The sequence below is a fragment of the Mytilus californianus genome, unplaced genomic scaffold, assembly GCF_021869535.1.
Source record: "Mytilus californianus isolate M0D057914Y unplaced genomic scaffold, xbMytCali1.0.p SCAF_13, whole genome shotgun sequence".
In the NCBI taxonomy this organism is placed as follows: domain Eukaryota; kingdom Metazoa; phylum Mollusca; class Bivalvia; order Mytilida; family Mytilidae; genus Mytilus; species Mytilus californianus.
This window is the reverse complement of record NW_026262615.1, coordinates 3,468,337-3,540,425: the sequence shown is the minus strand read 5'-3', so window position 1 is coordinate 3,540,425 and position 72,089 is coordinate 3,468,337. Positions and strand designations below refer to the sequence as shown.

Here is a 72,089-nt window from a genome sequence, read left to right as displayed (position 1 = left end):
CGTCTCCCATATGTGGCACACGTAATGTTCCTCATTGGAAGTTCACATTCAGTAAAGCGTCCATTCGGTGGAATCATCGAGGAATAGACTGGGATTGTGGTAACGACCATTGGAACATACCCATAGTCAACTGACAAATATATCGATCAACCAACTTCCGATGAGAACAATATTCTCAATGAGGTTTTCAAACGAATATTTAAATCTTAAAGTCAACGTTATTTAATTTCACTATTGTTTTTCATTAACATTCTAATTTATTTCAAGATGACCTGGCGTGAAGGGTCATGTGATTTATTGACTAGACACTATTTTATCTCCCTCGTATAGTTTCTATTGTTTTTCGTCGTATCGTGTCCATAAAAAAAATCAATTAACAACTTTTCCCGAATCTGATGAACCATAGCTGTTAGACGCAACCTGTGACTCTATGATCAAAAGGCTTAATAATAACATTATTCAATGTTTTTAACAATGGCTTTTGAGATAAGAACATTATCAATTTTTATGAAGCACTTATTCACCATACATATATGGTGGTATGACATACATATATTTCACTTTTTATGTTGTGTAATCCCGTGTGTCATTGTCCTTTGATCGAAGATTAAACAATTTAATACTAGAAAAGTGGCAATCAATAATTAATACTCGAACGTCTCAAGTAGAGCATGATTTATATATTTATATATTATATTTATCTGGATAATTCAAAACACAATTTCAATTAGTAAACAATTAGATTCAAATATCAGATCTCTCCATTAATACATTCACTAATGAAAGTACTTTACACTAATGTATCAAAGTACTTCTAAGAGGTGAACTAATGTTTTTATGATTTACAATCCTTTTTTGATAGTGATTTCATTTGTTTTTAGAAATGATGTAATGCTTAATGTCTTGTATTATAAAACAAGTATTTCCTTCTGATTTAATACAGATGATGTACCTTTTGTTTTAGGAATTTTTGGTCCTCAATGCTCTTTTACTTCGTCCTTTATTTGGCCTTTTCAACTTTTTTATTTATTCGACCGTTACTGATGACTCCTTTGTAGACAAAATGCGCGTTTGGCGTACAAACTATCAACCCTGATATCTATGATGGGTTTATTTTAAATAAATGTTAAAGACTCTGAAATACTTATGTGTTCAATTAATCTGGATGCAAACGAAATGTCTATATATGAACTCCTTCTTTCATCATGTTCATTGAAAGAGAAAGTGTTTAGATGTAGTAAATTCACAGAACATGCATATTTTATTGAGGGATTGTTTCGATGTTGTAGCGTCTTATAGATTTATTTTTTGTACTTATAAAGTCGTATCATCGTATTGCATGCTATTCATATTTACATTTTTAATTGTTCTATTTCTAAAAGAGGTCGTTATTTAAGATTTCAAAAGAAAGTTAAAACCTCAAATGTAACGTCCATTATGATTTTTACATAAGAATGTAATTGATTCTTATAAAGATTCTATAACAGAAACACACTACCAAATGATTTGATATTATTCAATTGAATGATTACAATATTAATAAGAATGCAATTGCCAGACGCAAAAAAAAAAAACCACATTCTTACACTTTCATTTGATTTGGTACATTTAAAGTAAACACAAAAGAATCCACGGTGCAAGTTGTTTTTAAACCATCTTGAATAGAGTATAAACTTGCGTGATATAAATGAAAGAAGGTTTATTTGAAGATGTATGAAAACTGACATGTGGGTGTTCATACACCTAAGGTATTTTGAAAAAGATCTTGTTTTCATTTTATTTGTAGCTTTATGTGTTGTAGAATGCGAATTGAATTGAACCTTTATACAAGATATGCGACAAATAGCATTGGGATAATCCAACGTAGAGATTGGAAACAAAGTAACAATGTTAAATTCGCATTGAAAAAAATGTTAAGGTTTCTATCAGTAGTTTGGTGCAAAAAAGAGATACTATTTGAAAACTTTTATTTAGAAAGAAAAGGTTTTAATAAGATTACTCGAAGCCATTTAAAACGATTCTTGAAAGACATGTACATGTATGGCTTTTAAATTGGATCTGCTGCAATATACCGTACTTTATAATATAGAGTGTCTTTAGTATTTCAGATCTTAATAAGAAACCATATAATTTAGACAAATTTTAAAAAGCAACAAGTATATCAAGAACAACATAATAGTTTGAATTTTTGTTTAGTTAAGCAGTTAAGCTAATCAATAAGAATACCCAAACAGAGACAAATCAAAATATATATTACTGTATTAAGGACTTCTAAATATTTCAACTATTAGTCATCTAGATATCTAATATCGGTTACTGTACTTGATAAAATTGAGAATGGAAATGGGGAATGTGTCAAAGAGACAACAACCCGAACATAGAGCAGACAACAGCTGAAGGCCACCAATAGGTCTTCAATGCAGCGAGAAACTCCCGCAACCGGAGGCGTCCTTCAGCTGGCCCCTAAACAAAAATGTATACTAGTTCAGTGATAATGGACGTCATACTAAACTCCAAATTATAAACAGTAAATTAAATTTAAAATGATACAAGACTAACAAAGGGCATAGGCTCCTGACTTGGGACAAGCGCAAAAATGCAGCGGGGTTAAACATGTTTTTTCAGATCTCAACCCTCCCCCTATACCTCTAGCCAATGTAGAAAAAACAAACGCACAACAGTACGCACAGTAAAATTCAGTATAAGAGAAGTCCGAGTCCAATGTCAGAATTGGAAACAAAAGAAAATAAACAAAATGACAATAATACATAAATAACAACAGACTACTAGCAGTTACAGACATGCCAGCTCCAGACCTTATTTAAACTGATTGAAAGATTATGTCTTCATCATATGAATATCAGGTACAATCCATCCTGTTAGGGGTTTAGTATTATACCGTCATAAAATATATGAGAAGAACTTAACCCGTGTCATGCCAACAACTGGTCTGAGAATAAATATGTTTAATTCCTATGCAAAGACCCTATAAGTGAATCAATATTAAAGCCAAAATATGCAATCTTTAATGACCTGACAACAGTATCGTAACTATATCCCTTCTTAATAAGTCTGTTTAAAGGTTTTGTTAGCTTTTGAGGTGAATACTGACATTTTTGTGCTTTGTAAAGAATATTACCATAAAAGATTGGATGTGAATCCCGAACGTTTAAGATGTCTGCATGTTAAGTTATATTTACGAATGATGTCCTTATACCGATGATAAAATTTAGTAAATGTTTTGACTAGTTTATGATATCGAAAACCCTGGTGTAATAATTTTTCAGTAATACATAAATTTCTTTCGCTAAAATCTAATACGTTGTTACATACACGAGAGAATCGTACAAGTTGAGATATATAAACACCATAAGATGGTGATAAGGGAACGTCACCATCTAAATATGGATAATTAACGATAGGAAATGAAAAATCTTCTCTTTTATCATACATTTTTGTATTAAGTTTCCCGATAATGATATAGATATCAAGATTGAGGAAAGGACAGTGGTCATTGTAAGTAGTAGCTTTATTTGAAGAAATTCAAGAGGATAAATTTCTTTAGTATACATACTGAAGTCGTAATTATTGAGAGCCAATATATCCTTCTTATATCTAAAAGTATTGTTAAATCTTTGTATCAGATGTTGTTTCGATGGGTCTTTGCTGATTTTAGTCATAAATTGTAACTCATAACAGATATAGATATCAAGATCGAGGAAAGGACAGTGGCCATTGTTAGTATTACCTTTATTTAAAGTAAGTTCAACAAGATAAATTTCTTTAGTATACATACTGAAGTCGTCATTATTGAGAGCCAATATATCATCCAAATATCTAAAAGTATTGTTAAATTTTTGTATCAGATGTTGTTTCGATGGGTCTTTGCTGATTTTTGTCATAAATTATAACTCATAACAATACAAAAAACAGGTCCGCAATAAGTGGTGCACAGTTAGTCCCCATTGGAATTCCGATATACGGAATCTCCAAAGCGAACATAAATGTTATCAAGTAAGAATTCAAGGGCAGATATAGTATCAAAACAAGTCCAATTGACAAAGTTCTTTTGTTTGTTGCTACTAAAAAATTACCTAAAAGAGTTTGAAAATATGTATTCGCATTCCGAATTTTTAAATGCCCATATAATTAGGTGTGTGAATTTTTTCTTAATAAGAATATGAGGCAAAGTGGTATATAGGGTAGAAAATCAAAACTTTGAACAGATTCAAAATCACCAATATATGCATGCAATTTATCAAGTACTTCCAACGAGTTTTTGACACTCAAAAAGTAATTAGTTCCACTATTTTCAAAGGCCTTATTTGAACAATTTATTATCAGGTTTTTGATTGTACCAAGTGTACTAGTAAATAGAATAGACAATTTAGTAGTGGAACAATGACTTGAAGAAATAAATCTATATTTGTAAGGTGATTTGTGCAGCTTCGGAAGCCAGTACATATTTGGGACTTTCATTGTATTTGGTTCTGCTTGTAAAGAAGTAGCTAATAGTTAATGTTTGTTACAGATATCGTTTTTTCAAAAATAAAGTCAGTTGGAATGTTAGTGAATTTGTGATTTCCTTTTGCAGAACCTCAATATAAAATTTACGTCAAACTATAATGATATTATAAGCAGCTTTATCAGCCGGGACAAAAACAAATTCCTTGGCTAGTTCTTTCAGTTTATGTTTGATACGAGACATAGGATTTTTATGGTTGTTGTTAAGAGTGAAATGTTCTTTAAAATGTTGAATACGTATACCAACTATCTTTACTACTAAATTGAAAAAAGAGTCCAAAGATTTTTTGTCAGCTTTTTTCCCGTTTTATCCATTTCAAACAGTAAGCACGAAGTGAGTCGTGGATGATATTACGACACTCATTCCAATTAATAATTGACGGGGGATGATATTTAGGTCCTTTACTGAGGAATGATTTTAACTCTCGGTCGCGAACGATGTTGAGGTCTCCTGTTATAACATGGGAAATGGGGCCATAAGTGTATTCGGAACTACTACAATTACATGACGTTGATAGAACATTATACACATTACTGTCCTTAACAGTATAGCAAAACACGATCTTGCGAAAACAAACTGTGTATAACATATTCAGGAAAATGAGGCAACATTAGAGAATTAATCTAAGCGAGAAATTTGTGAATTGATGCTTAACCCTATAATACCATATTACGTTTGATAAGAAAAAAGTACTGTTTTATTAATTCCTGCAGATGGAATCAAAATTTTGTAATACATGTTTAAATTTTAGATACAGTTTAGTAATAGTTTTAACACATATAAGATACCAATTTCCTGCTGTAAAATATTTGAATCATTGAAAATAATACGTCAATATAATGTTATTGAATGTTTGCATGGTCTAAATATCTTTCCCAAGAAATCGTTTAAGTGTCAGTGACATTTTAAAGAGTACACATATGTTATTATCCTTTGATTCTTCGCGATCAGATAACATTAATAAGGGAGATAATTTAATCATAGAATACACAAAAGACTGAAGAACACCGTAACTAGTTTGGCAGTGATAAATGACTTCCAACAGGTGAATTAAAGTAATATATTTATTGATTAAATACCAAGATCTAATTAATTAAACATAGTTTGAATGATTGTGTTACATGAATTACTGGAATTGCTTTTGTAAATATAAAAATAATGGAATGTTGAATTGAGATTGATGTAAATTTACCTCTAAAGAAAGCCATAACTTAACATATAACATATACATATAACTTAATGGATTTTCTTCTTCAATTTAGAATTCATTTTAAATTAAGTAATATATCTCTTCCTCATTGCTCAATTGCTCTGAATGTATCTACATACATTTGGTCCTTAGCATAAACTATAATGTTGGCATTGAGCATCACTAAAGAGACATTTATTGTCCCACTTCGCATTTGATGCAGTAGAACTGGTGCTGTTTATGTTTTTTATTTCTAATACAGAGCATATGGAGAGAACGATTTACCAGTCAGGGTTCTTCTTCGTCAAAATGATCTCACTATTTCGACACCTATTTTTTAAATGTAAAAATGAAAGCCATTGTAGGGATGACGCGCTTTCAATCTACCTGTTGAAAACCGATATACCTGTCCACATAACATCATTACGATCCTTATGTGACAGTTGAATTTACAAGACAAATTTATCTGCTAACTATTAAACATTCTGTAATGTACTTTTAGGCCTTATCTCAACTTAAAACTATTGTCTGATCGGTTGTCAGGAGGAATTTTCGAATGTTAAAAAATATTTAACATGGAATGAGGTATAATTATCCGGGGTTCTTTCACTCAGAATGTAGTGTTTGTTGACTTGTGTTTGAGTTTTTATTGTTTTACGTTTTTTTTTTGTCTTTGAACTTCATCGACTTGTAGTTCTTTGTATCAAGTGTATGTATATATATATCCAAAAAGCATTAACAAACTTAAGAATCAATGTCGACTCTTAGTAAGACCATATCTCAAACGGAAATATTATTCTGCGTATTGCTCCTTTGTGTATTAATATAATATATTACACCATTTATATTATATGAAATGACTAAACAGTAATAGTGGAAACTTTAATTCATTTTGCTGGTGAATTTTGTAAAGAATGTTTGGTCCATTTGAGTGAAAAATACCATTATTTATAAAGTGGATAACTGGAATTGCTAAAACTATTGGAATCTATAACAGACTACACCAACCACAAATACCCGACTACTCATTAAACCAAGAAAATCAAACAAGGGAAAGATGTGTTTCGCCTTGTTTGTGTCATTTGGTTCTTATTTAGTATGCAGTGTTTGATAGAATATTGTTTGTGTTGTCGTCGTGTTAGGTTTTTCTTTTAATGTCTTTTGACGTCATGGACTCTTGATTTGCGAGTATCCCTTTGGTATCACAAGTCTCTTTCAACCTCATCTATAATGAGTTTATTTGCACATATTTATATCAATTACACTCGAAAAGCCTTAACATATTAACAATCAATTTTAGTACCTAACTGCATGTAAGGACATTCTCATAGGCAATGATCACACTGGTTTTTTTTGCTCCGTTGTGTAAAAATGCAATATTACACCATTTATATTATCTGAATACATAAATAGTATTAGTGGGAAATCTCTCGTTTTGCCTGGAAAAATCTGCCCTTTAAACTAAGAGACAGTGAAATAAATCATTAACTTCTGACCTAAATAAAACCATGTTGGGATATCCTGATTTGAATATAACTTTGTGACTGTATTGCTTAATGATTTAAGTGCATGAAAGGTCATGAAAGAGGTTGAATCTCTGAGGGTGTATTAATTATTATTTCATTCTATTATCACAAATGAAGTATTTCCGAAGCTGATATGTACAGTAATTTACAATGTCAACTGGGAGTAAAAAAATGTATCTATTAAACATATTTGATGATAAATGCATCTAATTATTTAGTTAAAACGTGACGTCCGTATATAGATATAGCAATTGCTAAAACGTTTGGAATTTACAACAGACCACACCAACCAAAAACCGACTTCTCAGAGAAAAACATATAATAAAAAAAAACAAATTGAACACGTGGACCAGATAGCCTGATAAAAATAGGCGTTAATGGAACGAATGTGTTGTTTTTAATTATCCAACTCACTATCATTATTAAATCATAACAACTTGTTTATTAATAGCTCGACAAATAAAGGTTATGTTTTTTTAATCGAAATAATAAGTTATGCAAGAACAACAGTCCCTTTACTTACATTATTATTTGCCCTTGAAAGACCATTTAGTCAAACAAAAGAGGATACACACATCTGTAATTTGGCTGTTAATAGTTCCGGTAGGGCGATTAAACAACTTCATCGTGGAACAAAATCACAAACATCTGTCATTGTTCTGTCTATTACAGCAATATTGAATAGTATGTTTCTATAGCTAAGGTTTAACTTAATACCTTGAATTGCCTTCACTAGTTACAAGCCTACTACTGCACATGGTTGCAGCAATAGAACTAGGAACATGCTTACTCTCCCCGGAGCATTTGATTTCATCCTGTTTTTCGATAGGATTTGTTTTGCTTAATTTCAATATTTCTGTAGAGTTTTGTTTGTCATTTTTCTTGTGGTTATTGTTTTTGCCATCCTTCTTTAACTTATGATTTGCTTTTTATAACTTGGTAGTTCTTTCGTCTTTTGTAGTCAACTTACTAATGTACTGCAGATTGAAATGAGTGATTTGACCTAAGTGACAATGTCAGCACAATATTTATAAACATATGTGTTCGTATATTATCATTTATTTATTATATGATGTAGAAAATCAGTAACGATCGAATGAGATATTTATAAAGGCATGAGGGGAATTGGGAGAGACGTTTTTGTTCCGTTGTTTATTTTCAAGTAAGTGTTTAAAAAAAAAAAAAAACTATTTTCATAATATATATGTAATTAAAGTTTTTCTACCATAATCTATGAAACGTTTATTTATAATAGATACGTTGCTGTCTCATGTCATTGGCGTCATGTACCTAATGTCCTTTTAAACACATAGAAGTGATTGTTGTGACATTGTAAAGCATTTCAATGATAAACATTTCAGAATGAAATACTGATAATAAGATCTTTTTGATAGGATGTAAACATACGCTAGACGAACTATCAATATCAATTCAATACGGTCAATGAAAAGTAAATAATGTCAAACCAAAGACACCAGTTTCTTCCAAATAAATTGATATTGATAGAATGTCTGGAGCCTGCAGAACATTGCGATTGATGTATAAAGATAATTGAACATGCAGTTGCAGAGATATATTATACAAAAATGAACATGCTATATGATTTCTAGGCGCGATGCATGTATGGCGAGGGAAACATCGTCGTAATGTAAATTGGCTTTTCTGAAAGTTAAGTGAAGAGTTTAATCATGTTCATGAGTATAATCATTTAACAATTTAATCAAATTTGTTTGGTTAATTACACTTCTTTGTAGTATTAACCTAAGCTCGACGAATTTATAACTGTAATTGCTTCAACTAATAAGCATGTAATGGTTCGTCTAACTAGTGATCATGTTTAAATTACTTTCATTTTCTACAATCCATAGCTAAACCTAGATGAAGTTGAAACATAACCAACGGAGATATAATGCACTTTTCACTTTAATTCAACCCGCTTGATTTTCAGTATAAGTGTACTAAAATGTTTAGTTATTTGGGATTTTGTCCTTTTAGGGAGGGGATATTTGTACTTTGATTAAAGACATTATGAATGTTGAGATAATAAAGTATAATCTTTACTTTAAAAGTCGAACATTGTTCTTACACACTAGTATAGTTAATATATGGTATCGATGTCATAGTGCATGACAAGTATCTTTGGAATCTCTTCCGCTTAGAAAGGCAAATATAACAAGTTTGCGAGTATTGAAAGAAAGACCTTAGCAGACCAATCAAACAGGCATAAAAACTCGTGAAAGATACAAGGCTTATATTTTGATCGACGGACGTGCGTTTCTCCTACAAGAGACTCATAAGTGACGTATTTAAGATCATATTTCAAATTGCCTGAGAGTGTTGTAACTTTAGTCTTTGGAAAATTTCATAGTTTATCATCTGGAAACTTACAATCCGAATGAATCATATAAATTAGTGCCAATACACTGACATATAGAATTCACGGTAACGGACTGTTCTCCAGCAATACATGTAACTATGTTTCCCTTTAAGTTTAGACTGATAACATCATCAATCATGCCTTTTCAGTGACTACTGATTGGTTGATTCTTGTTGCCGCTGGAAGGTCGCTAAATACAAATGGAAAGCTGAAATTGTCTCTTTTCTCGAAAAGTTTGTCCACAACCTATCTGCATGGTCCATCTTTAGATGTAAGTAAAGATATTAGCCAGACGTAAATGTATCAGCTGTCTCCTTTTAAAGATTTTTTAAATGCTTTTTTCACCTTATGACATGATAGGGCCTTTAAAACTTTACTATTGGGTATGGGTTTTGCTCGTTGTCGAAGACAATGGAGGATCATTTAGCTGTTAACATACATATAAGAAGATGTGGTATGAGTGCCAATGAGACAACTCTCCATCCAAGTGAAAATTTATAAAAGTAAACCATTATGGGTCAAAGTACGGTCTTCAACACGAAGCCTTGGCTCACACCGAACAGTAAGCTAAAGGGCCTCAAAAATTACTAGTGTAAAACCATTCAAACGGAAAAACCAACGGTCTAATCTATATAAAAAACGAGAAACGAGAAACACTTATGAACCACACCAACAAACGACAACTACTGAACATCAGATTCCTGACTTAGGACAGGTGCAAACAAAAGCAGCGGGTTTAAACGTTTTAAAAACATACTTGTTTTCTTGTCACTAGTGGATAGTTGTCTGATTGAAAATAAGAAGATGTGGTATGAGTGCCAATGAGACAACTATATATTCATTGGCGTTTATACAACATTGTCTTATTTCTATTGTCTACCTTACAATATTGTATCAAAATGTAAACTGACTTCTATGACAAAAAAAGTAAAATCACAAAAATACTGAACTCCGAGGAAAATTCAAAACGGAAAGTCCCTAATCAAATGGCAAAATCAAATGATAAAACATATCAAACGAATGGACAACAACTGTAATAAACCTGACTTGGTACAGGCATTTTCAAATGTAGAAAATGGTGGATTGAACCTGGTTTTATAGCGCTAAACCTCTCACTTGTATTACAGTCGCATCAAATTCCGATATATTTACAACGATGCGTGCACAAAACAGACATAATAGGTAAAATAGTCACAATATGGGTACAGCAGTCATCACTGTGTCACAATCTCAAAACAAACAAATATTTAACAAAAAAGCACAAAAAAGTAAAATCACAAAAATACTGAACTCCGAGGAAAATTCAAAACGGAAAGTCGCCAACCAAATGGCAATATCAAATGATAAAACACATCAAACGAATGGACAACAACATCGTTAAGCAGCTATAAAATTTAAAAACCACATTCATTGCTTCGCGTGTCTGACGTCGGAAAATGTAAACGTCACATAGGAAGAAATTTTGTCGTTCAAAGTATAAAAAAAAAGTGTTTCGGTTTGGACTATTTAGAGTGTTTTTGTATTCAACTTGATATAAAACGTTACATATTCTAGATGGAAACTTTTTCCTCTCAAAATCAGAAATCAGATTCATTAGAATTAGTAGCATTAAAACATTGAATGAAGAATAAGCTTTGTTTTGGTACATATGGACTAACGTTACTGTTAACTTGTCATTGTTCTTTTTTATACGTCTAGGAGAACCAATTATTAATTTTTAAGAAATGTTTTATAGCCCATGATTAGATTGTTACATTTTTATTGTGGAAATTTGTATACATGTTCGGGAAATGGCAAGCTGCGCTTTCTTGATTTATTTCTACTCAGCTCTACATAATTCTTCTTGCTATTACGTCAACAGAATAAGCTATTGTCACTCCCATGCTGGTTAATCTAAACTATAGGAAAGAAGAGAGGTCTTCCAGATTAGTTCGGAACTATCAAAGTGTTGATTCTTGCTGTGGAGTATACGGTGGAATGTTGCAAATTTATAATTGTACGGCAAAACTATGACGTAAAAGGAAATTGAATTGTTTATAGATTATGTTATACTAAATCTCACATGCAAAGTGAATACGCATTTAGTTTCAATTACTTTTATTTAAAGCAGGAATACATAACTGGCAAACATGGTGAATGACAACATGAGGGTCATCGAAATGACTAAATTTTTCGGTCGACAAAAAATAACAGTTCTCGTTTTAAATTCCATTTATCTATAATCTAAAAAAAACACGGTATTTTTTATATGATTTCGAAATTTTCTATAACTGTCTTAGGCAGTTTATATGTTGTATTAGATATTTAAAAATCAAATTAAAAAGTTTTTTTATTGTTGATGTGTCTCATACGTATTGATTCCAAGGAATTTATTGAAAAATGGCAAATAAGTTGTACATTTTTTCATTACAATTTAAATGTTAAAATTTAGTTTAGTTTTTTTTTATCTATAGAATCGCTAATAGCTTGTACAAAAATAATGTAAGCATAACATTATACGATAAAAATTTAAACAAGATTTGATCTTTATATATTTAAAACAATGATATGTTGATCCTCCGATTGTTGGGGTTCGTGCTGTTTAGTTTCTATGTTGTATTTTGTTTTCTGTTTGTCTTGTTGTCATTTCTTGTTCTTGCCATGGCGGTATCAGTTTGTCTTCTACTTATGAGTTTGAATATCCCTTTGGTATCTTCCGCCTCTAATTTACTTAATAAATTTTGATAATAAAATGTAAAACAGGTACAGGAACTCATGACTAAAAAAAAAGAATATTAAATGGTTACTTAAAGTCGTCCAATCCACAAGAGACTTCAAATCATATTATCTTAGATATATGGTCATCGTATCATAATAAAATCGGAAGCTGTTTTATATCTACAATATGAATAATTCTACACAGTTTACTATTGACGAAATCAAAGCGAAGAACAGATAAATCAGTCAATTCATAGTCATCTACCTCCATGGCGGCCTGTGAAGCAGTTTTGGTAAACGAGTAAGACGAGGATTTATCTAATTAAACAAGAGTATCAACAAGTTTCATGTTTTACGTAGATAATACAATGTTAAAAAGATTCAATAATACTTGACAGATGGTAAATTATAAAATAGAATTTTTATTTCAGTGAACATTAGACTTCGCAGCTTATTTGTTTAAATCATGCTCATCATTGGTATCTTATCGAAATCGTTAGCAGGTTTCTCAAATCAATATTAAGCAGTGTTAGGGACGAACCCACCTAATCGCGGCAAAACATCCTATATACATTATATGGGGAAATTACTTGCAATTTAATTTGTGATGGAAAACAAAGGTCATTATATTTTGATATATGACACAAAATCAAGACATGCGCTTGACAAAAAAAACAAAGAGAAGAACAGTGCTTTTATTAAAGAATATAACACATTTTTTAAGAGATTATTTACGTGTAAAGAGATGCGATTAACAAATAAACCAAATTAACGTCTAAAGGAACTGTCCGTCAAATCCACAGTTGACAGAAAGGAGAGAGCCGCTATATTTTGCATGCTGAAATCCATATCAAATTCAAATTCATATGAAGCTATTTCATACAGGAACTTCTTAAGAAGAAAGAAAAGAAGTTAGCAGTATCATTTTACTTTACTTTCCACTATATATATATGATGTTCTCTCATTTAATAATTCAAAATTTGGTGACTATGTTGAACGCATCTTTCCAATCGAACTTGAGATAAAGGATACATCAGATAGAATTAAGTCTTATATCTTGACTAACATCGAGAAATTGACAATGAGGGTCGGTGGAAAACAAAGCTTTACGACTAAAGAGATGACTCAAGCTTCCAAATTGTGAACTTTCCATTTTTATGTAGCAACAATCCAGCAGCGCCTGCATACAGAGTATATATCTTCCAGTTGATACGATATCACAGGGCTTGTATTTCCTATCATGATTTCCTTGATAGAGGGTTGCTGCTCACAAGGAATCTATTAAACCAAGAGTTTTTAAGTGGTGAAGTTGAAATCATCCCTTCGTAAATATTACAGACGCCATCACGAGTTGGTTGACTGTTATTGAATATCCGTTTCACAGATGACAGCGAAAATGTTCCTAATGTCGTAACTACATTCCCGTCCCGTTTTCCCAAATGTCACCTACCTAATTAGACTTATTACCGAGTTTGTACTAACATGAGTAACACGACGGATGCCATATGTGGATCAGGATCTGCTTACCCTTCCGAAGCACATGAGATCATCCCCAGTTTTTTGTAGGGTTGGTGTTGCGCAGTCTTTAGTTTTCTATGTTGTGTTCTGTGCACTATTGTTTGTCTGTTGGTCTTTTTCCTTTTTTAGCCATGACGTTGTCAGTTTATTTTCGACTTATGAGTTTGAATGTCCCTTTGGTATCTCTCGCCTCTTTTACTTCTCTTTCTGTCAAACGTTAAGTGTATGATGAAGTGTTGCAAATTTATAAATGAAATGTACGGCAATACTATGACGTAAGAGGAAATAAGATTTTTTATAGATTATATTATACTCAATATCAGATGCAAAATTAATACACATTTAGTTTCAATTGCTTGTATTTAAAGCAGGAATAAATAACTTGTAAACGTGGTATATGACGACATGAGGGTGATCGAAATAAATAATTTGTTTCTGTTGACTAAAAATAACAAGAACGTTCTATTTCCAAATTCGATTTATCTATAATTTAAAAAACACGTTTTTTTTACATGATTTCGAATACTAGATATAAGCATTGTTCTAGAACTGTTTCATGCGGTTTATATTTTTGTTTCGGTTTTTATACATCGCATACAAATATTCGGCTTAAGTTTGGATTTCCTGGTGAAAGTAAATACAGAAAAGCACTTCGGACGCATGAAATTGATAACGTGTTGTTTTAATTTTTGTATATGTTGTATCATAAATTAAAAAATCGAAAAAAATAGGTTTTTTGATTATTGATGTGTCTCATAAGTATTGATTCCAAGCAATTTATTGAAAAATGGCAAGTAAGTTGTACATTTTTTCATAACAATTTAAATGTCAAAATATAGTTTTGTTTTATTATCTATAGAATTGTTAATAGCTTGTATAAACCGAATTCAATCATAACATAAAACAATAAAAATCTAAACACGATTTGCTCTTCAAATGTTGCATATGTGAGACAATGATAGCGTGATTCTGAGATTAGTGTTTAGTTTTTTATGTTGTGTTTTGTGTACTGTTTGTCTTGTCGTCATATATTAATTTTGCCACAACGTTTTCAGTTTGTCTTCTACTTATGAGTTTGAATATCCCTTTGGTATCTTCCGCCTCAATTCTACTTGTACTAATAACTATCGATAATACAATGTAAATAGGTACCGGAACTCATGAAACAAATAGAATATGAAATAGTTAACAAAAGTCATCCAATCCACAAGAGATTTCACATCGTATTATCTTTAATGCATGGTCATCGTTCGTATCGTAATGAAATCGGAAGCTGTTTTATATCTGTCATATGAATAATTCTATATAGTTTACTATTGATGAAATGAAACAGATAAATTTGCGAGTTCATAGTCATCTACCTTCATAGTGGCCTGTAAAGCAATCTTTGTGATCGACTAAGATGAGTATTTATCTTATCAAACAAAAGTATCAACACGTTTCATGTTTTACGTAGATAATGCAATTTAAAAAAATGCAATAATACTTGACAGATGTTAAATTATAAAATATTATTTTTATATCAATTAGCATTAGACTTCGCAGCTTATTTGCTTAAAATCATGTTTATCAATGGTATCATATCGAAATCGTAAGGAGGTTTCTCCAATCAATATTAAGCAGTGTAAGGGACAAACCCAACTAATCGCGGCAAAACATCATATATACATTATATGGGGAAATTACTTGCAATTTAATTTTCGATGGAAAACAAAGGTCATTGTATTTTGATAAATGACACAAAATCAAGACATGCACTTGAAAAAAAAAAACAAAAAGATGAACAGCGCTTTTATTATAGGATTTAACACATTTTTTCCGAGTTTATTTATGTGTAAAACGATGCTATTAACATATAAACCAAATTAAAGTCTTAAGGAACTGTCTGTCGAATCCACAGTTGACACAAAGGAGGGAGCTTCTATATTGACTGGCTGACAGTTATAACTTTTCGATTAACCCTTTGACAGTGACGTTTTATTTGTTTACGTTGTGGAAAGATTTTTAGAAAACATCTTCAAACTAATTTCTGACATCATATCTGTTGATTTGACATTAAAACGGTAATTGTTTGAATTTTAAATATCATATAATCTTTGTTAGTTTTGAAGTAGTAAGCGTTTGTTCTTTCATAGATACAAAGATTTAATTAGTAAATTTGGCTGTACCTGTAGAAAACTTATTAAAATGGTATTTCAAATCCTAAATTTTACGCTAGTATTGTACTTAAAGCGCGGAAATCACTATATGATCCGTGTAAACTTATCGAACCTTTAAACAAACTTATTAGTAAAGGTTATCTTATTAATGTTGAAATAAGATCTTTGAATGTTGTTTTCATTGGCACTAACATCGATATTATCAATAAGAAATTTAAAACATAACTAAATATTTTTCATTCGAATGGTTTTTTTAGGATCTATATATATATACACATCCACGTTTATTTTCTATTTAGAAATTGTTTTATGTATAGATAACATCATATATATTTATTATTAGGTTAAATCATAATTATCCTACTGCCTGTCGTTACTTTTATTTTGGCTTTGCGCAAGTCATATCTTCTTTGACTGTCTATGGCGTTAAATCACCAAAATCCCTGCCTCGAATGTGTATTAATTGATTAAGTCTCTGATGCATGATTTTTTATTATTGATTGTTTTAGGCTTTTAACTAGCTTTCAGTAACATGAGTAACTGCTTTTAACTAGCTTTCAGTAACATGAGTAACTGCTTTTAACTAGCTTTCAGTAACATGAGTAACTGCGAGTACTCTCAAATCGTACTTTCGTGTTAATTTGACCTGTTGACAAAATTTGTAATTCATTTTTGTTATTCAATGTTTACTTATTTTGTATTATATCTTATCTTACTTTTTTTTAACATGTACCACCTTTTAGTATAACGAAAATTTTTTAACTTCTGTACTCGTACTATGAATAACAAATTTATTTTGTAAAAAAATATTTCTGTACTCCTAACAACAAAATTATTATATTTAAATTTACCTGTGTACGTTACTTTATTTAACGCCATTTTGTCCTAGGTTAAATTTGTCTTTTTGACATAGAAACATCTTTTTTTATCTAAATTGTGTCATAGAATAAACTTATTCGTTCAGTGTATATTTAATTGTTTTTGTGTAATGTCTTTTTAATTGAGTTCAGCCATTTTAATTGATATTTTATCATGTGTCTTTTTATGTTGAAATGTTATACCATTGTTTCAGGTTAGGGTCAAGGTTGGCGCCTGTTAAAACGTTATATCGCTGCATTTTTATTCATCTGTCCTAAGTCAGGAGCCTGTTTTTCAGTGGTTGTCGTTTGTTAGAGTGGTTCATAAGTGTTTCTCGTTTTTTATATAGATTAGACTGTTGGTTTTCCTGTTTGAATTGTTTTACATTAGTGTTTTTGGGGCCCTTTATAGCTTGCTGTTCGATGTGAGCCGAGGTTCCGTGTTGAATGCCGTACTTTGACCTTTATTTGTTTACTTTTAACACATTGTGACTTGGATGGATAGTTGTCTCATTGGCACTTATACCACATATTCTTATTTAAGTTTTTTATAATTCTTTAGTTTGTACTTATAGCTTAATATTCTCTTTTTATATCATAAGGAGTTGTCCAGCTGATTCGTGCATAATTCTAGAAGAATTGTGGGTTTGATGATAAAAGCATGAAATTTTGCACAATTATAGATATATATATTTGGTAGTCAATTTAAGCTATAGAGACACTCTGAAAAATCAAATATTGCCGCCATTTTCATGATGTCTGCCAATTCGTCAATATTTCACAACCAACTATAATTTAAAGCAAATAATATTCAAACCAAATAATTCAAAAAGATATAAAATGTTATGCAACGTTTTAGTAAGTCACGACGTTATATTAGACTTCAAAATTTTCAAATTTCAAAATGGCGGCCAACAAGTGAAATTAATCAAATTAAGACAAGCCTTTGTTGACATTACTTCTATCGAATTGCATTTTGCAGTTCATACAATATTCTAGGGATTGCTGGCATGACAATTTAATCAAAGATTCCATAAATGGAAACATTTTAACGTTTTCAGGACGCCAACAGGATTTGCTTGACTGTTAAGTACCATTTGAGTCACAAATTTTACTGAATATCTTTCACGTTTCCTTGATACAGTCCTTTCTTTTTCCTCCATTGTGGTAACATCAAGATGATCACCGAATTTCTACTTACAGTGAGTAACATCACAAGAGCTATTAGTTGGTCAGAAACTACACACCCTTCCGGAACATCTGCAATGTCTGTATTGTCAACTTGTTAATGTCTTGTGTATCCATCGTACAAGCAGTGGAAACCTTATTTCACGTACAAGCAGTGGAAACCTTATTTCACTTCCAACGTTCACATTCAGTCATGTTTAAGATAATTTACTTGTACCAATGGTTTGTACATGTAATAAATTATGTGATTCTAAGAGTTAGAAAAGAGACATTTATAAATCCAATATTATATGATATAAGATTAAATACTAGATACGACTCATCAATCTTTTTAAACAAGAGCACCAAGGCAGGTGACACTTGCTGAACAGGTACTGCTGACCCTTCTTGAGCACAATCAATCATCCCCGGTTTTCAGTTGGGTTGGTGCTGCACAATTGGTAGATTTCTTTACTGTCTTTAGTCTTATAATGTGTTTTGTTATCATTTTGTTATCTGTTTTGATTCACTTATGATTTTTGAGTACCTCAGTATTTCTCCATCATTTTTATCATCTAAACAGCAACATATTTCCAATGTAGTTTTTCAAAATGTTTCTTAAGGACAGCCTATTTTGTCTTTGCCTCACTCCCCACCACATTTTAAACAGCACCTTACATAATATCATTGTCCTCGCTTATTATCATATACCGTGACATCCATTTTATATCTGTCAACCACATTTTTTAAGCTCATTACAAAATGCTGATACCTGTAATAAATGTCTACTAGTGTATATGCCATCAACATTTACACGAAGTAGCACTCTGGGTAAAAGGCCGAAACATTCCCTTGCCTAAAGCTTTCACATGCTTTGAGAATGTTGTGGGTTTGTTTTTCAACCGTTCCTTATGTAGAACATTATGTGGTTTACCTGATCACGTTATATTAATTCAAATTAAATTGGATTGAAACTTGTTAATTACTATTTCTTGATAAAACACCATCAAATGCTGTAGTTGTGCGATATTGATGGTCAATCTGATTGGCCCACCTTCTCCTTTTACAAGTGTGTAGTTCTATTCATTGGCTTGATCTACATTTAACATTATCAAATTACGTTTGCAACACTTTTAAAAACTGTGTAGTTAAATGGCATATTATCGCTTACGTGTACTTTCTAGCTATAATTTGGATTGAAAAAATCAAAGAACCAATGAATAAGCAATACAATGTTATCTTTATACACCCAGAAGGAAAATTCTCTAAATGATCTCACATCAACATGTTAAGTTGAATCTTTAATGTTACAGACCAGTTGTGGTTAAGCGGACTCTCAATGTCCCTTTAATTATTCTATTCGTTGAATGTTATGAAGTTCTCACCATGGTCTCGTTCCTCAGTAAGAATGAGAAGTACGCTTACAGTAGCCTCATGGAAATGTCTTGTCCATAATGCATGAGTGCCTGTAAAGTACTATGTTTCCTTGATCATGTTGATTGAACACTTGTTCAACTACTGTTTTTCTAACCAATCACATAATGTTGTCAATGATGCCATTTCTATATCATGTATATGAAGACCAAAAACAAAACTATTTTTGTTCTGCTAGAAATATATTTGTCCAGTTCCAATGTTCCGATTTTGCAAAAGTAAAAAACGATCGATTGATAACAAGTGATGATTGATACATGTCTCAGAAATTTGTTGGATTGTATTCATTACATGTAGAATCATTGTGACCGATTTGATCTCTTTCTGAAACATTTGACAATACCGACTGATATATAAAGGTGGATGACCATTTGTCTTGGCTCTGCACGCGTGGAATGCTGTCCAGACATATTTAATACTTTCATTGTAATCTGCTTCAAGCCATCTGTGTTATCATTTTGTTTACTTTTTTATACCATGTAAGGATAGAGTTGCGCAATTGTATAATTATACCAGGTTGGCATACATGTGTTTCTGGTTAGACAATTGACAGAGTGCATGTCCATAACACGGTAATTTTTATGTAAGTATGAAAGGCATGGTTATATTTGGTTAGTATTAATGATATATCGTATTCCATAGTAATATATACTAAGTTATAACAATAAGACGAACAATTGTGCTGGCGCATAATATATTGGTCAGATTACCCGAGATTATAACGGAAATGCATATATTTCAAAGCATAAGGTTATGACGAATTTTCCAAGTAAGACTAAGAAAATGCTCGAATATTGGCAGTGTCGTACTATTCGATAGACATAGTTGAACTTTTATTGTTGTCAATATTGTGCACGGCTGCTATTATAAAACCACCAGGATTTGAAGGAGAAACAACATATTCAATGTTGAATGTTTCATAAATAGAATCTTATAGTATTGTTGATAAATGGATAATTTGATCATTCAAAAACGAAAAACGTAAACTGTTCATTTGGTCATGCAGTACTTCCCTTCCTGGTCCTAGCATCCAGAATAAGGTCTATATAAATTAAGAGATGATTTCCATCCAGTTGAATGTAATATTAAAGAAAAATAGAGAAAAGAAACAGAAGTAACTTTGAAATTGATAGTGTCGTTTTTGTTTCATTGGAATAACTCGACTGCATCTGACTATTTGGCAAAACGATTATCAACTAATGTTTTAATGAATGTGGTAGAGACTTTCGCCTACATCGTGTGTTTTTGAATTACCTGTATGTGCAGCTTTCTCAATAAAATTGAGAATGGAAATTGGAAATATGTCAAAGAGACAACAACCCGACCAAAGAGCAAACAACAGCCAAAGGCCACCAATAGGTCTTCGACGCAGCGAGAAAATCCCGCACCCGGAGGTGGTCCTCAGCTGGCCCCTAAATAAAATTGTGTACTAGTTCAGTGAAAATGGACGTCACCCTAAACTCCAAAAACATATAAATGTACTAAAATTTAAAAACATACAAGACTAACAAAAGCCAGAGGCTCCTGACTTGGGACAGGCGCAAAAATGCGGTGGGGTTAAACATGTTTTGTGAAATCTCAACCCTCTCCCTATACCTCTAGCAAATGTAGAATAAAGAAACACATAGCAATACGCACAGTAAAATTCAGTTTAAAAGAAGTCCGAGTCCAATGTCAGAATAGGTAACAAAAAAAAAACTAAGCAAAATGACAATGATACATAAATGAACATAGGACTACTAGCAGTTACTGACATGCCAGCTCCAGACCTCAATTAAACTGATTGAAAGATTATAACTTCATCATATGAAAATCAAGTACAATCCTTCCCGTTAGGGGTTTAGTATCATACAGTCATAAAATATATGAGAAAAACATAACCCGTATCATGCCAACAACTGGTTTTAGAATAATTGTGTTTATTTCCGATGCAAAGACCCTATGAGTGAATCAATATTAATACCAAAATATGCAATCCTCAATGACTTTTCCGACAATCCTTTCCGAATAAGTCTGTTTAAAGGTTTGGTTAGCTTTTGAGGTGAATGCCGATATTTTTGTGCTTTGTAAAGAATATTACCATAAAATATTGGATGTGGAATACCTGAACGTTGAAGGTTGAAGATGTCTGCATGTTGATTTATATTTACGAATGTATCGTATCAAGTATCGTTGTCATACAAACAGATTGTTGTGGTACTTGTTTAATTGCAACACCAACATAATCATTAAACAGAAGAAGCAAGCGCCTGCCTTATTAACGACCTGGCAAGATGCGAATAGTGCAAATTTTTAAATCAGTCATTATATCCATTCTAATTAAGTCTATCTGAAATATTAGAATAACGCCATTGTCTATACGTAATCCTTCGTTGTAGTTTTACTGTTCAGCAAGTATGGTACCGTAGTTACGCTTTTCTATACTTTCCTCACAAATCTTTTGATGTTTGGCTTTAGTATATAGATGTGGCATCCACTTGGTATTATAAGGCAAATTGTTTTACTGGAGGTACGCCACTGTGTTACCTCCTATAAGGGATATTTGTTAATTTTGATATTTTGTGGCGGCCATCTTGGAAAAAGTGTGATTTATAAAGGTGATATATGTTGATTTTGATATTCTATGGTGGCCATCTTGGAAATAGTCTCCATTTTGAAATTTTAAGTTGGGTTCATATCTTATATTGTTTGAAACATACAGAACTACTACCGTGCCAAATTTGGTGCTTTAATCACCAAACCCACAATTTTGTCACCGATTTGCAGGACTAGAGGGACAAATATGGAAAACTCACATTGTGATAAGATAACATCCAAACAAGTAACGGAATAACCCTTCAGCTTCAGAGTTTTCATTCTTATAACGTTGTTTTGTCCTGGTGTTAATGCAAATTCCTTCATGAAATTTGCGGAATTTAATTTTAACTTTATTTTATACTTTTTTTAAGATTATACATCATTTCTATTTGTTATACATTAAAATAGATAAACTGTTCTGGTTTTTTTTTTTATTTCAATTTTCATAGAAAGAATCAATCAATCAATAAGTATGACATAGTGAACTTATACTTCTAACTTGCCATTTAATACCGGTGTGTTTGTGCGGGAAGAATAGATACGCTTAAACGTCCACTATTATTGGGAACACAGATGTGTGAAAGTAAATCAGTGTCTCTCTGGACGAATTTAACCCTTTCGTGTTCACTTTCTGAGAGATGTCTGGGTGTTCAGATACACAACTTCTCAATCGGCTGATCAAAATTACCAAACACGCCCCTTGCCTCAGACACGTTGACTACAACTGTCATACAATGTAAAGTTAGGTACGCTGTATACACCGTTCAACCAGTAACTTTTATAAGAAAGAGCTTGTACCAAGTCAGCACTATGACAATCAATCGCGTATGTTTTCATTCTACAATTTATGGATTTTGCACCTCAAGGATTGACTGGGGTATAGTGATATAGTAATTTCTATACCTCTCTGGTTATGGAAGAAAAACCCTTCCTGAAGGTTGCGTTTGACCATTACAACAATTCTCAGATAGGATCGTAGGTTTGCTGTTGCAGTTATTTTCCAGTGGTAGTGCAAATTATGCACCCTTTATCCCGGTCGTCTTATATTGTGGAGCTGCGAATTGTATCACGGCGGGTGCCACATGTGGAGCAGGATCTGCTTACCGTTTCGGAGCACCTGAGATCACCTCAAATTTTTTGGGGTTTGTGTTGATCAGTCTTTGGTTTTCTATGTAGCATTTTGTGTACTATTATTTTTCTATTTGTCTTTTTTTCTTTTTTAGCCAAGGCATTGTCAGTTTATTTTCGAGGTTAAATGTTCCTTTGATATTCTTCGCCTCTCTTATATAGCAGGATATAAGCATTTGTATATAGCTGTCCTAGTATACGGTATACGTTGTATTATAAATATATAAATCTAAATAGATTTATTGTCATTACTGATGTGTCTCATAAGCGTTGAATTTAATTGAGTTATTGATATATGGCTGATAAAAGAGAGGCAAACAATACTCAAGGGACATTCAAACTTATAAGTCGAAAATAAATTAACAACGTCATGGCTAAAAAAGAAAAAGAAAAATATTAACAGACGATCAACAGTACACAAAACACAACATAGGAAACTAAAGACTGAGCATCACGAACCCCACCACAAATTGGAGATGATCTCCGTTATTCTGGAAGGGTATGCAGATCCTGCTCCACATAAATTGTACATTTTGATAATTTAACATTTGTTTTATTCTAGTATCTACAGAATAATGGATCTTTTGTTCGCATGATGGCTGGCGTAAAAAAAAATAGCAAAAGGTTTAAACTACGATCAAATTATCCACATGATTTATGCTTTTTGCTTATTCAATTGATCTTTTTTTTTCTGTAATCAGGAACTGTTGATGATTAAATGTAATAGGTACCGGAACTCATGACAAGAACCAAAAAATGAATTGTCACTGATAGTCGTCCAAGCCACAAGAGACTTCACAGCTTTTTAGCTTTAATACAAGGTCATCTTTAGTATCATAATGAAATCGGAAGCTGTTTTATATTTATGGAAACCATATGAATAATTATTTACAGTTAACCATGATGATATTACACAGAACTAGAGATAAATCAGCGAATTTATAGGAATGTGCAAATATTCACTTTGTCTGTTATTAAAGTCATTTACATCTAGGGTGATCTTTACAGCAATCTCGTCTCATCGACCATTATATAACATCGCCTTCTTTTATATTTGGGAACTGTTCGGATCGTTAATAAAAAGAACAGACCTTACAGCTTATGTGATAAATATAATACTTTCCATATTATCTTTATGGAATCGTAAGCTGATTCACTCAAATAACCACATACGGGTTTCGACAATCAATATACACTAATGTTGGAAACGAATCTGCATAAGCGTAGCAAATGTAGTATTTCCCTTTATTTGGACCAGCTACTTGAATCCTAAATGCATTATCATTCAGCTGCTAGAAGACGAAAGATCTTACGGTTGGCCTACTTGAAAAGCCTTTTACGAATGATTTCGACAATAGAAATAATCGTGTTATACACCATTTTGTAGATAATTTATTGTAGCTTTACGGCGGAACAAGTTGCAGTGGGATAGACATCCCCAGAATCGAAAAATTACGGACGTTCGCGACCGGGTGACTTTTCTCAAAAATACGAGTTAGGTACCTTGTGTTGTACTAAAATATACTAGAAAACACTCGCGGGTCTATGACTGAATTTAAGAACCTTCGCCTTATTTTTAGCCTGGATATTTAATATTTGTATTGTCATCTGATAAAGCCATGCTAATTATAAGGTACACAGTTTTCTCTGCTTTTAAAATATTTCTGTTTGAACCCATCCTGGTTCTCTTACTACAGAATATCCTTACCGGTTTCCCGTTCGTTAACATGGCATTTGTGTGGCATCCATGGTGAACCTATCTATACTTTTGTATTAAATTGTTTTTATATTTTGCGTTATTTTATATTTTGAGGATGAGAGAATCAGGTAAGTGTGTGTTCGTATGTTTTATTGCATTGTATTTATTGTTTTGGAGAAGGTTAACTTTCTGGTAGTAAGACCCAACACGACCATGCTAGGAAACCGTGTAAGAAAATGCTCACATTAAATCTGTACCGATACAGTGTGTTAAATGTCCTCCCTTACACCATAACCCATGGTGGTGCTCCTAATAAAGGATGAAGATACAGAACATACATACGCATACAACCGAAAACTACATATGGCATATATACTATTGGTATCGGTATCGGATTCGACTCGGAACTTGTTGATTATTGGTAATATTAATTATGTGGAAAACTAAAGGGCCTTAACTGGTGTAAATTTTAATCAATATTAGTACTATAGATAGGGATTTTTTTTCAGAGACCATTGCCTGTGATATGTAACTTTAATTTTTGTTTTCGAGATATAGCAAATTTAACATTTGGAAAACAGATGTCCAAATGTATGAAATATATTTATCTAATACTTAGCATTTATATGATAGTTTTTGCATATGTGTAACGAGCGGCAGTAAACTAGCCATAAACTCACACCCTGGCTGATAACCAACCCTTTGTGACGTCACATGGTCGGGCTGATATGGGGTTATCAGCATGGGTTCGTTCGTATAGGTAGTATATAATTAAAAGATTAATACATGTCCTTTACATCACCACTCGACCTATATCAGCAATGGACTTTCGTCTCGGACTGATATGGGGGTCTCTGAATGATACCAGGGCCGATATAAAAAGGCCATGCATTAATCTGTATGTCTACGTATAATATAACGAGAAAGTTTAGCAATTTTAGCTTAATTGGTTTTTCTCGAAATTCTGTTTTCCGAATTCTCGTTAAATATTATATGTTAATGCCACTAAAATTTACGTTTTATTGATAACAAGTTCGTAGGAGATCACCTATTTCTTTTTTTCATATAAATAGTTTAATAACTTCTGCACAGTGTGGAAAAGCCCCGAAAGGGTATAAATAGACGTGACGTCGTTACTGGGTTGTGTATCGACATCTTGCTTATCGACGTTTAAACGTTTAAGGTAGATGTTTAATTATAATCCATAGAAATTTTTAATTATTTGCCAAAATGTAGTTTATATCATGCTTTTTAAAAAAAAAATAATAAAAAGAATGGGTCACGGGGCTTATTTTCACGCTATAGGTTGTGCAAAATTGACAGATTTTGTATAGATTATGCATGGAAAACCCATTTTTCTGCCATAAAACGAAACTACACCTTAGAATTTTGAGATAAAATATGAGAAGATGGCTCCATAGTATGCTTTCAGATAAGAACAAGAAAAAATGGGGTCACGGGACCCGTTTTCTTGCTACATAATAAAATAGGTAAATTCCTAACACATTCTATTGTAAAAGTAACTTTATCTGAATTATCTGCCCTTACATTTAAGTTGCCTCCCCTTATGTGGCAAAGTTGGAAAAAATAGAATCAAACAAAAGTATTCTGTTTTTTTGTAAAATACAACCATAAATATGATGAAATATGTCATTTTCTATATAGAAATAAAAATTCTTACACATGAATTACCTACTACTCTCAAAATTTGCACCTTTTATTAAAGATCTAGACCGATTGTTTTCTGGTATTTCAAAATCCAAGATGGAGGAAGATACCCTATCTACCTTAAGACATCATTTTAGTTTTGTTTTTTTTTCACGGCAAAAACTAACTTGGCAATATATATGAAAAATATAGGATAAGTAATGACAAGTCCTTATCATTCTTAATCCTGAAAAAAATGTTGGAATACTGCACTTACATTTTGCAAATAAGTGCTAAAGTATATACCAGTTACATAAATCGTGTAGATGGTGTTTCATGAAGTTTACAATTATTTAATGTTTTGCATTTGGTTTTTGTAATCTCATATCTAAACGTCATAAAAATAGTTAATAATTCATAAAATGACACTAGTCGAAATTATATTTGGTATGACATGTCAACAGGGACTACGTTACTTATTTGTTTACGTATACAATCATGAGAGTAGGTGACATCTTTAAAGTCTTATGATTAAACTGCAAATAGCTTACATCAATTTTAATAAAACTATGTACTCTTATGGGATTTTACGTAAAGTGATAAGGGATATGTTTCTAACATTCTAATACTTTATATATTTTTCACACATTGTAGGCGTTTTACATCAAAGCTTAAGGGCGGCCGTGTCTGATTCGAAAATGTTATTGGCAATTTCAAAGATCGAATTTCCACTTTGTACTTTTAGTTTTATAACTGTTGTACGAATTTTTTTTTTTCTTGATTACGATTTTTTTCTTAAATGGTTACGAGCTCTTATAGATTGTCATCAATGTGGCCTATTAGTTGTACAGGGTTAAAAGATATTGCAATCACTAGACGTCCGTCGTCGTCTTTTATAATTTATCCCCTGTTAATCATAAGAACTAAATTGGGAAATAATAATTCCTTGAGTATCTAAAATAAAATGTGGGGCCGATGATTCAGTGTACCACCTAACGTGGTGGTCGTGGCCAAGAAAATAACATAGGATAACATTCAGGTTAACTTGTAATATCTTTTAAACGTTAAAAAATAGAGAAAATCTGACGTGAAGCCAATTGCTAAGAATAAAAATCTACATACTGATGCATCATCCATTTTAATTTTCCGACGACTCATTATTCGAGTTATTTCCTCAAAATGATGTTTTTGTTTACCGATGTTATCTTTTTGCCCATACTCGTGGAAACTACAATTGAACGACACCGTGAAACTGTATATTGCAAAACTAAGTAGCAACACAAGATCTACATGTACATATCAGTGAATCTGATTAAAAAAGAGATGAATGCTTGAAATGGTTAATTGACTACTTTTAGGAGTAACTGTTCATAAATCACTACGTTTACCCATTATTTGGAATTTTTCTTGAAAGGCAAAATTGGATATGCTGCTAAGTCAAATAACTGAAAGTTATTGATCATGTTTAGTATAATATGTTACTTGGTGTACGGGTTGTTTATCTTCTGATCAAGATGAAAAAAAAAAGGAATGAGATCTAAAAACGCTAGTTTTACCTCACAACATTAGTATGTGCCTGTCCCAAGTCTGTACCCTCGATCGTCAGTAGTTTCGAATGTTATATTTAACTGATGTTTCGTTATTGTGAGAAATGGGCGTAAGATTGTTTCTGTTAAATGTATTCACAACCTTTATAGACTTTGAACAATTAAGAGCTTGGATTATTTTATGACCATCTTATTATTGGTGATGACTATGTTACCTTCTAGATACATGACATTGTTGTTATTTTGTTGTTGGGTTACTGTATCGTTCCCAATATTCCATATCTCCCTTTATTCATACTTGAATTACGTTTGTTTACCAATTGTATTGCTTTTACCTTTATTCATGAAGACAGAAACCTTTCAAACAACAAACATTGCATATTTATGGAAACTAATTCAGCTTTTCTTCTTGCCGACTTGTTCCTTTATTCATAAGAAGGAGACTTCAAACAGGAGCTTCTTTGGGAGAATTGAAAGAACCTATCATCATCCGTTCACTTCACATTCATTCATATAGATGATGCCCTCTCACTGAATAATTCAAAGTTTTGTCAGGAACCTGTTGTTCAGTGGTTGTCGTTTGTCGTTTGATCCATATGTGTTTCTCGTTTCTCGTTTTTATATAGATTAGACCGTTTGTTTTCCTGTTTGAATTGTTTTACACCAGTCGTTTAGGAGCCCTTTATAGCTTGCTGTTCGGTGTAAGCCAAGGCTCCGTGCTGAAGGCCGTACTTTGACCTATTATAGTTAACTTTTTACACATTGTGACTTGGATGGAGAGCGTCTCATTGGCACTCATACCACATCTTCTTATTTATATTTGAGGACTATTTTCAACGCATCTATCCAATCGAACATGAAATAAAGAATACAACAGATACAAGTCTACCTCATATCTTGACTAACATCTAGAAAAGGCCAATGAGGGTCGGTTAAGAACAAAATTCCCAGTTGATACAATATTTCAGATGTTGTATTTCCTTGATAGAGGGTTGATACTTACAAGGAAGCTATTTAACCAAGGATTTCAAATGCTGAAGTTGAAGTCATTTCTTCGAACATTATACGGACGCCTTCGTTAGCTTGTTGACTGTTATGGAATATTAGATTATCAGATGACGACGGATATGTTCCAAATGTTGTAACAATAAACCCGTCGTCCTTTTCTCAATTGTGAATTCAAGAAATTCGATTTATCACAAAGTCTGAACTTACATGATCAAAACGACGGGTGTCACATGTAGAGCAGGATTATCTTAACCTTCCGGAGCACCTTAGATCACCCCTGCTTTAGTGGGGTTCGAATTGGTCAGTTTATTTCCCATGTTGTGTTTTGAATACTGTTGTTTATCTTGCCCGATTTTTACTTTGTGCCATGTTGTTGTAAGTTTGCCATCGACTCTGATTATCCCTTTTGGTATATTCTGCCATTCTTTTACATATAGTAAATATGACAGAAATCTTCAATGGAATCCAAATAGGAGTTATTGCTCACTGCCATTTTTGTAACCAATTTGTTCTCCGTTTTTGTTATCGTGAACATTCAAACAGAATGTTTTCCCTACACAAAATGTCCCCAAGGCACGATTAAAAATACTTCTTTGTGACAACAATTGTCAGTTGACTTCTTAAGTATTACTACGGTTGAATGTTTGGAAAGCCTCAATATTTATACATCCTGCCATCGTGTTAGTTGGTTATGGTCTTTTTTTTGTATTATTGTCTTTCATTTTTGCTGATGTGCTTTTTCTATAGAGTGTCTATATGCCATTTTTTTTTCTTTGTTGAAATAGTTTTTTGTTTTTATAGTGATTAAGATAATAGCACAATGGTGACTGCTATACCCCAACTTTTGACATTTGTACCTATTAAGTCGGTTTGTTTTGCTAACACATTGTTGTCAATATAATACAATTCTGTGTGACCGTCATACAAGTGAGAGGATCAGCTAGCTATAAAACCAGGTTTAATCTACCATTTTTTACATAAGGAAATGCTTGTTCCAAGTCAGAAATATGACCGTTGTTTTCCATCCGTTTGATGTTTGAGCCTTTGATTTTGCCATTTGATGAAGGACTTTCCGTATAGAATATTTCTTGGAGTTAGGTATTCTTGTTATTTTACTTTTCATTCCATTTCAGCATCTATATATCTTGAACACTGTTAATAGTAGACAGGAACTGTAAACGGAAATACAAGTTCTAAAAGAAATATTTTATGACATAAATCTGCAATGGGTATATATTGCATTATTGCTCATTTTTAGAATGTTTACTATAGAAACTTTGACAAGCAATGATGATGAAAAAGACAAGATCTACAAAAAGGTCAACATGACTTCATGACTTTAACTTCTATCGACTCCTAATAGGAGGCATTATCCGTACATATGAGTTCATAGATATGTTGTGGGACAATGTGACAGTAACCGAACGACAAAAATAACATAGTCATCAAAGGCCAAAATAGACATCAACAAAAGGCAGATGTCAATACAATATGACAGCCTATAAATAGTCCCAAGTTTTATTAAAAATGGACATATTAACTCATTTATCCATGTTTCTATTTATAGATATTGTCTTGAACAGTATTGCGGACTGAAGAAATGTAAGCAGCGTAAATCGCTAGCAAGACCAGTTCAATATAGGGCAAATATATCAAGAATTATTAACGTACCTCATGAGTGCTTAGGAACGGACATGATTTACAACAGACCTTTTTTTTTCGAATTCTCCATTCATAAATTTAAATATTATGAAGATAGTTTGGTTGCATCTTCCATCAGACACAGTTGACCTTAGATGTATTTCAATATTCTTTTTTAAGTCCTTCCTGGTCACATAGTTTCGTGCGTTTTCAAGTACTTATACATTCGTGGCTTTGAGCGTTCCTAGTTAAGTCATATCGAGAAGAAACGCTTCTAACGCAAAAATTTTTTAAATTGTTAACTTCATTCCTTAGGATTTATTTCGAATTTTTTTGTTTACTTTTATTATTTTGAAAACTAAAAAATAGACATGTGAAAATGTAAACAGAAAATAAATGTAACTTGTCTTGATATTCCCTGTAGTCTCAGGTGACCGATTTTTGCTTATAGGAGCCTCTAGTTTTCAATCATCAATGTCCTATACAATACGGGAACAAATCATATAGATATCGAATATTACTGAAAAAAAATGCGATATATAATAATTTGATTTCTTGGTCAAGACACACGAGACTTCTCACAGCTTATAGACATAAATAAATGGCCATAAACATAATCTTATGAAAGCATAAGTCTGTTTATAACTCTTTAATCCAAATGGTTGTATGTCTGACAGATTTCAAACCGAATTGACTGATTATTTTCAATATTTATAAATAAAGAAACTCAAATAAAAACACAGACCATAATCTCTTCTTCTAAAATATTGTTATATTTTCATTCTTGTCGTTCCAGTTTACACCACCTCTTTATTGACATTATTACAAAAGTGATGTTGACGGTTTGATTTTTTGATTGTTGGTTGCTTACCGTCAAGTTGCAAATATTTCATGCATTTTGAGGTTCATATTCACAGCTTGATCTCTACTTTGTTTATGATAGTTAACAGAAGAGCCAGAAAATCCAAATTTTGTATCCTGAAAATATATTACGTTCTGAAGTTTTGCGACATTATTTTCTAATTTTAAAGTTAAATGTGAAACTTAATTTTCGGCAACCGTAGTTTACCGATGTCTAAATATCATAAATCGATTAAAAAGGTAAACCAAGATAACAAACCAGAACCGAGGATTATTTTGAAGGATTACACTGATATGTTAGTCCAAAGGTTTCTGAGTAAAAACTTAGGGCGACAGTAGTTTACTGGTTTTTAAATCCCCTAAATCGATAAGAAGTGAAAAATCAAGGTAACAAACAGAAACTGAGGGAATCGCGTTATCTCTAAAAGGAGTAAGACCGAGTGTGTCGACAAGGTAAGGGTCTCCTCATATACATGCATCACCTGCCATGCGAATCCACTCAGTAAAAATATTTTCGCAGTCTTAGATCTTTAGATACTGGTAAAGTCGTCTTATCTGTAATTTTACCAGTTGTGTCTTATTTTCTATAGTGCCATTTTTACTGAGATGATGCACATTACGGGCGATGCATTCTTAGCAGGGAACTCTTGTCTGATCGATCGCGACGCAACCGGTTTGCTCCATTTGCAGATAAGGAATACAGGAACTTGAAGGGTTCCCAACACCAAATCCACTCTAGGGAATGTAATTTGTCATTTGATCAAATTCATGGGCTGAGAACAGCAATCGTATTTTAGAATTATGGAAGACGGGTATACTTAGTTTTCAACTTGTTATGGCTTTCCGCCTGTTTTGATGCGAGCGCTACTGATCAGTCTTATGTAGATGAAACGCTCGTCGGTATATTAATTTCAAATTATAAGCCTAATTAATTCGTGAATCTAAGATGTTGAATATTTACGATTTGATGAATTTATCAAGTACTGTATAAATTGATTATTCCCGTTTGTTGTTTGTACGGACAGTTTTGTCTAAACCCATCAGATAAACAGAGGGACATACAGTAAGATCAAAACGAGTTTTAACTTCATCAGAAAGTAACTGCCAGTTGGAATTGTTTACCATTTTGTTATGTCGGAGTATTTATATAGATGACTAGATGGTGTGAGTTTTGCTCGTTGTTGAAGGTCATACGAAGACCAATAGTTGCGTAAATGTATGTTGTGGACTCTGGTGGGTAGTTGTTTTATAAGCAATCAAACCACACATTTTTTAAGCACTGAACTCGGATACAGTATTTTGTCACCCACTTTTCCGAATCTTTGTTCTAACTGTAAATTCATACATGATTATGAGAGATGTGTCATATACCAGCAATACACTTCTTTGAGTAATGAGGATACAACCAAATTATGAGCCTGATATATTTAATGAGTTTTACAACATTTTTTTTAAATAGTAAGGTTTTTCTACCCAAGGCATAGATTGCCGTTGCCATAGTTGGGACAACTTATTCGGAAATTTTGGTAGTTGGTGCTCTTCAACTTCCTATATGGCTTTGCATCCTAACTATTAGATTCGAGCACCATTGATTAACCTTCCAAACAAGAAACGAAACGTGCTTCTGGCGTACTATATCACATGCCTCGTATCTGTAATGACTTTTTACTGCCATATAGTGAACGAACTATTGAATGAGTTGAAAAAACAATAAAAGGGAAAATCCAAAATGTTTTTTTTTAAACATTTGCACTGTCGCATTATTCTGTTGTTGATTTAACATACACGATTTCCCAAACATTTTAATATCTGATTACCAGAATGTATCATAAAAATAATAAGGACTTCATCTTCTTTCACATGTAACACCTGTTTCATATTATTTTTTAGCATTCCTGCTGTTGTTTTGCTATATTGTTAATTCATGAAATGATTAAATGGAGAATTTGATAAGTATCACTAGTGAACATAATAAACAGTAGCTGAATCAATTTAATCAGAACTGACCTTTTATCTTAATGGTATACGAAGACAGAAGTACATTACGGATATCGACTTTTAAGACGTTGGAACATAAATCACAAAACACTCTAAAGCATTAACATATATATTTGGAAATAAATAAAGCAGCCCAATATTTTAAGTTATAATTTACAATAATAAATGTTTATCACAGAACCTGCGTTAATTGAAATATTTACATTTTACAGGAAAACTGAGGACAAATACATGTGTTGTTCTTATTCAATAAAATTAAAGAGACTGACACGTTTATTTCTAGTCGTGATCTATGCCATTTGACTTAATAGATAATGAAATAACCAAATGGTAAACCTCGAAGGATTGTGTATAATTTATAATTTTCTTGTGATATAAGATATCATGAATTTGAATCTTGTCGGAGTCGAAAAAATTTTTTTTTTAGACAACTTGTCTACATAGAAAGTTCGTATTACAATGAACTAATCCTTGTCATTAAACATTTAACATATCAAAATTATAAACAAAACTTCATTTTTTTCACTTACTGAAAAAGGCGTTTAAAAAACAACCAAAAGATAACTGTGCTCAACAAGAGCAAATTTAACATATACGAACAGATCTCTCTCGTAATATCATAGATTTGGGTACCGTTTGTTCTTGATTTAAGTGCGGGCGGAGTTTTGCAATATCACTTTTTATGGCTATTTTTTATGAAACATCAAACTGCACTGCCTCGTTTTGATTTATGCATTGCTGTAGACTCCGAAAGGCGTCTGTACGTTTCTTCTTCTAGTTCAGTTTTTTTCTTTTTCAAATGAGTGCAAAATAAGGCCACAAAATTTTTTACAAATGTTCTGCTAAATAAACAATAAATAACAAAGTTCACAGCTGCATTCAGTGCCAAAAGTGTATCCGAATATTCTCGTATCCCTTTGACTAGAAAATCTTCCTCCTCGTGGTAGCCATATCCAAAAAATGTCGTCATAATGGCATCCGGTGTGATACAGATCATGAACGTTACCATGACAACAACCATCATTATTGTTACTCGGTGACGTGCACTGTTCCGTTTATTCGCTCTAGATTTTCGAATTGAATTTATTATACAAGTGTTCAAGGTTATCAGAATCAATAAGGGAATATTACATCGTAAGAAATTCTGAACCCAATTATACACCGAAGCAAATGTTTCATTTTGCCATAATGCTGTTATTTCAACAAAGTATTGCGTTGTATTAGTGTCTTTATCAACTACTAATATAGTTTTGTATCTCATAGCAGAAGGAATAGCAACGCAAGTCATTACAAAATAAATCAATGCACTCGTCGTAATAGCTCTCGATCTACTACATATTTGTCTTGCTCTAACGGGATGACAGACCATTATATATCGCTCCGCAGCAACTGCTACTGTCAACCAAGAGGAAATACATGCCGACATGTTGAAAATGAAATGTGCATACGGATATATATAACCAAAGGCCTTGTTTGCTTCTGCTTTGTGAGTTTTAGACAGAAGAGTCACGGAGAAGTAAATAATGTCATTAAGTAATTTCACGCTGTCTGAAACAGCAAGTGCACTGAGAAAGGCATTTGTGGATGTCAACATGTTTTTCTTCGATAGTACGATTAAAGTTATCATGTTGGCTAATATACCTGGTATGCATATTGTCGGATATAATATGAGCCCTGTAATGAACTGTGATGTTTCGTAAAACTCTTTGTATTTCAAGTCAGCCTTTCCCAATGGCAAACAATTCGTTACGTTATTTTCAGAAACTGATAGCTGCATTATCTCTTTTATTGCCGATGATGGCCTTTGGGTTTAATATTCCATCTGAAAATAAGAATAACGAGAAATATTAAATCCTGTAGATTTTGCTTTTTAATTGTTTTTTCTGCCATAAACAAGAATTCTATAATATCTTATGTGACAAAGCCAAGTTAAAAACATTAACACGTTATTACATTTAATGAGGTAAATTGGTAAAACTTATTGATTTCTTTGAACGAAGGAGAATTAAAGTGTTTGGCGGTACATACTAATTGCAGTATTTAGAATAACGAATATAACGTTTCTTTACGTCTAATTGAAATAACTACATCATTAACAGAGCAAGAACTTACACAGTCTTGTCATTAAGTACAAAGGATAAATGAAGTTAATTGCACATTGTGTCAATCGGAACTTTTATGAATATGGTATAATTGATGCACTGAGATAGGCGTTAACAGAAATATAATTGAATAGCCTCAGACATTGAACAATAATTAATAAATAGAAGACACATAATTAAATTCGCATTGATCAAAATTCCAACGTTATTTTGCCTGGTTAATGCGTGCGTATAAGCACACAAAAAGTCATCCTGGCAGGCCATTTTCAACAAGGGCGATATATTCAAAGTAAAAACAACACTTTATAAATTTCATGCGTCCAAAAGCGCGTTTCTGTATTTACCTTCACCAGGAACGCTCAAAGCCGAATATTTGAAAGTCAAGAATGTATAAGAACGGAAACAGTTGAAGAGCTTTACAACCAAAAATAACCTAAAAATTATAGCCAAATCCATCTAAGGTTAGCTCAAAATAGCTATATGACCAAAATGAACCTTAAAATAGCCTAAAAGTCAACTTTGACTGAGGGAGTTGGAACCTTAAATTCTTCATAATTACTTAATTTATCAACGGAGAATTAAATGCATAATTTTTTTCTGAATTTTTCGGTAAGATTGTCGGACAATTAATGGTAGTGTTTGTGAATTTGTTTGTCCGTTTAAAGTTTGTTGATCTTACCCGGCAGCCTAGTTTTTAATGTTCAAATGTAGCGTCATCGACATTAGTAAAATAATTCCACCCATAAGGGTGCAGGGATAAGTATCAACTTACAACGAGATGAAAGCTTCGACACATAACTGTGTCTTTCAAATAAAGAACAGCAAGAAACGTGTTCCTAATGAAAGTAAATTGAGAAAAAGCACTTCGGATATTTAAAACTTATCACTTAATATAGCGTATCAACGTAATCTAAGAGTAACACAACGGGTGTCACATGTGGAGTAGTAATTGTTAACCCTTCCGGAGCACCTAAGATCACCCCTGGTTTTTGTAGGAGTTCGTGTTGCTCAGTCTTTGGTTTTCTATGTTGTGTTTTGCATACTGTTCATTGTCTTTTGATAGTTTTTATTTTTTTGCCATTGCATTTTCAGTTTGTGTTCGAATGTCCCTTTGGTATCTTTCGCCTATCTTGTATAAAACTGTTATTTTCATTCTGTTCCTCTGCTTTTTGGTTCACAAGTACTTGAATCGATATCGTGTCATGAATAAATTTACAACATCTTTTCTTCTTTAAAATAGAATGCATTCATCCATGCATATGCACTGTATTAAATAAGTGAAAAGATTGGTTATGAAATAATATTAACAGAAATACTTCTATTTGCTTACAATATGGATTAGATTAACCTCGTTCAAGGACACAATAAAGGGCTAAACTCTTTTGATGAAAAACAAATAAATTTGAAAAGATGACAATGAATGAATGTTTTTTTTTTTGAAAATAAATGTATTAAATTGTAGCATAAACAGGTAATGTCATATATTTATATAGAAAGGAGTACATAGCTTCTTTTATTGTCTTATATTGTGTAATTAGATATATAAGAATTTCATAGAGCTGAAAAACATGTGTTTTTTATCAGTTAACAAGCTTGCTATTAAGGATGGGTATTTACTATATAAGAAATTGTCATGAGAACGATATCTTTTTTTTTTTTATTAAATTTAATATACATCTATCGTGTAAAACAGGAGATCGATCTCTAACGACTTACCACTGACGGAATTAAGATATATGAAATATACTATTACAAAACACTCCTAGCTTATTACGATACGAAATGTCTGTCAAAAAATACAGTTGTACGGAATTGTCTATCTGAAATAGATACAGTTGTACGGAATTATCTATCTGAAATAGATACAGTTGTACGCAAATGTCTTATAAAGATGAAATAATATTGTCAGATTCAAAAGTCGTATATATATTATATAACGATGTTTATAGGTAACTTTAAATATTCAAAAGTAGTTCAGTTCACCTGATTGACTGAATATTATTTGGTGAATAATCAAAGACTCTGCCCATGTATTATTTGATAGCTCAGTCAGTCAGTTTATTCTCCAATGAAACGTACAGAATTGAACAGTGTATTTACATTAACCATTTATGTTTAATAAATGAACTGTCGATGGACCTTTTTCATCAATTCTATAACATTAGACAGACATTGTTAATTTAAAACAATTCTCACAGGAGACAAGATATGCATCCTTTCTCGTCGTATAACCCACATCGGTGAATATATGTATCGTATCGAGTTGTATGCGCCACAGGGGTCAAGATATGTATCGTTTCGAGCTGTATGCGCCAAAGGGGTCCATATATGTATCGTCTCGAGCTGCATGCGCCAAAGGGGCCCAGATATACGCACCACAGAGGACAAGACATGTATCGTATCGAGCTGTATGCGCCAAAGAGGTCCTGGTATACGCACCAATGAGGACAATCTATGTATCGTATCGCGTCGTATGCGCCGCAGGAAACAAAATAGGTATACTATCGATTCCTATGCGCAACAAAGGACAACATGTATATCATACCACATTAAATGCACTAGGAACAAGATATTGACTGTATCGCATTAAAATCGCAACATGGGACAAGATCTGTATCTGCAGTAAATGTGCAACAACTGACAAGACAGTTATCGTTTTGCAACGAATGCGCATCGGAAAAAAATCTATTTATTGTTCTTTGTAACTTTAAAATAATGCTCGAGGAATTAATTTCATAGAGTTTCGAATGCGTACTGATATCGGAGAATTTTGATGTGTTCATCATCATGTTCAGAATTAGTGTTTTTACCCTGGAATATATCTTATCTATTTTAACATACACTTAATATAATGGCTTTCTTCTAATAAAATCTAATATCCAGACCTCTTTAAAATAGAGAAAATGTTTTCCCGAGGTCTGTCGAGGGCATAATTGTACTGACTTATTTGAGGGTATTGCCTTAATTATCCCAAGGTTGCCTCGTGCATGAAAGTAAATAGGTTTTATCCAATGGGTATGAACATAAGAAGATGTGGTTTAATTGCTAATGAGGCAACTTTCCAACAGAGATCAAACAACATAAACTTAGCAATTAAAGGTCACCGTACGGCATTCAACAAGGTTTAAAACCTATACCTAAAAGCAAGCTATAAATGGCCCCCACATGCACATGACAAATGTAAACATGTAAAAAAATTGTAGAACTAAGTAGTTTTGTTTCGTTAACATGAAAAAGATTAAATTTACATGAAATGCATTAGACATTGTCAAGTGCTTCTGTGGAATCAATTTAAATTTGCCATTTGAACAGCTTAGCACTCAGTTCCAAAAACTAAGGGTATTAAGTCTAATCAGTCGGATATTGGTGGTTGAATATAGATTGGTGTCTAGACTTGAAATATTCACAGTAATATGTATAAATACTATCTAATAGATAGTTTAGCTTCATTCATATTGTAACTGTTAAAAATACTTAGTGGTTATACTAACCTATATAATACAAGTATAAAGGAGAAAGTTTTCCTCAATATAAATAAGTGTAAAGAACTGATTAAGTTGATACAGCCATTAAAATAACTTAACCATCTAAAAATATATGAATAATTTTTTTTCTAAGGAAATAACTGTATCAATACAAGTTTTTTTTTTTAATATTTGTATCGAAATATTGACATATACGGTATGAGTTTTTTCTCATTGTTGAAGGCCGTACGGTTGCTTATAATTGCTTATATTCACTTTATTAAATTTTTGGTGGATAGCTGTCTCATTAGCAATCATACCACCTCTCCTTATTTTTATATTCTAATTCTGGATGATTTGAGCGACCGTATTTTTTTCAAAAACTTTCACCAGTATATCGGATCGTCGATACCTTATACTTTTACCCTTTTCCTTCTTTAAAAACAAGCCAAAACGCAATGTGTAAACAATATACAGGTATAGAATCTAGAAACACAACATGAGAGCTATGTGATAATACTGACAATCGTTAATATACTGGAGATGTACTGGAGATATTGAACAACTTATGTAGAATTGAAGAATTTAATGCTAATGAATGAACGATTAAAATCTGGACCAATGAGTTTTATCAACCTTGACAATATTTAGATAATCCAGTCAATGCATCACTTGGCCATTCTGTAAATATTCATATAATTCCAATGTTTGTCTTTTGGTTACTTATACACAGGAAGTTCACTGAACGCGTCTACTTGTTTCAGTAAAGATTTTTCAATATTTTACTTCTGATTAAAATAGACAAGATTTCCAACTGTGGCCCGTCAAAACAGAAAAACCAATAGCGGATTAAACTTTCATGAGGATGTGGATGGGGGTCTTTTTTTCTGTATTCTTTGCCTTTTTAAATCATTTTCTCTGTATTCTTTTCTATTCTTATTCTCTATTCTTTATATATCAGCACACGGTAAATAAGGAATGCATGTGTTTTTTTATATTTTGGCCTTATTTTTCTCTATTCATTATTTTTTTGGCCCATTTTCTGTGGTATTGGACCATTATTCTCTATTCTGTAAACCCCATGCAGACCCTCTTTCTTCCTATTGTTTTAAAATGTACATTGCAACTCTATTTGTTTATATCTAAATGCTTTCAAAATCCGCGTTAAAAACTTAAGACAATAAACCTTTCTGTTTTACGTTTATGACAACATAAAACTCAACCTTTTAAGGATTTACAGGACGAAAACTTAATCCAGGTTTAAAATTTAAGACAATAAACATTCTATTTAACGTTTGTGACAACATGAAACTCAACCTTTTAAGGATTTATAGGACGAAAACTTAATCTTGTGTTTAATGTTTTCTGTAATATAACTTAAACGAAATAAATAGTACGTGTCAGACAAATGTCCACGGTCATGCTTCCATCAATAACATTTGATTAAAATATCGTTGCGACCGGCAACGTTTTAATAAGAATATCGAAATACATTGTTATATTCTATAAACCATTTTGCAGTTTAATTTAAGAAAAGACAAGGCAGTCACGAAAGGACAGGCAGTAAAGAGAATAATTGACAAAAGAAAGTACACGCAGATACAAGTACATGTAGTGATAGATACATTTTAACATCATTGTTCATTTGTTTCATATAAATGATGTAATGGATCTTGATGTCTTTTATGCTTATTTAACCTCCACCTAGGGGAAGGGGTAACATGGTTTCCAATGTTGCCTCCGTCCATCCGTCCCGCTTGAAGTTATAAGTGTTTACCATAAAATGCTTTGAAAGGGTCAGACTAAGGAGTGTTTTAATTTTCTCAAACAAAAGACTTCAAATGCATTTAGTGTACGCCCTTATATATATTATTGCAATAATATCTGTAAAACCTCACTGTCTTGTCATTTTTAAACGTTGTTATTTTATAATTAACACAACTGCGAATTACAATTTACTGCTGGGCAGACGTCTATTTCCAATTATTACGCAATATCATCGCACGACTCCGTCTGTACAATGCTGACAACGAAACAATAGCAAAGTTAAAGAATAACAATATTATGATCATTTCATGATTAGAATGCACTACAAGACCCATTGATGGCCTTCGGCTGTTGTCTGCTCTATGGTCGGGTTGTTGTCTCTTTGACACATTCCTCATTTCCATTCTCAATTTTACTACAAGACTCATTACAAGTCCGATGTTTTATGTCTGTTAAAATTTGTCAAAAATAGATCATGTCAAGTATGATTTCAGATCAGCAAGTTGTGTATTTTTTGATACACGGTATAATATCGTTTATTTTTATTTGTTTTTCCATTCTTGTTACTTGTATCTATTATGCCGTCATTTTAGAGTTAAGTGATTGATACCTGTTTGTTCTTTTCATACCTTTAATTGTTTACTAATGAAAATAAAATAAATTAGAGCGCAGATCGCTTCAAGATCTAAAGATAGTTCAATTCTCGACATAAATTTTAGTATGTAGTAAGCCAAAAAGTTCGGCGGGAGTTGCCTTTTTCTGTATCTCAATGCCTACATGATTTTTTTTTAAAACACGTGACGATTTAGTGCTTGACAAACTGTATAAACACCGTCCGGTCTACTGTTGAAGACTGTATGTTGTTGCCCTTTATATTTTTTGTATTTTTGTTGTTGTTTGGTTGCATACTCTTCGACGTATACCCCACATCTTCTTTTATTCTTAAATATTTTGAAAATCGATTTGAAGAAAACAAATCATTTTTTTTGTAGTCTTCTCTCGTAAAACGAATGAATTGGCTGCTTTTGTGATCGTATAGAACTTATTTTAAACCGTATGTTATCATACAACAGTTAGTTGAAAACATTAGTTGTCAAAAAAGGGGGGGTTCCAACCCTGAACACCTTCCCCTTGGATAAGCCACTGCTTGTATACTGTTTATTGCCCCCTTGGCATCTTCTCAGTCGTTTTAAAGGGAATCATTCGAGACTTCTCTAACTTTATCACAACGTTCTTTAAATTTAATTATCCTATGCGTATCTAAGGCAATTTCATTAAATGAATAAGTCTTAACATAGAATATTCTAGTTGACAAAACCTCAATCTGTTTTCTAACGTAATTCATACAATTTGAATTTAAGAAGTAATTTAGTATTCAGTTCTTGTGACTAAAAAATCTGGAATCTTTAGTATTCACAACATAAAGTTAAATGTATGGATGTAAAAGATCAGTTGTTCAACGAAATGTTAACATTTATCAATCAATTCAGACTGTGCAAAATTATAGTAGAAATTCCGAGATAGTTCATTTGTGAAATCATTCAATCAGAGAATTTCAATGCGAACAAAGGCTAGGAGATCAGAATAAATGTCGAAAACTGAAAAGAGAGAGATTAAGTAATGCTAAAGAAAGGACCATTCCTTCACACCAAAATAGAAAAAACTAAAATGATTTATTTTCACCGAATGTTGTTAACGTTTCATCAAGAAACCATTCACTAAAATACAAAAATGTAGCAAGTAATCATTGAATTTAGCCTAAGCTCTTTAGAAATTTAAATTGCTATTTCAAAACTATTAACCTAAAACGTGCAAAGCATTAAGAAAAAGAAAAAAAAAGGAATGAAACGAATACTACGAAAAAAGGAAAAGACGAAAACAAGTTATTGTGACAGCACTAGTACTATAATCAACAAAAAACTCAAGACCATCTGACAATAAAGACACAAAATAACCCGAATGATTAAACGATACCAAAATACCGGACTAGGCATACGCGCTTGTTAACCAACTGGTTGTTTATGTTTTTTTCAACTAATTTATGTACAAAACAATGAACGAAAAATAATTTTGTTATACAGCAACAAGCGACAGAAAACTGTATTACAGGCTCCTGATATTGGACAGGCACATACAGAATGGGGCGGGGTTAAACAAGTTTCCGGCCTCCAAACCCTCTACTTAACCTTGGACAGTGGTGGAACAGCACAACATATGGACAAACTATAAAAATCAGGTGAAAAGGGCTTAACTCATCAGATCGATACAAAGCAGAAAAACAAGTTACAAAAAAGACAGACCGGATGTGACAGGATATGTATACATCCCCACAACAAAAAAGACACTAACAGATCTGAGAGTGCTCGCAGTTACTGACAGCTAGTTCAAAGCCAATAACAACTAATAAAAAAATCATGTATCTAAGTATCAATCAGTACACATCAAACATCCAATGGATTTAGAGAAAGAAAAAATCATTAACAGTCAGAGGAAAACATGACTTTGTGCAATTCCAAAATACAGGTATCGACAGATTGTAGAACCGTGAATGTGCATATGTATGTATATTACAATAATATTAGTTTACTTTTAATTTACTGATAACAAAATCAATATTTATACTAATAAAAACAATATTCAAAGATCTAATTACAGTGTTGAATTGGTAACAGTTTAAATAAAGGATCGATAAGTTTATCCAGATCGTGTCTAAGTTTCCGGGCTAGGTAAACATCATTTCCGTAAAATATAGTATGTTCTTTCCCGTTTAAAATAAGTTTTCTACAGGTACAGCCAAACTTCCAAACCAAATATGTGTATCTATTGAATAATTTAGTAAAGGTTTTAAGTAATTTGTGCACATTTTCATGCCGAGGCTCGAGTATACAGTATGGCATTTTTCTCATTGTTAAAGGCTGTATGGTGACCTTTAATTGCTTCCATCCACTTCATTTGATCACAGGTGAATAGTTGTCTTTTTGACATTCATATTACATGTCCTAATTTTCATAGCGTTACTAACAGGTGTACATCATAGAGACATCAATCCATAATTCTGATGTATCTGTGGATTTGATATTTTTTACCTTTATCGTTTAATAGTATTACCCTGAGTAAACAAACCTATTTACTCTCCATTCATGATAAAATTACAACACCTTATTTTTAGACGACTTTTGTTTACGAATAACATATAAATGTTGCACAGTGGTTATATCATGGTAACAAATAAAATTGGCCAAATCTTGGGCCAATACTTTTGACCGAAAAAGTCTATCTACAAAAAAAACGGGGGTTTGAACTTGAACTACTAGTCTTTGTGAAGTCATATCCATAATTATTATATATAATAGAATATCTCTAAATCTCTAAAAGATGTGGTATGATTGCCAATAAGAAAACTCTTCCCCAGAGACAAAATGACGTAGAAGTTATACTAAGTCTTTAAGTCGAGATAAATTGTGAATAAATTCCACAAAGACGACCACACATACGACATCATTCCAGATTATTAAAAGACAACATCAACAAGAGATAAAGCAAACAGCTAAAGATAAATTTGACTTTAGACATGTACAAATTATGACAGGGTAAACAAAACTCTACCCTATAAATGAGACTAAGTGGTATAGTTAAAACAGACAATAAAGATTAATCATAAAAAAATTCAAAGTAGGACCAATATCTCTTGTATTTGTTTCGCTTAAAGGCCCACCTTTAAAACAAATCAAATTCTACTGTAAACCATTTTTCAACAGGTTTACATATTTCGTTAAATTAAAAATGTTACTCAACACCAAGTTTGATGTTCCAACGCATTTTGATACAGAATTAAACATTCTAAATGTTTTCATAAAATATTGTATCCAGTTATATCGGTTATGAAAAATACCGAATACGATACAAAACGATTGAAAATTGTGTCCAGTTACAGCATTCAAGTTCAAATTGTTGAATATTTTCAAATTACTTTGTAAGATGTTTTTCTTACAAGGTACACCAATAAACTAGTTGGTGCATATTTAAATATATTTAAATATCAACAATAGACTTTTTGAGATAAAGATATAGGACAAACTTTGCTTGATTTTAACGAAAACCGTAAGAAATGTCTTCAGAATTGTAACTGACGTTTTCAATAGTCAGATTAAATCACAACCAATACACATTGAAATTCTTGTATTTTATTTTTTATTTAAGGCTTTTATGAATTATCAATCATTTTACAATTTACATAATATGACCTAGTAAGATAAATAAATGTCTACATTATTATAACCTAAAAGATGTTGTTTGTTTATTCATTGCCCACGGAACAGTCGTACGGAATTTTATCATGACAATGTCCAGACTGGCTAGAGAAACTAATCGTATATCCATGATTTACACTTAAAAGCTTATGAAGAAATACGTCTGGACTATAAACAAACATAGACAAACGTCTGCAATACGAACAAAAGATACAGATAAAACCTTTAACTGATTTTTTCCTGTAAAAATCCTGGTTGTTGAACGGCAAGTTACGAAGTTAGATGTAAAACTGATATAATACACAAAAAACAAATCGCTTGTCTTATACAAATATATGTACATATAGTGCATCACAATAAAGATAACATTATATAAATAACACATAGCTGAGAGGGTGATAGAGCAGATTGTTACCCCGAGAAAACTGAGGCGAAGCCAATGTTGACAATGTCTTTTCGAGGGGTAACAATCTGCTCTATCACCCACTCAGATATGTGTTATTTAATTTATTATACTGAATGTTCTGTCATTACTTTTAAATTTAAAATTAAAAGTAATAAGCTATGTCGTCTTCTAATAACAATCATCCGTATTTATTAAAGCGCACACTTTAGCAAGCGTCTCCGTGAAGGGTAATACGGTATTTGCCATGGGATAGAGTAAATTGTCTCCTTCGTATTAACCAATTAAAGTCTGGCATTTTGACATGAAGAATAATAGTGTTAAATGTTCGTGTGTCCGTAGCACTTTTCTGGATTTACCTTCACCAGGAATACTCAAACCAAAACATTATAAAAGCAAAAGAATTTAAATATCTAAATTCTTTAATTAAATAAAATTCCCATGCCTTGTCAATTTCTTTAAGGATGTTCGCTCCTATTGTTTTTGAATTTTTGCCAGATATTCGGAATCCTCTGGTTTTATCGATGTAGTGCCATTATAAATTTTGCCCACTAACCCCTACTATTATTTTCATAATTTTATTACATATAGTTTAAAAAGCCGTATTTGAATATCTTATAAAATACTTGCTATTTCTTAATTGTTTTTGAAAGAAAAAGGGTGTCAATGTTAAATGTACGAACAATCTAGAAAAAATCATTTCCCGCCAAATTTTCATTGGCTTATATTTCGAAAAGAAGCACACGGACCCTTCATTTTTTTTCTGCTTTTTTAGATCCTTTATTTATATACTATAAATTTATAACAGTCTTTTAAAAAGCTTGTTATTTTAAAACAGATTAGCGAACATCCTTAAAACGTTTCAAGTGTAACCATTGGTGTGGAATGATCTTTTGTTCACCCTTAGAGACAACTGTTCACGTTATTTGTTTTTTTTTATATTTTTTTTCTTTATATTTTAGGACCTCTATTAAACATAGAAATATTTTGTTCAACTAATTTATGTACAAAACAATGAACGAAAAACAAATATGATATACAGCAACAAACGATAAAAACTGTATACAGGCTCCTGACGTTGGACAGGCACATACAGAATGTAGCGGGGTTAACAAGTTTCCGGGCTCCAAATCCCCCCCTTAACCTCGGACAGTGGTGTAACAGCACAACATATGAACAAACTATAAAAATCAGTTGAAAAGAGCTAAACTCATCAGATCGATACAAAGCAGAAAAACAAGTAACAAAAAAAGACAGACCGGACGTGGCAGGGTATTTATACATCCCCACAACAAAAAAGACACTAACAGATCTGAGAATACTCGCAGTTACTGACAGCTAGTTCAAAGCAGATAACAACTTATAAAAAAATCATGTATCCAATTATCAATCAGTACATCAGTACACATCCAACATCCAATGGTTTAAGAGTAAAAAGATCATTAACAGTCAGAGGAAACCATGACTTTGTGCAATGCCAAAATACAGGTATCGACAGATTGTAGAACCGTGAATGTGCATATGTATGTCTATTACAATTTTAATTTACTGATAACAAAATCAATATTTATACTAATAAAAACAATATTCAAAGATCTAATTACAGTGTTGAATTGGTAACAGTTTATGTAAAGTATCGATAACTGTATCCAGATCGTGTCTAAGTTTCCGGGCTTGCTAAACAACATCTCCGTAAAATTAAGGATGTGCTATCCCGTTTGAAATAAGTTTTCTACAGGTACAGCCAAACTTCCAAACCAAATATTTGTATCTATTGAAGAATTTAGTAAAGGTTTTAAGTAATTTGTGCACATTTTCATGTCGAGGCCCGACTATACGATATGGCATTTTTCTCATTGTTGAAGGCTGTACGGTGGCCATTAATTGCTTCCATCCACTTCGTTTGATCACTGGTGGATAGTTGTCGTTTTGGCTATCATATTACATGTCCTAATTTTCATAGCGTTACTAACAGGTGTACATCAAAGAGACAGCAATCCATAATTCTGATGTATCTGTAGGTTTGATATTCTTTACATCTATCGTTTAATAGTATTACCCTGAGTAAACAAACATATGTACTCTCCATTCATGATAAAATAACAACACCTAATTTATTAGACGACTTTTGTTTACCGATATCTTCAAAAGAAACGGGGGTTTGAACTTGAACTACTAGTCCTTGTGAAGTCATATCCATAATTATTATATATAGTAGAATATCTCTAATCATAATCTTTCAATATAGAAATAAGAAGATGTAGTATGATTGCCAAAAAGAAAACTCTCCTCCAGAGACAAAATGACGTAGAAGTTATACTTTAAGTCGAGATGAATGATGAATAAATTCCACAAAGACGACCACACATACGACCAGATTATTAAAAAACAACATCAACAAGAGATGAAGCAAACAGCTAAAGAGACTTTTGACTTTAGACATGTACAAAATTATGACAGGGTAAACAAAACTCTACCCTATTTATGAGACTAAGTGGTATAGTTAAAACACACAATAATTAATCATAAAAAAATTCACAGTAGGACCAATATCTCTTGTTTTTGTTTCGCTCAAAGGTCTGCCTTTAAAAAACATCAAATTCTACTGGAAACCATTTTTCAAGAAGTTTACATATTTCGTTAAATTGATAATGTAAAGTTTGCTGTTCAACGAATTCTGATACAGAATTAAACATTCTAAATGTTTTCATAAAATATTGTATCCAGTTATATCGGTTATGAAAAATACCGAACACGATATAAAACGATTAAAAATTGTGTGCAGTTAAAGCATTCAAGTTCAAATTGTTGAATATTTTCCAATTAATTTGTTAGATGTTTTTCTTACAAGGTACATGCGCAGACTTGCCCCAATAAACTAGTTGGTCCATATTTAAATATATTTAAATATCAACAATATACTTTTTGAGATAAAGATTAAGACAAACTTTGCTTAATTTTAACGAGAACCTTAAGAAATATCTTCAGAATTGTAACTAGCGTTTTCAATCGGCAGATTAAATCACACCAAAAACACATTGAAATTCTTGTATTTTATTTTTTATTTAAGGCTTTTATGAATTATCAATCATTTTACAAATTACTTAATATGTCCTAGTAAGATAAAGAAATGTCTACATTATTATAACCTAAAAGATGTTGTTTGTTTATTCATTGCCCACGGAATAGTCGTACGGAATTTTATTATGACAATGTCCAGACTGGCTAGAGAAACTAATCGTATATCCATGATTTACACATAAAAGCTTATGAAGAAATACGTCTGGACTATAAACAAACATAGACAAACGTCTGGAATACGAACAAAAGATACAGATAAAACCTTTAACTGATTGTTTTCCTGTAAAAATCCTGGTTGTTGAACGGCAAGTCACGGAGTCAGATGTAAAACTGATATAATACACAAAAACAAATCAATTGTCTTATACAAATATATGTACATATTTATGTGCATCACAATAAAGATAACATTATATAAATAACACATAGGTGAGAGGGTGATAGAGCAGATTGTTACCCCGAGAAAACTTAGGCGAAGCTATGTCGTCTTGTAATAACAATCATCCGTATTTATTAAAGCGCACACTTTAGCAAGCGTCTCCGTGAAGGGTAATACGGTATTTGCCATGGGATAGAGTAAATTGTCTCCTTCGTATTAACCAATTAAAATCTGGCATTTTGACATGAAGTATAATAATGTTAAATGTTCGTGTGTCCGTAGCACTTTTCTGGATTTACCTTCACCAGGAATACTCAAACCAAAACATCATAAAAGCAAAAGAATTTAGATATCTGAATTCTTTAATTAAATAAAATTCCCATGCCTTGTCAATTTCTTTAAGGATGTTCGCTGCTATTGTTTTTGAATTTTTGCCAGTTATTCGGAATCCTCTGGTTTTATCGATGTAGTGCCATTATAAATTTTGCCCACTATCCCCTACTATTCTTTTCATAATTTTATTACATATAGTTTAAAAAGCCGTATTTGAATATCTTATAAAATACTTGTTATTTCTTAATTGTTTTTGAAAGAAAAAGGGTGTCAATGTTAAATGTATGAAAAATCTAGAAAATCATTTCCCGCCAAATTTTCATTGGCTTATACTTCGAAAAGAAGCACACGGATCCTTCATTTTTTTCTGCTTTGTTAGATCCTTTATTTATATACTATCAATTTATAACAGTCTTTTAAAAAGCTTGTTATTTTGAAACAGATTAGCGAACATCCTTAAAACGTTTCAAGTGTAACCATTGGTGTGGAATGATCTTTTGTTCACTCTTAGAGACAACTGTTCACGTTATTTGTTTATTTGATTTTTTTTTCTTTATATTTTAGGAAAAATCGACGAAGTCTTCCGAGTTATCGATGTCTGTATCACTCTGTTCAGCTCTTCATAAAATTGAATATCACGGCTTTGTGAAGTTAACCTGGCCTATAAATATCTTTGACCGGACATCATAATGAATGAACCGACGTTTGACCAGAACTTATCAAGTCATCTTCCGGTTTGCTAGTGAAAGAAAGAAAAACGCTTGTTTCTATCATGCAAATACACAAGTACAATCCGATAAACCATTATCAAATTACCATCATATTAACATTGTAAAGTATTAGCTGCTCGACACAATATGAAGCCTTTTTGATCTCGTTCGCTGCTCTCACTCGACAAAACGCTTCACAATATCAATATGCAGACAACCTGATAATTGGCACTTATCCGACATATTTTAATTTTTCTTACAACAGTAACACCAATAGAAGTCACACCTATACATAAATCACGTACAAAATGGACATTTTACGCTTCTGACTACAAAAGTGTAGCCTATTGGGACAAAAGCTTTAGCTCACATACCATCCGAACCATGCAATGAATAAAAATATCCCCGATTTAAATTTGATTTTGATGATTATATTGGCTCTCTCGTGCGTGTTGCTTTTCAAAATTTAACACTGTTGTTTTCCGTTTAAGGTGTTGGATATAATCGTTGCTCACGCACTGTGCACTTTATAGGTCATTATAACTGAAAGTACAACAATATCGTTCAGGAAAACTCTCAAAGGCTGTTAATATGTGTTGAACTTGTATAAAAGGCGATAACAAATTTAAAATTCGATTAAAAATGAAAATTCAATTTTCTTGGAGATTGAACTTAAACTAAATGCCATTGTCAAAAGCGATAAATTGATCAAAACATTGCATTTTAATCGTGCAAAATAACATTGTAGAAATAATACCTGTGCAATTGTCGTGATTCTTTGTAATGATTCAGTTTTTATTACTTTTTACTATTGATTTTCTTCAATTTTTACAATGTCATTAGTAGAACGATATTATGTTGTCAGCGCCTCTTTTAATGCATCAATGTTCTTTAAACCGCCTCGGTGGTCGCGTGGTAGCGTACTCGCCCTAAAGGCGAAAAGTCGTGAATTTGAACCCTAGACGAGTCACTCCAAAGACTTGAAAATTGGTATTTGCTGCGTCTCCGATAAGCACGCGTCAGTTAGGAATAAGATCAAAGACTGGTCGGCTCGGAGTCAGAATAATGTTCGGGTAGGGTGACATGTCCTTCTTCTCCTTGTTACCTTGTGAACTAGCACGTTGAAAATCTAGCTCAGCGTGTCGGTCTAGTACAAAGCAGGGTTTATATTTATATTACATGGTTGAATATGCATTTAATTTGCCATTGGACGCTAACCACCCATCCATACATCCATCCCTCCATCACATCACTATGATGTTCTAACAACAATGCATGCTTGTGTACATTAAGATGTACATTGTAAACGGATCAAAACAGAAATCATGAGAAAAACTTTACAGCACAAGCACCGATTTGGGAAAAGAAATTATTCGAGTTTTGGTTTCTAACATCAATGCACAACGCAAGTAAATATGGAAAAATGCAAATAATTTCTTTTTTACGTACTGTGTTAAATGATATAAACCTAGAAACACGAGTAACTCATACTAGTAATTTAAAACAAAGTTTGTATGATGTTTGATTGTGACACACAAAAACACCTCCACGTACCGATTTGGAAAACAGTTAAAGACATATACAATATATAGTGAATATCATATTGCTTTTTCAAAATCACACCCGTATCAACCCAAGACACCAATATAATCCCAAGAGCTCTGCTCGATGGATTATATTGGTTGAGGGTTGATACGGGGTGTGATATTGAAAAAGCCATATTATATACACTTTATTATATACTTCAAGTAGATGTTTTTTTTTTCACTCTTTAGTTGATGTAATACAGATTAGAAGTTTGATAAAACCTTTCAAGCGTGAATGATATCGATGACGTGACGTCACAGAGTTTTAGGGGTTTAAAAAAAGCTTATGTAATATCGATATCATCACGGATGGTTGATACAGAACTAAGTATATAATAAATAGTTTTTACACGTGTTTGTCTTTTGTCCTTAAGGACTCTGTAATTGGTGAAACATGTTACATGTATTATTTATCTACTTTTTCTCCCGAGAAACAGTGGTTTCAATGGTCTTACGCAATCCTACCTGTTTTTTTGTCAATTATTCATGCAGGCAAAAATAATTAAGTGTGTATTACATTCATATATTTTCAAATTTGATATGCCCTGGAAGGTTTCTTGCGTTTTATTTTCAATTTGAAAAAGGTTAATCATTTCTCCAGGCACATAATAAAATATCTTTACCTACGCAGATTCAAAATGAAAATGACAACGATAAAACAAAGCAATGCATGATTATACATTTTATGACTATTTTGTTATATGGATAAAAATATAAACAGATTTGCCATTAATTGAGAACTAATTGATTTTTTTTAACAAAAATTGTTAATGAATCGCGACAACTTTGTCATTTGTTTTACCGAAATAAAATCACTTAAAAAAGTTTGCAACTGTTTTAGTTATTAAAGGATAGATAAATATCGTGTTTTTATTTTTAGATGCTTTTATTAAATTCAATTCCCGATCTGATTAGAATACAAATCATGTGTCCACGCTTCGCTCACAAGATCTGACACTACTCTATTCTAATAATCTTTATATCAATCAACGAAATGTCTGCCTCCAAATTTCGAAGGTGTGTATCGTTACGACACAACTTGAGGATCCCGAAAGGTCGTTTTAACAGAAAGTAGAATGGAGCGTTTTCAGATCCTTGTAAGCGAAGCAAGGACATATGATCTGTTCAATTCCCAACTGCATGCAAAACCATTTAAACAATGTTAGTAAAGATTTAAAGCTTGATAAACACAATATCTATCAGACTTTTAGTTTTAATAAATTATTGATATGTTTTGCTAAATATTTCCTATTCAGCCCAGACGTCAATGACACAGTAAGATGTTATTGCACACGCACTGTTTCGTGTATCTTCTATCAAAGCTTTGGTGCTTCTTTATTGTTGCATTCAACGTAAACACGTATCAAGTTGTATGAAAAACCTACTCAGATTTTAAACCACGTCTTCATATATACTTTGAAATATAAACAAAAAAAAACGCAATCAAAATTAAACGAACAATCTCCGAAATTCTAAGATCTGGTACTAAATACGTATATCATATAATCAATTTTTGAAAAAAATTTCAAAAGGCATCGATTTTTAAGAATGGATAAAAGGAGACGAGAGTATACGTCAATGAGACATCTACACGTCAATGAGACATCAACTTGTCAATGACTGCAACCCGTCAATAAGACAGTAACTTGCCCATAAGATATCAACCTGTCAATGTGACAGCAACACGTTAATGTGATAGCAACGCGTCAATGAGACAGCAACCCGTCAATGAGACAACAACTTGTCCATGAGACAGCAACACATATGAGACAGCAACACGTCAATGAGACAGCAACACGTCAATTAGACATCAACACTTCAATGAGACAGCTCCATGTCAATGTGGCAGCAACACTTCAATGTGACAGCAACACGCCAATAAGATAGCAACACTTCAATGAGACAGCAACACGCCAACGAGACAGCAGCAAGTCAACGAGACGGCAACACGTCAATAAGAAAGCAACACTTTAATGAGACAGCAACACGTCATTGTGACAGCAACACGTCAACGAGACAACAACACTTCAATGATACAGCTCCATGTCAATGTGACAGCAACACTTCAATGAGACGACAGCAATACGTCAATGAAATATCAACACTTCAATGATACAGCTCCATGTCAATATGACAGCAACACTTCAATGAGACAACAACACTTCAATGAGACATCAACACGTCAATGAGACAACAACACTTCAATGAGACAGCAACACTTCAATGAAACAACAACACTTCAATGAGACAACAACACTTCAATGAGACAGCAACACGTCAATGAGACAGCAACCCGTTGATGATTCAGCAACACAACGCTACAGATATAGTTTTTGTCTTTGGATCATTGGCGGTATCATTCGTAATGACACAATATCTATCAAATTTTTCCATGGAAATTTTATCTTACTATAGTATAATTGTCATTTATTTCCTGTTCGTCGGCTTGCTGCTATGTAAACAAATCTCACGTTTTTGTTTGATTAATAGATGATTTTGATTAGAAAACAATTATCTGTAAAATTGAGACCAATAGCTAGAGCAAATTTTGGTACCGTGTACATAATTTCATCATATATGGAAAATGCATTGCTTTATATCGTTGAATATTATATGATATCAAGATTATTTGTTTTTTTTTAAATTGGCAATATTTTATCGCCTTATATAAATATATATAAACAATGGAGAAAATATATAGCACACAGCTGTCGTAAGAAAATATGTATATATATATACATGTATTAAAACGTGTGACTGATCAATAAATGACATGTGTGGAAAACAATGAAAAAATATATATCATACAGCGATCGCATGAGAATAACGAAGTTTGTATTAAAACATGTGACTGACTGGTACATAACATGTGTGGAAAAGAATGTAGAAATAATATTTATCATACAGCGATCGCAAGAAAAATATGTATGTATTAAAACGTGTGACTGATTAATAAATAACATGTGTGGAGATGGAATAATTATATCAAATGAGATCATCCTCTATAAAAACATATGTATTTATTTATATACTTAACATTTCGTCATCCTTTAAAAATTATTTCTGTTTAGAATATATTTCAATATATAATGCACTGCGATCTCCGCTGGAAAGTTGTCTTATTTGCAATCATACCATATCTCCTTATTTTAAATAGCACAGTTTGTGGAGTGTTCTCGGGCACTTTCTACTACAGTACTAGGACTATCTCGGGCACTTTCTACTACAGTACTAGGACTATCTCGGGCACTTTCTACTACAGTACTAGGACTATCTCGGGCACTTTCTACTACAGTACTAGGACTATCTCGGGCACTTTCGACTACAGTACTAGGACTATCTCGGGCACTTTCGACTACAGTACTAGGACTATCTCGGGCACTTTCGACTACAGTACTAGGACTATCTCGGGCACTTTCGACTACAGTACTCTTTCTACTACAGTACTAGGACTATCTCGGGCACTTTCCACCTATCTCGGGCAGTTTCTACTACAGTACTAGGACTATCTCGGGCACTTTCTACTACAGTACTAGGACTATCTCGGGCACTTTCTACTACAGTACTAGGACTATCTCGGACACTTTCTACTACAGTACTAGGACTATCTCGGGCTCTTTCTACTACAGTACTAGGACTATCTCGGGCACTTTCTACTACAGTACTAGGACTATCTCGGGCACTTTCTACTACAGTACTAGGACTATCTCGGGCACTTTCTACTACAGTACTAGGACTATCTCGGGCACTTTCTACTACAGTACTAGGACTATCTCGGGCACTTTCTACTACAGTACTAGGACTATCTCGGGCACTTTCTACTACAGTACTAGGACTATCTCGGACACTTTCTACTACAGTACTAGGACTATCTCGGGCTCTTTCTACTACAGTACTAGGACTACCTCGGGCTCTTTCTACTACAGTACTAGGACTATCTCGGGCACTTTCTACTACAGTACTAGGACTATCTCGGGCACTTTCTACTTCAGTACTAGGACTATCTCGGGCACTTTCTACTACAGTACTAGGACTATCTCGGGCACTTTCCACCTATCTCGGGCAGTTTCTACTACAGTACTAGGACTATCTCGGGCAGTTTCTACTACAGTACTAGGACTATCTCGGGCACTTTCTACTACAGTACTAGGACTATCTCGGGCACTTTCTACTACAGTACTAGGACTATCTCGGGCACTTTCTACTACAGTACTAGGACTATCTCGGGCACTTTCTACTACAGTACTAGGACTATCTCGGGCACTTTCTACTACAGTACTAGGACTATCTCGGACACTTTCTACTACAGTACTAGGACTATCTCGGGCTCTTTCTACTACAGTACTAGGACTATCTCGGGCTCTTTCTACTACAGTACTAGGACTATCTCGGGCACTTTCTACTACAGTACTAGGACTATCTCGGGCACTTTCTACTACAGTACTAGGACTATCTCGGGCACTTTCTACTACAGTACTAGGACTATCTCGGGCACTTTCCACCTATCTCGGGCAGTTTCTACTACAGTACTAGGACTATCTCGGGCACTTTCTACTACAGTACTAGGACTATCTCGGGCACTTTCTACTACAGTACTAGGACTATCTCGGACACTTTCTACTACAGTACTAGGACTATCTCGGGCTCTTTCTACTACAGTACTAGGACTATCTCGGGCACTTTCTACTACAGTACTAGGACTATCTCGGGCACTTTCTACTACAGTACTAGGACTATCTCGGACACTTTCTACTACAGTACTAGGACTATCTCGGGCTCTTTCTACTACAGTACTAGGACTATCTCGGGCTCTTTCTACTACAGTACTAGGACTATCTCGGGCTCTTCCTACTACAGTACTAGGACTATCTCGGGCTCTTTCTACTACAGTACTAGGACTATCTCGGGCTCTTTCTACTACAGTACTAGGACTATCTCGGGCTCTTTCTACTACAGTACTAGGACTATCTCGGGCTCTTTCTACTACAGTACTAGGACTATCTCGGGCTCTTTCTACTACAGTACTAGGACTATCTCGGGCTCTTTCTACTACAGTACTAGGACTATCTCGGGCTCTTTCTACTACAGTACTAGGACTATCTCGGGCTCTTTCTACTACAGTACTAGGACTATCTCGGACACTTTCTACTACAGTACTAGGACTATCTCGGGCTCTTTCTACTACAGTACTAGGACTATCTCGGACACTTTCTACTACAGTACTAGGACTATCTCGGGCTCTTTCTACTACAGTACTAGGACTATCTCGGGCTCTTTCTACTACAGTACTAGGACTATCTCGGGCTCTTGCTACTACAGTACTAGGACTATCTCGGGCTCTTTCTACTACAGTACTAGGACTATCTCGGGCTCTTTCTACTACAGTACTAGGACTATCTCGGGCTCTTTTTACTACAGTACTAGGACTATCTCGGACACTTTCTACTACAGTACTAGGACTATCTGGAATTTAATGAACGGAGTAATAAATACATAAGAGATCCAAAATCTATATGATTAAGATGATTCTAAGATTAAAAGTTCAGAAGATGTTAATTTATGCATACTAACTTTATTATCTCTACTCCCTTTATCTATAACATAATTTGTTCAGCCTACACTTCTTAAATTTGTATACGCATCTTAAATGCATGTAATAATAACATTATTACAAATTTGTCTCGCTGTTTTGGTTTGAAAAGTTAATTCTTACAATTGGGCTTCTTATGATAATAGTCACGTCAGCAGCTAACAAAACATATCGTAAATTTAAAATGCTCTACTGAAAGAACCCATTAGAATCGTAAACTTCATTTACTGGAAGCAAAATTAAATTTAAAAACACGAATTACAAATTGAAAAACAAATAGAAACATGTTTGCTGTTAAATGAGGGATTCATTGATATTCGGTGTCATAGACGTGATAAATATACCAAAACTATTCTATCAGTCGTGCGTATTAACGACTCATAAATAGTTTATGTCACTAAAAAAAGAAGTCTTTAGAATCAACAACAACAAAAATCCCACAATATTTCTCGTAGTATAATTAAACATGCACGATATTATTAATAAGTAAACATAATCAATGTTTTCAGATGTCATGACTTGTTCTTAAATTTTATTACTGTATGTGTTGTATTGTTTTTCTCTTTCCAACATCGTGTTTAATTGGCTCTATCTATTGACTAGCAATTTTGTTTGTTTTGTTCACACATCGTTGTCAATATAATGGAATTTGATGCGACTGTCATACAAGTGAGAGGTTTAGCTAGCTTTAAAACCAGGTTCAATCCACCATTTTCTACATAAGAAAATGCCTGTACCAAGCCAGGAATATGACAGTTGTTATCCATTCGTTTGATGTGTTTGAAATTTTGATTTTGCCATTTGATTGGGGAATTTCCTTTTTGAATTTTCCTCGGAGTTCAGTATTTTTGTGATTTTACTTTTTTGGCACATATTTAATCACATGTGTACAATAAATATATACTTTATATTATGTCAAAATTCATACATAATTGATAAATCTTGTATCCTATCTTATTTGTTTTTTTCAGGATATGACATGGTTATAAACTAAAACAAATGTCATTATGGACGAATTTGATATTGTTTTGATATACCTACATGAAAAATGTACGAATAAAAAATGAGGTTTATATAAAAAAAAAATAAAAAGAGACAGCAAGCAAACAACACAAACAAACCTAAAAATTCAAGAGGTCAAGATGAGGGCGTCAACTATAATAGACCTCAATTAAAATGTCATCGAAAGTTTATCATCTTTGGCAGGTCATATTAAAATGTATACTATGTCCGGGTCTTTTCTTTTGTGCCAATTGGCATTTCATTTGCGCCAAAAAAAAAAATCTTTCATTTGCGCCAATAATACAAGTACATTGTAAATACATGTTAACATGGTTAATAGACTAGTATAAAATAGTTTTATTCAAAAGAGACTATTAATGATAACGTTTTTGATTGCATAATAAAACGTTTTCATCCAAAATCAGTCATCATAGCCATAATGAAAGCACTATACACTGATAATATAATAAGAGACTTTTCATAATAATGTTAAAACACTGTTTTGATAATGTCCATTTTGACATCTCAAACATGTGAACGCTATATAATTTTAAACCTAAGTGACTCATTTTTTTTATATATACTAGAAATGAGTATATGAACTCGATTAGTAACCCAGGAGGGAATACCCTTAAAAAAATCTTATTCACAATAGAGTAAAGAATATTTAAACTTTTTCGTTATATGTTATCTGTAAAATGGCGAAAATGTAGATTTTATATTTTGGCGCAAATGGAATATAACCTTGTGGCGCAAATGAAATATTGGAATTTGTAAAATTTTGCGCAAATACAATGCGCCTATTATGTCGAGTGTTCAACACATACTTAATCATACGTTTTTACTCAATTTATATCCTCAGTGACATCTCTAAATTCATGAAATATCGAAAAACCATAAACCTTTAGGAAAGCGAATGTTATATCTATTGACTAGCAAGTTTCCCTGAGAGACAGGAAACTTCTCTAGGGGCTTAAACGTATAAACAGTTAACCGAAAACTTAATGTCAAACGAATGGGAGATATTTCAAATACTTAATGTCAAACGAATGGGAGATATTTCAAATGTCAAACGAAGGGGAGATATTTCAAAAGCTTAAAAGCAAACACGACTTGAAAGCATTTTACGTTAGGTATTAATAGACACTTCTTACGTCTTGAGAAACGTAAAACCTCCGCCAATCCTCTTCTTTCATTTGCAAACTGTCTGAACTAAATCAGAAATGTGACAGCCATTCACTAAGAAGTCCAATCAAGGGTTTGTTACCAGTCTACGTTGACGTTGTTATTTTGTAAATATACAATGAAGTTATAACTTTGTATAATGTATCATTCGTACATTAAATTGAATCTACATGCACCTATCAACCGAAGCGAAGCGAAGGCGAGAGCAAACAATCTCCTTTTTCAGGTATACGTTTCTTATTTACTATACTGAATTTTCTGTTTTTATTGAACTTTTAAATTGTTGATGAACAACTTCATTGCCCGTAGTAAAAATTCAAAAAATATCCATACAATAGTCTACAATGCACTTACAAGAGATTAAGTAAACAAAATTGTTAACTGATTATATCGAGTAGTATATCAAGCAAACTAAAATGTACATGGTATCTAATTTAAAGCTTGAAGTTAATGCATTTATTTTAGATATTATATTCAAACTGAAGTGTTCAGTAATGATCATTAATATCTATATTTGTCAAAGCATTTATTTCTTTAACCAAAATATTTCTCTAATCTTCACATTTGTGCACTCTTAAACCTTATGGAACAAATTAGTGAATAAAATAGTATCTAAAGCTGCATTTGTAAGCAGTGTATTTATTATTCTACACCAAGATGGAACCACAAATTGGTTGCTTAACTGAGTTATTATTACTAATGATTTTTTTAGTTTATCAATTGTCAAAAAGCTTCTTACTTCTTGATTTAATTCGTTCCATAATCACACTGATGATGGACAAATCAAATTTAGAGAATATCTTCAGCCTCGTAATGAATTCTAAATTCTGTTTGATGACATTAATTTAAATCATTCCCTCTTTTTATTAAGGGGAATCATGTAAATATTCAAGTACCCATGGCCTTTAAATTTACAACATTTAGAACAAGTCTGCATTGCGTAATTGGAGAGACGGGACCAAATTTCAAACTATGAAAGTCTCGGATTAAATTGGCGGCGATTTGATATTTTTTAGAAATTCATTTACGTACTAAATAATTAGTACAACAGTTAAAATTATAAAACGAGTCTAGACTAGTTTCATTAGAGATATAATTGATCTATATGATCATTAAATTTTATTATATGACTATAAAAAATCTTTTTTCTCTTTGGCTAAAAACGTAGGGAATCTTCTTTGATAAACGTTATATTCCCCGCGGGTGGTGTTGCTTTGTTAGCATTGCTTTGCATGCAATGAAAAAAGAACATGACCTATAATGGTTTACTTTTATAAATTTTGACTTGGATGGAGAGTTGTCTCATTGGCACTCATACCACATCTTTTTATATCTATATAGTAATTGGTTCCAGTGTTGCAAGTATAGGTCCACTTAACGTTTTTACGTCGATAGATTTAATTTGCGCCCAGAAATAAAACAGTAAACCCATAGCCCCTGAATTATTTTTGCTCGCGTGGTGACAAGAATAATAAGACGTTATTTTGAATGTTTAAAGGCCTATATCATATTTTTTAACATGCATTTTACATACATATCTAAATCTTATTCACGCTACACATAGTTGTTGAAGATCAGTTGGATACACAATTGCAAAGTTTACATGTTTTTTTAAAGATTTTATTTGAAAAAGACCCATAACAGAATTGTAATAGATTATATCTGTTATTAATACATAGGTTAACTTCCAATAGTTTTTTTGTTAAAGTTAAGAATGATCCTCAGTTTCAAATGTCAAATTGTTGCTGAAAAATAAAGCCGATTTTACAAATTATTATGATATCATTAAATATTAGTAATACAAAGAATGTGGGATAAATGGAAATACATGTGACCAAAAGTAATACGGGAATTCACATTTTCATTACGTACTGGAGATTTTCGGATAATTTCAGGAAATTTCGACGGCTGCTTAGGACGAGTTTCGGTTTCAAAGACCAAAATTCAAGAAAAAAAAAGAAGAAAAAAAAAACTCTAAAACAACAGGTTTAACGGACGAATGATCAGACATAATTATTACCATACACCCCGCTTTCATAACACCGGATATTCTCACAGAGGCGTTCACTCAATTCCTTAAAGGTGAAAAACAGCAAAATTAGTATTCAGTTTTAATCAAATTTTGCAGGGAAAACAATCATCTTTTGAATTAAAATCTTAAAATTTATGTCCTTGCCTTTATTAATACTCCGTTCCTTAGCCTTCGTTTGAAATTCGTTTGAAATTAATTGCTAAAAAGTAGCTGAGTGCATTCAAATGAAATTAAGCATTTCTCTTTGACAATTTTCCTACTCGATATTGCAACACTGATTTGAAATTTGATATAATATATTGCAATGTCGTTACCATTCAATCTTCTTAATGTTTATGTGCTGAATTTGATATTTCATTTTTGAAGGAAAAAAGTTGTAATATGAAATCCTAAAACTCTGTTTTTTTATATTTTCAAAAGTCAGTACTCTATAAATTGCCACCATCGAATCAACATTGATCCATTTTAAATACTAAACTACATCACAGTAAAATTCTGCATTTAAACTTCTGATAAACCATAGATCTGTCAATGCAGTCACTGAGACCATAACAACGACTTCCGACCGGTTGACATATTCTTGACTTAGTGAACTAGTAAGTATTTTTGGGGGCATAAAGTGAATGATACACATCCGGTTTATGGGGATGATACACATCCGGTCTATGGGAATGATTGTGTTGCGGCAATGCTGTATATGTGGTTTTTCTTTTGTTCATTGTGTTATCTGTGTTTTTGCAGCTCATAGCTTTTGATTGCCCTCCCTAGGTATCTTAGTTTTCTTTTTGAATATTTTAGAAACATTTAGCTTCTAAAATAAGTTTCCATCATTTTAAAAATATGTTTGTAGTTATTAAAATTATATAAAATTGAATACATTTTATTTTAAAACCACAACTTTTAAAAAGGGACTTTAAAGCATAATGCAATAGGAACTGCACACTTTTTTCTCTTAAAGTTAAATTAGAATTTATTGTTGGTTGCTTAACGTCCAGTGGCAAATATGTCATGCATGTTAAGCCTCAGAAGCCTCGTTGTAGCGTGGTCGATTCGGATGCGGAAGGGGTCGAACCAAAAACTTAAAAATTGGTGTATGTTGCTTCTTCTCCAAGAACGCATCATATAGGAATAAGCAATGTGCAGTCATTAGTCATAGTTTAAACAAATTAGGACTCCTATTATCTTAGTTTGTAAAAGTTTGTGGACAAAACTTTATGAACCGTATTTGCGTTTCTATCTTGTCTTGAAGATTTAGTTTTGAGTCTTTTTTTATCATTTTGTTACTTTTACATAGTTGGTATTGGCTTACTAACGATTAAGCATATATAGCAGTTATTGATTATGACCTTTAACGTCTGGTGAAAAATATCACATGCATATCAAGACGAGCCCATCTTAATATGATTTGAATATGTACTAAACTAGACATGCAGAGCTGGATTCTTTAACGTGCTATTTCACCTTAGTTTAAACATATTTGAATGCAAAATGGATAGGACACAAGTTATAACAACATAAGTGATGTCCTCTCCCTATAACAACATCAACACAAAATAAATTAAAATTAGATTGCTAGTTCACTGGTAACAGTTTGCAAGAAAACATGTCACCCTACCTTGACATATTACTCTGACTCAAAGCGCAAACTGCACATTGCTTACTCCTATACGTTCTTGGAGGAGAAGCAACAAAAACCAATTTTCAAGTCTTTGGTTCGAACCCTTCCGCAACGAGGCCACCGAGAATGAATAAATTATGATAAACATTATACAGCTTTACATCTACAACTACCAGTATTTAGTGACGTCAACTTGGTTTATTGTGAAATTATTTCTTTTTCTGACCTAACTATGACGTGGCTTGTATTTTTTTTATCTTGCTGATAGGTGTTCATGAGCTCAAGTTTATGTAGATAGGTCTTCCGATAAAATACTTTGTCGGAACACAATATGAAAACCGTTTTGAATTTTCTATTATAATCGAACGTTTTCTTTCTTGCGATACACTCGTTTTAAGTCTCCGTCCAAATATAATGAATCCCTAAAATGAGAATATAGCTTTAAATGAAAGAAATGTTTCTTCAATTAAGAAATGAATGATTCTTTGTGTAATTTTATTGGTGTGTAAAAGTGTTGACCGAAGCACATTTTGTATGAAAAGCTTCATTTTAAAAATGTGTGTACGATCAACACTTTTACAACCTTATCAAATTACTAAAAAAACATTCATTTCTTATTATCGCATTTTTATGCTAAGACCATGAAAAAAAAGTTTTATCAAGTTTTTTCTTTTATTTACCTGTGCACTTTTTTAAGGAAGCACGTGACATCACAAATGTAACATTTCATTTTGATATGAAAGTTAATTTTTGTAGCGTCCCCCTGTTCACCTCCTCAAGATTGAATTCGAATTGTTCTTAGCTTTTTAGAGCATGAATTAACTTACATTGGAAGCAGAAAGGAATAACAACTTATTTCAAGTACCATGCAGAGATATACACGAGAGAAAATGCTATGAACAAAATCTTGAGAGAGATTAGCATAACTTGGTATAATGCTTTGAGTTTTACAACAAAACAAAGCAACGACAATATTAAATGAACAGACATTAAAAAGAATTCAATTTATTTCAAGATAAATGTACGCGTTATACCCTTCTTAGAAGAAGCGTTGACATTTATCTTACGATACTGTGGTATAAATGTACGAAATAGTCCATTCTTAGAGGTAGTTAAGTTACACAATTCAATTTATTTCAAGACAAATATACGCGTTATCCCCTTCTTAGAAGAAGCGGAATAATTACATTCATACTATTGTGTATTGTAGGATATATATTGATCTTAATGCAATATTCCTTTTTACATATCCAGAAATGTTCGTAGTTGTAAATGTGTATTTTACTAATAATTGTTTAGATAAATTCAAATGAATCTAAGATTATTTGATATCAATTATGAAATGCTAAAACTAGATAAGTTTGACTTCCTTTTAGGTCCCTTTTTATCATACAGCTCTTCACGTGTTAGGTATTTATACATATTTGGCCGGTTTTGTTTTTGTATGAGTGTTCCTGATGAAGGTTAATTCAGAAAAGCGCTTTCGTATGCAACAATTCTGCAAATTGATTTTAATTTAAGAATAGATACAAAGCTCTTGTATAATTAATAGACAAATGAAAGTATTTATATGATAATTGCAGTTATATTGATCAACACAATCTGAAATCATGGTCTGGATATAAAAAAAAAAAAAAAACATCTTACATTCAAAATATTCTTACATAAAAGTATTAAATATAAAATAAAATGCATTACCTGAGCAATTACGTACACAATTTAATATTTTCCTGGATGATTACGGAAACACTGACATAACCATTAAAATAAGTCTAATCATCAACAGACAATTAAATACTGTTTTCTAACAAAGTTATCCATTAGCAGAGTAAAATTCCCAGTAGACATAAGTAACAGTTTTGATTTAATGAAAAAGTACAAACATTTGTAGAAACTGAGCACTTATTATAAGCCTGGTATCTTTGATGAGTTTTTAATAAAGAGAAATGCATTAACTATTATCGACAAAATAGTACTCCTCGGTTTCACCACTGACACTAATCGCTATTAGATATTTCTATCTAAAACCGTTGGTTAAAGGCTACTGTCACTGATCGGTTTATAGATATTTCTATCTACAACTATTGGTTAAACGCTTTTCGTCACACTGCAGCAGTGGGAATTAAGTCCGATTTGGTATGATTGCTGTTATGTGATCTTACAAGCATGATAATATTGGAGGAGTTGTGCCTCATGAAATTGTACAAATGGTAAAAGCTGGTTTCCAATATTGGACAGAAATTACTGATTCCCAATGTTTGACAGAATTTACTGATTCCAAATGTTTGACAGAATTTACTGATTCCCAATTCTGGTCAGAAATTTCTAATGTCGAATGGTGGCAGAAATTACAGGTTCCAAATATTGGACAGAAAATAACTGGTTCCCATTGTTGGACAGAAGTGAATTATGGAGTTATTTCCAAGCAATTGTACGATAATAATTGGTATTTTATTTATGACATTTTGATATTTTCTAATTCCTTTTTACAGTACATTATCACGTTTTAACTTTCCAATCTGTTGCAAGTTATTAAACATGATAAAGATCAAAAAGATTTCTTTTAGAAGAATTATCTAATGATTGAACTTCATTCTGTACTGACATCCGTTCTAGTGGAAATAAAAGGAAGAACTCGGTAGAACACACATGCCAATTTGGTTATTATTAAAACTGTTGTATGTAAGATATATTTTTCTGTTATTTGTTAATCGAATTAAACGTTTTTCCACCGTAAAGGATGTGAAAACAGTCAGTGTCGTAAAGAAATGACATAGGAATTAGTTTTGTTAATTATTTCTCTATCTATTTTATTATTTGAGCTATGCAATATAAAATTGAGAATGAAAATGGGGAATGTGTCAAAGAGACACCAACCCGACCATAGAACAGACAACAGCAGAAGGTCACCAACAGGTCTTCAATGCAGCGAGAAATTCCCGCACCCGGAGGCGTCCTTCAGCTGGCCCCTAAACAAATATATATACTAGTTCAGTGATAATGAACGCCATACTAAACTCCAAATTATACACAAGAAACTAAAATTAAAATAATACAAGACTGACAAAGGCTAGAGGCTCCTGACTTGGGACAGGCGCAAAAATGCGGCGGGGTTAAACATGTTTATGAGATCTCAACCCTCCCCCTATACCTCTAGCCAATGTAGAAAAGTAAACGCATAACAATACGCACATTAAAATTCAGTTCAAGAGAAGTCCGAGTCTGATGTCAGAAGATGTAACCAAAGAAAATAAACAAAGTGACAATAATACATAAATAACAACAGACTACTAGCAGTTAACTGACATGCCAGCTCCAGACTTCAATTAAACTGATTGAAAGATTATGTCTTATGTATATAATTTATATATTTTTATACCTATTCAATGATAACATATTATCGGACATTTTGAACCGACTTTAAATCCTCGGCTGTTAGTATTTGACGTCTTGAATCTTTGTTCCACAGAAAAAAGATGGTAACAAGTAAAATAACAAAAATACCGAACTCCGATGAACATTCAAATCGGAAAGTCCCTAATCAAATGGCAAAATCAAAAGCTCAAACACATCAAACGAAAAGATAACAACTGTCATATTCTTGACTTGGTACAGGAATTTTCTTATATAGAAAATGGTGGATTAAACCTGGTTTTATAGCTAGCTAAACCTCGCACTTGTAAAGCATTTCGTTGAGTTTGTGAAACTCAGTACAAGTGACTCTTTCACCTTATAGAATTTCGAATTAAGAATCCTTCAAAATACTTCATCTTGTTTACTTCTTTTTGCAATTAAATGTAATATAATTAAAAAACGCAACTGCTTATACGATGTATAGTTATTACGTCATTATTTCTATCTACAAGCTATTGTTGCTTCCATTCATTTTGTGTTCAAGGACACGTGATCGTGGTTCCTATAACACATATGACGGACGTGCCTGCTACATATAGTATGAAAATTACCTGACATTAAATTTTTATTTTTGTGAAAACCGAATGAGTATGTATTGACGATTTATTACTTGAATGGGTTCTTTTCAGATGAAATGAGTTGTAATGATAATTTATTACTTGATTTAATTCTTAAAAGATGAAATACTATTTATGCAAAGGCGACATCTGCAGAATCGTTTTTTTCAAATCTAAACGAGGCCACGCGGTGCTATCAATATCGAATGCTAAAACATTTACGCCCATTCGTGAATTTAATTTTATATGATAATTTCTGAAGAAGTTTGCCTTCGCAAAATGTTTCAAACCTCGCTTTTTAGAGGTGTTTAAGAAATATTGACTTTCAGTCATCTCTCATTTTAGAAATCGAAAATGAGGATATATCTGGTTTTTTCCCTATACTGCGAAATTTCTTCAATGGAAGAAAGGGCCACCTATACATTTCAATAAAGGCAACAGTAGTATACCGCTGTTCGAAACTCATAAATCGATAGAGATAAAAACAAATCCGGGTTACAAACTAAAACTGAGGGAAACGCATCAAATATAAGAGGAGAACAACGACACAACAAAAACACATTAAAATGTAACACACACAGAAACGAACTATAATATAACAATGGCCATTTTCCTGACTTGGTACAGGACATTTTAAGAAAAAAATGGTGGGTTGAACCTGGTTTTGTGGCATGCCAAACCTCCCGCTTTTATGGCAATGTTAAATATAACATTAAACTGACAACATTACATGACAGGATTACAATACAAATAAATGGGAGACAATACAATATGTGTTTTCATACCTATTCTAATAATTAAAATAATTCATTGTTGGGCATTGCCTCCACATGGGTCATATACTACATTTATGTATTTAACGATAACAATACTGTATTGGAAGAGTTTGACTTTAAGCATTAAGTAGTTGTATATAAGACATAAACACTACGATTCAACTGATTTTATAATTGTTAGAGTTACCTCCGCTAATTGAAAACAAAAGTTCGATTTTCGTTGTCTTTTGTGTTGTTCTGTTTTACAGTATATAAACAAATTCATCATAGATACCAGGATTAAAATTGGGTACGACAAACGCGCTTTTCGTCTACAAAAGATTCATCAGTGACACCCAAATAAAAGAAAGTTAAAACGTAATTTATTCAATCAATGAATGCCAAATAAAGAATATATAGGAAAATACCTCTAACCCAAATCCCCCCTATGTTTTGTTAAACTAGAAAGATGTTAACTTTATAAGTTTTGTTGAAATATTATTCAGTTTTTTATTTTTCTGCTGATCTAAACAGATCTAAATGCCACTTTAACGGAGTAGATATTTTCGTTTTGGCATAACACACCTTTTTTACATAAATTTAGCACATGCACTTATTTCATAATAAATAAAAAAAAATTAAAAAATTCTTACCTGTCAAGGTTTAAACAAAAAATGTCCAATAATTATTATAATTGATCCGACTTTATTTTCTTCTTATTTACATCACAAAAGTCTCGTAATTACAACCTAACTGATAATTGCGTAAATACCGTCTTTACATTTAGTTCAAATCAAATAAGTGACTGCAAGACTTATACTGAATTGATATATAATTGTATATACTTTTCTTACTATTCCTAGTCTACTAAATCAATACAAACTGACACCTGCCATAGATATGAAATACTATATATAATCTTTTTTTATTAATTTATATACATATATATATTAGCCCTAACAGTAGGCAGATCCGATCATTACAATAAGAAGATATCAGTCAGGGAGAAAAGATCTTGTTTAATTCCATCATAATGTACAGTTGATTAGTTCGAGTAACGTCTGCGTTAATTCATACATGGTACTTTATACTTCTGGGCTTATTTGTATTACTTATATAACAACATATGTTCTGAAAATATCTACATAACAAAACCAATGTCCTGAAATAATCTACATAACAAAAACAATGTTTGAAAAAAATCTAAATAACAAAGAAACTAAGTTCATTTTGTTCAAAGGTCATATGAAAGTTTTTTTAAGGATTCGCATTTCTGCAGTATTAAATGAAATAACGCAGCTCGTATTCAGTGGTTGTCGTTGGTTCATGTCTGTTATATTTGTTATTAATTACGCCGTTCACTTTCTCCTTTGAATTGTTTCATATTTTTCTTGTCGGAGTCTTTTATAGCCGACGGTATGGGTTTTTCTCAATTTTTAAAAACTGTACGGTTGCCTATAATTGCTAACTCCCTTTTTGTTTGAACTCTGGTGGATAGTTTGTCCAATTGGCAATCATACTACATCTCCATATTCTTATATAAAACATATCCTTTACTCTTAACTTACAGATGCATTTTAAATCAAACTGATATCAAATTGGCGTCGTTTTTCAACTCCTGAATATCAGGAAATGTAAGTTTCTTAGAAGCTTAGTGTGTAAACAATATCTTTTTTTAGAAACAGATAAATAAATACATACATCAATACAATACATGGATTGGAAAACAAGTGACAAGTCACTTATACAAATTCCTTTCCTTTATAACTTAGAAACTTGGGGCATTACAAAAATCACAAAACACGATTTTCAAAACTACAGTAGAAACAATGTACAGTTTCACCCCTACCTAGACTACTCAAGGAATAATTTAAATTAGTCACGAAATGCGGAAAGTAGACAGGCGAGTTACGGGAAACTAAAGAAAAACTATTACTCTTAAAAAAAAACACGTTCATCCATTTCCTTAAGCATAATTAATTTCTTACTTATTATTTGACAATGTAGATATTGTATAATACGTATTAATTCCATTCAATCACCTACCAGCGATTTCACAGGCATATTTTATCTTTTAGTAACTAAATATTTTATCGGGATTCTAGTTATTGATCAATAGAACAATTTCTCGTATTTCTTCTCAAGTATGCATTAAAGGCGAGAAAAGCATTTAAAAATAGATTAAAAAAGAGAGAAACAATCGTAACATCAACGAATCCTGATATGTCTTTTTTGTGCAATCATTTAAATATAATAAGTGGATGCCAGCTATGTCACAACAGTCCCACGACACAAATAATCAAAATACATCTACTTTGTTTAGGAGTTATAATTTGATTGTTATACTTACAATTATAATTATAAGACAGTTACTCTATTTTAGGGTCACATTTAATCGGCTTTGAAGTCATCAATCAATATATTTTGATTACTATCAACTGAAGACAGTAATCCCCAATTCAACTTGATTCAATATAAAATCAGTGATCACATCCCATCAGATGTTTGCTTGTAATAGATTGTTTTCTTATATTGTTAAGATGTTTTCTTATCTTAGAGACAACTACTCTTTTCAGCGACGAAATGTTTCTGTCAGATTATCAAAACAAACAATTAGGAATGCGGATATTAAAGTCTGACATCAAACATGTAATTAACAGATATCAGTAAAAATGTCCAATCCTATATTATGCGTGATGAGAATGTTCCAGAGGTAACGATGGAAGAATTATCGTTGGAAAAAATCCTTATAATGTTTCACATAAGAGAGGGGAAATATACCAAAGGGACATTCAAACTCACAAGTCGAAAACAATCTGACAATGCCACGGCAAAAAAAAACGTTTAAAGACCGAAAACAAACAACAATATAAAAACACAACATAGAAAACTAAATTCATAACTTTCAGAATACAGTTATGGTTGATGTTAGGGTCGGACAATTTCCCGGTAAAATTTGAGTATAAAATGAAAAGAATAATATTAAATATCAAAAGGGTCTTGTATTAAACAACACCACGGACCAGAAATTATCAACGGGAGATATCATAATACTAGTAGTCACATACTATATAGATATAAGAAGATGTGGTATGAGTGCCAATGAGACAACTCTCCATCCAAGTCACAATTTGTAAAAGTAAACCATTATAGGTCAAAGTACGACCTTCAACACGGAGCTTTGGCTCACACCGAACAGCAAACTATAAAAGGCCCCAAAAATGACTAGTGTAAAACAATTCAAACAGGAAAACCAACGGTCTAATCTATCTAAAAAACGAGAAACTAGAAACACTTATGAACCACATCAACAAACGACAACCACTGAACATACGTCCACTTACAAATATAGTTATATCAAAGCAATCAAATGAGACCGAACATTGCACATAATACAGAATAGTAGACGTCTGGTGTTGATGGTTTGTGTGGTCTGTTGTAATGTTCAATGTTAATGCCTGTTATATGTATTTTATGGATTAGTAACAAATACTATTCAAATTTGATTTTGCACGGATTAGAATTATTTTAATTATATTTTCACATTTTATAAAATGATCCAGATTAGAAATTGTTGTATATAACATGTATAACTCCGATATATATACAGTGTTTTACTTTATGTCGCATGTACATAAAATTGGGTGTTCAAAAAGAAAAACAAATGCGTTTTTTGAGGTCAAAGGTTCGTCAATATTTTTTTTCATTTCATTTAGAAAGAATTTCTGTTATAGAACATAAAGTCATAACTTCTGTAAAAGTATTAACAAAAATACAGAACTCCAAGGTAAATTCAAAGAGGTTAAGTCCATAAAAACTGACAAAATCGAACGTTAGTCTTTATCAACCAACGGAACGCATGCAAACCAAATGTCATATTCCTGACTTGGTACAGACATTTTCCGACGAAAATAGTGAGTTAAACCTGGTATTATAGCTAGCCAATCGTATGTAATATTCCTCCAAATGATATTTTGTTTACTATGGGGGAATTCATAGCTTTTATATACGGTAAGGGTTTTATCATAGTTGTGTAAATGACAGTCATACTATATTTCCTCCTATATAGTGAAATCGAACCATTGATAATGCAATCAATAACATGAAAATTATTTATTTAGTCGATAATTGTAGTTTTAAGAGCATGGTTGAACATATCGAAGGGAATTTCAAATTACCAAACAGACGAAGAAACTTATAGACAGAATAAACACAATATAAGCCATCTCAAATCTATATTCGCTTAAATGACAGTAAAGTAAATCTGAGCATGTTTATAGAGGTAGACGACGAGAGAAATATGAT

The 72,089-nt window shown here is 32.4% G+C and overlaps 1 protein-coding gene across 1 annotated transcript; it reads right to left on the bottom strand.

Moving 5' to 3' along the window:
- Positions 1–33,652: 33,652 nt before the first annotated feature.
- LOC127723021 (FMRFamide receptor-like) lies at positions 33,653–65,009 on the bottom strand. The gene is made up of 2 exons (XM_052229425.1): positions 64,757–65,009; positions 33,653–35,378 (listed from the first exon to the last, which is right to left on the bottom strand). Exon 2 carries the CDS (start codon positions 35,331–35,333, stop codon positions 34,260–34,262), a length of 1,074 nt encoding a protein of 357 aa, XP_052085385.1. The 5' UTR covers positions 35,334–35,378; positions 64,757–65,009; the 3' UTR covers positions 33,653–34,259.
- Between the last annotated feature and the right edge of the window lie 7,080 nt (positions 65,010–72,089).

Bases quoted from the DNA above. Each gene is read 5' to 3' on its own strand.
- LOC127723021 (XM_052229425.1), bottom strand. From the start codon at position 35,333: ATGCAGCTATCAGTTTCTGAAAATAACGTAACGAATTGTTTGCCATTG.